Here is a 72,089-nt window from a genome sequence, read left to right as displayed (position 1 = left end):
GCAGGCGAAAAGCCCAAGTGGCCTTCCAGTTTTTCAGGAAACATCACCCACGGGCGGGATGAGGTTTGCTGAAGCTTTTATAAAACAAATAAGTTAATTTTCCCACCTTTACAAACGTGTCCCAAGTCAGGTGACACCGTCACATGAGGGGACGTGTTTAAATGAATTTTTACATCATTTATTAGCCTGTTTTATTATCCATTCAATCTCCCCAAGGGAGTTTCGTGCCTCAGAGATTGATGCACTCTTTCATGCGCATGTGCGAAAGAGCAAAGGCCCTGAATCTCCCTCCTCCCCCTGCCCACACAGGTAGCGCTGAGCTGGCTTCCAGTTGCACCCCTGTGAGGCAACAGTAAAAACAAATAGATTTAAACAGAGCGCGTTACGCTAGGCGGGCCTTAATTGGCCCGCCCACATAAAATGGTGGCACGGAGCTGATCACAGGTGGCAATCAGCTCCACGCCCGCTCCCACCCAGCTCGCCAGCCATTGGAAAAATCCAGGCGCATGTGCGTGTGCTTGTGTGTGTGGATTTAATTGAATTGGAGACAGATGGTCTGGAGAATTTGAGAGATCAAAAAGAAGCCAGGTTTGAAATGCTAAATACGTAAACATGGCTGAAGTTTGGGAATGTGAGGTGTAAGGAAAATTTGCATTTTTAGATAAACCAGAGTACTTTGAATTTCAGAGTTGGTAGGATGTTACACCTAGCCATAAGAATCTAAGCTCAATGTGTGTTTGTTTTTGCCAAAGTTTTGCTGATAAAATTAATACTATGAAAAGATTTATATTATGAAAAAGGTAAAGTTCCAAAGACATATTGGAACAATGGATTTTGCATGAAAAATGGAGAAACATGTATGAAGGAATGAGGCTGTGAGATGAGGAGAGAGGGCATTCTAAGATCTAACACATGTGTAAAGCCTCCAGCCTCTGTGCATCAAGTTGCTGTCTACAGGAACTGAAGCTGAGAAAACCACTTTGAAACTCACTGTCCAGGGTATTATGTTGTTTTGCCTGTTTGTTTTTACTGTTGCCTCACAGGGGGTGTAACTGGAAGCCAGATTAATTAGGTGTTTTAGGAGTTATTATAATAGTAATTTGTAGACCTATGTATGTGCTTGAAATCTTTTCTTTTGTTAATAAATGTTTAATTTAATTTTCTAAAAAATCTCAAGTCATGTTAGTCTTATTACTTCTGAATTCAGGCCCGCATCTGGAAATAAAATACAAATTGCAAAGCAGTTGTGACCATGTGATCAAGTTTCCCTCGTGGACTTGATCCACCCAGCACACATCATCTGCCACATCATAACAGCAATGATCTCACCACAACCTCTCTCAAGCCCTCCACCATCCCCGATTTGTCACACAGCTTATTTGACATCCAGTAGTGAATGAACAAACATTTCCCCCAGTGAAATATTGGGAAGGCCAAAGTCACTATCTTTGATACCCAATACAAATACCATCCCCTAGCCACTGACCGTTACCCTCTCCCTGGCCGTTGCCTGAGGCTGAACCAGACTGTTCTCAACCTTGAGATAAAAACAAAGAGCTAAAAGCTACTGCGAAAAATATCCATTTTCCACCAATATCCATTACAAGCCTACCGACTCCCACAGTTACCTTGACTACAGCTCCTCACACCCCGCTTCCTGTAAGGACTCCATCCCATTCTCTCAGTTCCTTCGCCTCCGTCGCATCTGTTCTGATGATGCCACTTTCAAAAACAGTTCCTCTGACATGTCCTCCTTCTTCCTTAACCGAGGTTTTCCACCCATGGTCGTTGACAGGGCCCTCAACCGTGTCCGGCCCATATCCCGCGCATCCTCCCTCACGCCTTCTCCTCCTTCCCAGAAACATGATAGGGTCCCCCTTGTCCTCACTTATCACCCCACCAGCCTCCACATTCAAAGGATCATCCTCCGCCATTTCCGCCAACTCCAGCATGATGCCACCACCAAACACATCTTCCCTTCACCCCCCCTGGCGGCATTCCGTAGGGATCGTTCCCTCCGGGACACCCTGGTCCACTCCTCCATCACCCCCTACTCCCCAACCCCCACCTATGGCACCTCCCCATGCCCACGCAGAAGATGCAACACCTGCCCCTTCACTTCCTCTCTCCTCACCGTCCAAGGGCCCAAACACTCATTTCAAGTGAAGCAGCATTTCACTTGCATTTCCCCTAACTTAGTCTACTGCATTCGTTGCTCCCAATGCGGTCTCCTCTACATTGGAGAGACCAAACGCAAACTGGGCGACCGCTTTGCAGAACACCTGCGGTCTGTCCGCAAGAAAGACCCAAACCTCCCTGTCGCTTGCCATTTTAACACTCCACCCTGTTCTCTTGCCCACATGTCTGTCCTTGGCTTGCTGCATTGTTCCAGTGAAGCCCAACGCAAACTGGAGGAACAGCATCATCTTCCGACTAGGCACTTTACAGCCTTCCGGGCTGAATATTGAATTCAACAACTTTAGATCTTAAACTCCCCCTCCCCCCATCCCCACCCCGTTTCTCCCCCCTCCCCTCTTTTTTTTCAATAATTTATATAGATTCTTCTTTCCCCACCTATTTCCATTATTTTTAAATCTAAAGCTAAAACCTTGTTAGTCTTTCCACCCCACCCCCACTAGAGCTGTACTTTGAGTGTCCTGTCTTCCATTCTTAATTAGCACTTTTCTTAGACAAATATCACCACCTTCAACACCTCTTTGATCCTTTTGTCTGTGACATCTTTTGATTATCTGCTCCTATCACTGCTTGCTTATCTCCACAATCACCACACCCTCAACTTCTCTCTCCCCCCGCCCCCCCCACCTTAAACCAGCTTATATTTCAGCTTTCTCCTAACTATGCTTCAGTTCTGCCGAAGGGTCGTGAAGGCTCGAAACGTTAACTGATTTCTTCTCCACCGATGCTGCCAGACCTGCTGAGTTTTTCCAGGTAATTCTGTTTTTGTTTTGTTCTCAACCTTAACTGTCCTTTATGATCATAAAATAAGCTTCCAGTCACACATCTGGGTCAACTCTAAGACCACCTATTTCTACCTCCATAACATGTGCCTGGCTCTGCCCAACCTGAGTTCATTTGCTACCAAAGCCCTAACCCATGCAGTTGTTGCCTCTAAACTTGACAATTCTCATGCTGTCCTGGCCGGTTTCCTATCTTCCACCCTCCACAAATTTGAGCTCATCCAAAACTCTGCTGCCCATATCCTAACTTGCCCCCTCCCCTTCATTCATTATGTCTCTGCTTGCTGACTGACATTAAACTCCTTGTTCAGCTACACCTTGATTTTAATGTTCTCATTGTTGTTTTCAAATCTCTCCCTGACCGTGCCCCTCCTCGTCTCTAATTACCTCCAGCCCTACAACGCTGAGGGTTCTGCCCTTCTCCAGTCCTGGTCTCATGCACACCCACTTTTAATGGCTCCATCACTACCAGGCATGTCTTCAGCTGCCAACGCCCTAAGCTGGGGAATTCCCTTTTTAACTCTCTCTGCTTCTCTCCCTCTCTTTCTGCGTTTAAGATGCTCCTTTAGAATCTGCCCCTTTGATGAAGGTTTGGGTAATCTGAGCTCATCCCTCTTTATGTGGCTCAGTGTCACATTTTGTTTGATAATGCTCCTGTTAGACAAGTTGAAATGATTTGCTACATTAAGATGTTATATAAATGCAACTTCTTGTTGCTGTTGATTTGGGTCATTTTTGTGCTGTGGGAGGACCAGAAACCGGATTTAATAATGCTGGTTCAGGAAAGGCAAGGATTTGGGAGCCTATAACACTTGTAAAGGAACTTGGACAGCAAAAAGTGGGTAGGCGGGGGATGAGTAGTTTGCAAGGACAAATAGGTCTAGGGTTGAATTTTTAAGGTGTGATGATGATGGTGGTTTTGAAAGGGACAGCACTTGAGGAGAGGGAGAGAGAACAATGTCAGGTGCCAGCAAGGGAAATTGGGTGGTCAGTAGTTTAGTGAGAAACATTAGAAGAAACAGAACAGTTGCTCTCAATTTTACTGTAAAAAAATTCAATGTACCTATTGTTGGAGCTGAAGGCAGAGGGAGCAGAAGAGAAGGGTTGAAACAAAAAGTTGATAATGGAAAATAGAGGTCAAGAGTTATGTTTGACCTCCATGATGATGTTGGAGTAATGAGTTTTGGCAGAGGCACAATATTATTTGATGTGGTCCAGCTAGCTCTGGCAATGGATAACAAAACCAAGCTCAAGTTTTTAAAAATTCATTTTAAGGGTTGTGGGTGCCACTGGCTAGGCCAGCATTTATTGTCCATCCCCAATTGCCCTTGAGAAGGTGGTGATGAGCTGCCTACTTGAACCATAGCTGTCCATATGGTGTAATTACACCCACAGTGCTGTTAGGCAGGGAGTTCCAGGGTTTTTACCCAGTGACAGTGAAAGAACAGCGATATATTTCCAAGTCAGGATGGTGAGTGACTTAGAGGGGAACTTCCAGGTGGTGGTGTTCCCATCTATCTGCTGCCCTTGTCCATCTGGATGGTAGTGATCATGGGTTTGGAAGGTGCTGTCTAAAATAGCCTTGGTGAATTCATCCAGTGCATCTTGTAGATGGTACACACTACTGCTACTGTGTGTCAATGGTGGAGAGAGTGAATGTTTGTGGATGGGGTGCCAATCAAACAGGCTACTTTGTCCTTTTTTCATGGGATGTGGACATCACTGGCTAGGTCAGCATTTATTGCCCATCCTTGATTGCCCTTGTTCAGAGACCATTTAAGAGTCAACCACATTGCTGTGGGTCTGGAGTCACATGTAGGCCAGACCAGGTAAGGGCAGCAGATTTTCTTCCCTAAAGGGGCATTAGTGAACCAGATGGGATTTTAACCACAATCAACAATGGTTCTCATTGAATCATATTTTTTATTGAATTCAAATTTCACCATGTGCTATGGTGGGATTTGAACCTGGGTCCCCAGAGGATTACCCAGAGTCTCTAGAATACTAGTCCAGTGACAATACCACTATGCCACCACCTCCTGGATGGTGTCAAGCTTCTTGAGTGTTGTTGGAGCTGCACTTGCCCAGGCAAGTGGAGAGTATTCAATCACACTCCTTACTTGTGCCTTGTAGATTATTTTGGGGAGTCAGGAGGCGAGTTACTCATCGTAGGATTTCTAGCCTCTGACCTGCTCTTGTAGTCACAGTATTCATATGGCTAGTCCAGTTCAGTTTCTGGTCAATGGTAGCCCCCAGGATGTTGATAGTGGGGGAATTCAGTGATGGTAATGCCATTGAATGCCAAGAGGAGATGGTTAGATTATCTCTTGTTGGAGATGGTTACGAGCAGAATGGGGGGACTATGCAAATGATCAAGCCCCACTACTCAGCAGGCCATACCATTAATTTAAATGTTTAATTCTCTCACGGAAATGGCAAATTGTGCACCTATACCTTTAGTACCCAGAAGAAAAGAGACTCTGACCAGGCTTCTTTCAAAAAACTCAAGAATAATTAAGTTATTTCAAAACAAAATTTGTTCTCACAGGTTGCAAGTACTGGTTAACACTACAATTGTAATCACGAAATATAATTCTCTCTTCCTAAAGGATTCTCCCAGCAGACACACAGACAAACAAAGGACAAACAGATAGAGTCTTTCTGCAGAGATGGTCTTTGGAGGATGGGCGTTATAAAATAAAGGATAAAATCTGCAGGATTTTGATGCTGTCAACCTGGAGTTCTCTCGTGTGCAGACAGGTCGCTGGTTCTGGTGAGTGGAAGTTCTCACCAACTGGTCTCAGCTTTGCAGGTCCAAATGCAGCCTAGTTATGCTCAGATGAGGTTTCTCTGGCTACAGGTTGATAGCCACACACAATTTTAGGCAAGCTAGAGAGAGGGAGTCAGCTAGGGTGGCCTTCCTTCCTTAGCTTGTTCCATAACAAGACTGAAAACAAAACCACACGTTCAAACTTAAGGTTCCAGCTTTTCGTTAAAGTGCTTTGCCGTTCAAAACAACACAGCTCCTTCTCAAGTACCATAAAGGTCAGGTGGTTTCTTGGAAGAGGCCTGCTTGCTGATTGTTCCAAGGTGAACTTATGACTTTAAAAAAAATTCCAGGCTAGCATCCACATGTCCAGATCATGCTATGTCCTTCCATTTTGTAAAAGAAAATTTCAGTCTTGAGAGATATGATTCTAACAATGGCCATTGCCTGGCACTTGTGTGGTGTAAATGTTACCTGCCACTTGTCAGCCCAAGCCTGGATATTGTCCAGGTCCTGCTGTATTTGGACATGGATTATTTCACTAACATGAACATTGTAGCCTGCACTACAGAGCTATTGGGTCATATTGGTCAATCTGCTCACATTCTCTCAAAGGCATATTGCACCTCCGATTACCACAGTAATCACTGGTAAATGGGATTAGGTAGTTAGGTCAGGTGTTTCTCACGTGTCAGTGCAGACTCGATGGGCCAAAGGGCCTCTTCTGCACTGTATGGCTTTGTGAGTATCTTTGCCTTTTGGTCTCGGAGGAGTGAAGCTGGGGGCTATCCAAGGGGAAACAACCAGGATGGGAGAGAGGAATATCTGAGTTAAGTCAAAAGTGCAAGTGAGGGAATGGTTGAGCATGCATTACTTTTAAGAGCAGTAATCGTTACATCGCAGCTGTTTTTCACTGAGCAAGGAACCCAAAACAGCAAAAAAAAAGAGAGAGGATAAACTTTTTAGATGGGGAGTCCTGCAGGAATAATATTGGCCAAGACAACTCCCCACTCTTCAGGTAATGCTGTCGTATTTTAAGCATATCCGAGGAGGTTTGTCATCCTGTGTGAGAAAAAACACCTGACCACAATATCTTTAACCCAGCAGAGTTTCAGTTACCTTGGTCACAGCAAAACTCAAACCTGACCTGTTGACTCAGAGCTACCAAGCTGACAGTAATCACTCTACCTGTCTGATGCAGATAGCGTTGACAAAGATTCCATAAATAAATGACTGGTATAGATAATGAAGCAACAGTATATCGTGGCTTATATAAAGCAGAAATACAGTGCAAATTTAAAAAAAAACTTATCAAATTAATAATGCATAACCACAAAGATTCATTCTAGTATTAGAGGTGAGTCATTTGTTATAATGACTCGTGTTTCCAATCTCTGTTTTTAGAAGTAGGAAACAGTGATGACAACAAATTTAAATTAAGACCCTTTTCTCCTGGTGCTGATGTTTATGGTTTCAATTCCTTTGGTTGGATCATGGCTTTCAAGAACTAGAAATGAGAAGAAGCAGTTGAACTAAGAGAACAACTGAAAATAGTCAGGCCTGCCTTAGTAATCTGAAATAACAAAAGAGAATGCTGAAAATGCTCAGTAAGACAGCAGCATCTGCGGAGAGAGAAAGAGTTAACTGAATTTTTACTGGCAGGAACGCGGGCGGTGGAGGGTGCGCTATGGGACTGCGTCATGATGGCACCCTGGCAACCACCCCAGCCCTGAACAATTTTATAAGATGTGGGCAGTGCAGTGAGTCACTGGCTGTCGGACTGCCGGCAGGCAGGTAGTATTGCTGTGAAGCTCAGTTCCCTGGAATTGAGAGTTTTCGCGATTTTGTGAAAGGTGCGCGAGTTTCATGGAGGCTCCCAGTGTCTTACCTCCTCACAGAAGATGAGGTTTGTGTGGCAGCTCAATGGAGAAGGGAAGTGGCAAGAATTGTTTGCAGCTTTCTGCTGAGACAGGTAGGCTATGTGTTGAATTTGTGAGAGTTATCAAGTTTGGTGGCACTGCAGGAGGCGAGTCCAAACTTAAGTGCTGCTAGTAGAAAGGTGGCTCCCAGGTCCACAGCATCCACTGGAGTCTGGACAAGGTTCTTTAAAACTCATCACAGTGGAGGCTTCAGCTAGCTGAGGGTCTCTGCTCTCAAGAGTTTGACTCCTCCAGTGAGGAGGAGAGTGGCACAGAGATGGCAATGCAGGCACATGGAACCTCTGCAGTTGCCAGAGGAGCTCCAGCAGCTTGAGGAAGTCATTGGACACGGATGAGAAGGCACATGGGGTGTAGAGGGCAGCCTCATGCTCGCAGAAGGCATTACCCAATTCAAAGGGTTAGATGTTCAGCTTCACTGGGGATGTCCGAGCACCAATGTCTATGAAGGCTACGTATCTCCAGTGTGGTGTTGGTGGAGTTCTGTGGTATGCTGCAGCAGGAGTTGATGCCAATGGGAAGTGGCGGACAGCCAAATGCCTTGCCCCCTAAAGGTGATGTTGGCACTTAATTTTTTTGCCTGTGGTTCATTCCAGGGGTCACCTGGAGATCTATGTGGCATCTCAGTTAGTGGCCCATCGCTGCATAAAAGGTGGTCATGGATGCCATGTATCTTTGGACTGGCCAATAAATCAAGTTCACAACTGATCAAGCGAGTCAAGCTGAAAGGGCAGTTGGCTTCGGGCCATGACTGGAAGTCCCCAAGGGCAGAGAGTCATTGACTGCACTTGTGACCATCAAGGCTGCCTCAGGGCCACCAGACCTTTGTGAACAGGAAGGGCTTCCACCTTCACAATGTTCAAATTGTCTGCAGCCAGATTATGTGGGTGTGTGTGATGTTTCCAGGAGGCTGTCATGACTCCTACCTTCTTTAGAGAGTCCTAATTGACTCAGCTGTTCTGGACACAAGGGATGGTATCCCCTAAAGCCATGGCTTCTGACCTGATATGCAGGCAGAGGACACCTACAACTTCTGCCTTTTGATTACAAGGGCCACCAGAAGACCAATGGCTTGCTCGATGAAGGTGAGGTTTAGATGTCTCAGTAGGTCTGGGGTAACTCTGCAATAGGCACCCTCAAGGGTACCCCGCATAATTGTCTGCTGTGCACTGCACAACCTGGTTCTCCAGAGAGGAGTAGTGGTGGGGCCAGAGGAATGACAAGCTACATCCTCAGAGGAGGAGCATGAACATGAGGCAACAAGTGCCAGCCAACTGAGGGTGGCACCAGGGGCCCAGCTCATGGGACGGTGACATCTATGGCAGGGAGTTTCACTACTCTGATCAGTAGACACTTCACATGAAGACAAGTACAAGGGGCCATCAAAACATGAATCTCTTTTCCAGAGACAGCCTTGCTGACCTTTCCTGAGACCCTTAACATCCATCTGTACCCATCAGCACTATTTGTCAAGGCCTTCTGTCACCACAGGGGGATCACTCTTACACACCATACACACCCGGCCACTGCTGACAAAAAAAAATACACAAGTCATTATACGTTGCATCACAACACCCTTAATTCTTATAACACATTAAAGACTTCTGCATTGGACAAATAATTAATCACCTAATGAAACCACAAGTGTCAGTCCATGCATTTACCCTTGTGTTACTTCTAGAGGGTGCTCCTCTGTATCCGGAGTTGATGTAGGGCAGGCAGCTGCCTTTCTTCTTCCAGTCCATTAGAAAGCCCTGGCTATTCTCCTCTGGGCGCCTGTGCACACTACTGAGGGCATTTGGAGCCACCTGTTTGTGGAGGGGCTGCCTGAATCATCAGAACAACATGCCACACGGTGCCACCGAAGTGGCAGAGGATCCTTCATCTGCCAAAACACCTTGAGGGGAAGTCCCGTTGCCTACAGCCTGCCCCTCCTCACCCCCTTCAGGCCCCACATGCACTCCTGTGGTTGTCATAAGATCATAAGAAATAGGAGGAGGGGTAGGGCGTTCAGCCTCATGAGCTGCACTGGTCATTGTCCCCGGCACCTCCTCCCACGTGGCTGTGCTCAGATTGTGCCAGCCATTCTACATCAGCAACAAAGCCCATCGGTGTAAGTGTCTGGGGTGGGGAGGAGGGCGAGCAGGGAATTTCATGCAATGCGGACTTGAAAATCTCCCTGAGGCACAGAGCTGCCTCAGACAGATGAAGATTAAGAATTAAAAGTAAACAGTTTTAAATTGTTAAAAAACATGTCCCCTCATGTGATTCTTTCGCATGAGCAGGGATATGTTAGAAATTAGTATGAAAATTATTTTTTTTAATGACAGACCGAAACCTAATCCCGCCTGAGGATGAGGATTTGCAAAAAAAATGCAAAGGCCGCTTGGCCTTTTCGCCTGCCTGCCAACCATAAGCTTGGACAGGCAGTGAAAAATTTAATTCAATTACATTGTTAATGGCCTTAATAGGCCTGTTAACTGTCGGCGGGCACTCTGCCGACTCCTGCTCCCGCCTGCCGACCGAAATATCGCGCGGGCGTGCGATGATGTCAGGGTGCTCACCTGATGTCGTCGCGCGTCATTTTACGCTCGTTCGGCTGGGTCATGCACCCGCCCAATGAGTTAAAAATTCTGACCTAGATCTTCAGAGAGCCGTCACTGAATTTTGGAGTGACCCTTCCACATAATGAAGCCATTCCTTTGCAGCCTCCATTGATCTAAAGCCCTGCCTTTGTAGCCTGTGTCTGCCCAAATGCTGTAAATTATTGCCTTTAAAAATAAAATCTAACAGTGAGCCTCTGGAACTATGAGCCGCCTGCTGCCCTTAATTAGCTGACATCTTCTGCAGCCTTAATTGGTCCTTTTTAAATCATTGAAGAGGTCCTGTCACGCACCAGTGTGTGTCATCGACATGAATATTTCCCACTCCCACCATCCCTGATGTCGTGTCATCGTCCCATTCTGTAAAATTCAGCCCAACATTTCAGGTTTGGCCTTTCATTGCAACTGGGGGGTTTTGATTTTTTGTGACATTCCCTTCCAACCCAAAGTTTGTACTGTAACCTGATACAGTCTTGTATCTACAATGCAAAACAGCCATTATTTCAGATAACATCACAAATTCAAAGTATCCGTGACCAAAATGAAACATTGATATCGAACTAATCTGAGTAAAATCAAGAACTGACATTTGCCATATCAACTTTGTAGCATAATCTATATGTTGTCAAGTGAAATACATTTACTGACATTTGGTTTTCTTGTAGATAAGTCATGGCATTCTAAATTGTAATGTGTATTTGCTTTACTGAAGTGATTATAAAGATGTTTGTTAAGCATACAAGCTGTTAAAGAACAAAACATTCAAAGTAGTTATTCTTCTGAATTAACCTGAACAAATGATTTATGTGTATCTGTCTCTCAAAAAAAGTGCAAGGTAACAATGAAAGTGGAAGGGGTATTATTAATTCCATTAATATACTCACATGCAGGCTGATAAACCTGTTTCTAATTGTGTCTTTGCTCATTTGAATTTCTACATTAATTCTTTTCTTTGATTTTTTTTTAAGCACGGGATCGAATCCTAAAGAGGAATAAGCCGTTTTTAATTTACTTGTCATCCTTATCTCGTACAGCAATGTTACGTGGATGTTTATTTGCATTAGATTTCAGGGGACGGGAGTCTGTGCTAACTGTCCATGTTTATATTGTTATATGTTTCTCCCTTACCCTGTTGGTAAAATCATAGACTCCTGAAAAACTGTGGCTACAATTCCTCAGCCACAATGATGGTGTCACTGGATGACTGCCCTCAGTCGTTAGTCTCCTAGAATTTGACTTACATGGTCATCAATTTAAAAACGACTTTACAATATTCCAATACTTTCATTCCACTGCACATAAATAGGCCATTTGGCCCAGCTGATTTGTGGTGGTGTCCCCACACCACACAAGCCTCCTCCCATCAGACTTCATCTAGCTCCATCAGTATGGCCTTTAATGCCTTTCCCCTTCATGCACTTCTCTAGCTGAGAAAAGTTAGGAGAGTTACTGAAGGAAACAGGGCCAGGCCTTGTGATGGTCACCCACATAGGGAGAAATAACATAGGAGTCTTAAAAAGGTACATGCACAAGAATTGCCTCAAGAATCAAAGGATATGTTCTAATGACAGATGACAGACTTGAAACATCAGATTGGTTTCTCTCCACAGATGCTGCCAGACATCCTGAGTATTTCCAGCATTTTGCTTTTATTTTAGATTTTCAGCATCTACAGTATTTGCCTTTTGTGGTCAAAATAATTAACTCTGGTAGAGTCTCCAGCGTTTGAGAAAAGAAAGGGGTTCACAAAGACTAAGGATATAAATAAAAAGCTGGCTATCTTCATAAATACCTGGGAACACTTGTCAGAATTAAAAGGCTGGTACAGGAGAGATGGGCCTAATCAAGTAAATACAAATCAGTAAACTTGGGCCTGGATTTTCTGGCCCCGTTGTGGCGTGTCTAGACAATCTGGATGGCAGGCAGGGCTGGAAAATCCCACCCTTAAGAGTCTCTACCCACTCGGTCTAGACCTCGCACGGTTTTAAACACCTCTATTAAATCTCCTCTCCTTCTTTAAGGAGAACAACCCCAGCTTCTCAAATCTATCACTGTAATTTAAGTATCTCATCCCTGGGCCCATGCTTGTGAAATCTTTCCTGCACCCTCTAGTGCCTTCACATCCTTTCTAAGGTGCAGCGCAAAGAATACAATACTCCAGATGAGGCTGAAACAGTGTTCTACACATGTTTATCATAACTTCCTTGCTTATGTCTCGATTTATAAAGTCCAGGATTCTGTACTATACAGAAATTACTAGTTATTTTTGTGTATAGTGTCAGTTTATAAAAAACAAAGCATTTAAAATGTATTTTAGTGTCCTTGCACTTAAAGTTTAATTTTTAAAGAGTTCCCTAGAATACCCAAAAATGGGTATAATTAGCCAAAGCTTCCAATGGCAATTAATTTGATCTGGGGGTGTGGTCAGTTTGGTGGGCAGAGTCATCTTACAGTGTGATGTCTTCCTAAACTACTGCAAAAGGTTGTGGAAACTCTATTTGCGCTGGACGCAGTTTGTGCTAGAAGCTCCTTGCTCTTGTGCTGGTTGGGAAAATTGTACTAAAAAAAAGGTACAGCCAGGCAGTCATTCTTCCTCAGGTCTGTTACAAGAACAGATCACATTAGCAAAATTTCAGCAATACAATTTCATTGATTCTTCTCATGAAGGTCAGCATCTGGACCGTGCCCACATTGTCAAAGCTTTTCTCCATAGATTAAGAATTGATAGGTAATCCAGGGTAAGGCTGGATCACACACCACTCTCAGCCTCAACTCTCAATGGTTCACATTGCAAAACATGACATCCACTTCACAGGACAAGAGAAGTGCTTGATGCTTGTGGTCACCTCTGCCACAACAAAACTAGCCAGAAGCTAGGTCTAACCTTTCCACCAGTTTGCACTGGTTTTATCTGGGTAATTGCAGCTGAAACTGGCCGAACCAGTGCAAAAAGGATCGTGGAGTTTTAAACAAAAGTTATGTTAAGGGTAAGTGGAGTTCCTGGAATCTTCTGGTTCAAAAAAAAACAACCACCAATGTGCTCAATGCTGTCCCAATTCACAAAACTGATCACCCCCCACCCCGCCCCCACCCCCCCCAGATTGAAATAATGATCGGGGGGGGTTTCCGTGAATATGCTCAATTGAGGAGGGTCTTCAAGTTGAACTTAAATTTTCATAGGTGTGCAGACACTATTAGGCTTATTTTAAACGTTTTTACATATTTAATATGTTTAATTTACTAAGAAAATAACAAGCGCACACCAATGAAACTAGTAAGTGGTTCAATAAAAATGTTTAAACTCATTTTTAGTGACTTAGGGCAGAATTATCCCATATTTGCACTAAGTGCTGTAACGGGCAGGAAGAAGAATATTTTACCCGCCGGCCGCAATGGCGGCTTTTCACGCCGTATCATCCCAATCCCGCCTCATTAATCATGCATTCCCGGGAAACACACCATTCCGATGGCTGGCGGACTCTCATTTGCCCACCAGGCCGTCACCTTGCTGCTTCCACACATAGGGCACCATATGTAAAATGTAGCTACGCGCACACCTCAGTGTCTCCAGCCCAGGATTGCTGCACAGAAGACATGGCCCAGAAAGGCAAGAAGACTGCAGCCCCCTGATTCAGTGATGCACCCCGGGGATGCAGTGGAGGCCTACCCCAGCTCTGACTTCTCAGCGCTTCAGCTTGGTGGGCAATGACAGTGCTGGTCAGTGCCAATGCTGCACAGAAGAAGAGGAGGTTGACCATCCAATGTAGAAAGAAGATGAATGATCTCATCTGTGCCGCCAGGGTAAGGCAACCATCTCATCACTCTAAACTCACACACCCACAGGCCCATCACACATTCACTGGCATCTCACTCACTGCTAGCTCAAGGGACATCACCACTCACTCTCTCTCACACACCTTCACATCTCCATCTGGCCTCATCTCCTCTGGAGGCTGCCTCCTCAGCCCTCACCATCTTGAGGCCACTTGCACAGATCAACTTGTGCCCCCCCACACACACCCTGGGATACACTCCTTCCCCAGTACAGCCCTCACCCTGCAGCCTCTTCCCTTGCCTGAGGCCACTTCTTCACCTTCCACAAGCCCTGGCCCAGCAACCTTATGGCTGGTCCGGTAGGTAGAGACCTGCCTGTGAGCCCCCCCTAATAGTGATGTGGTGCTGCCTGTGAAGCCTGGCGCTGATGACTGTGAGTGCTGTGCAAAGCAAGGTCGGCACACAGACCTCGAAGTCGCGAGTGAAGTGCTGCTCGCCAGGTGCATGTCGCTTATGTACAGTTGTGAAACACATCGGCGTGCGATCACGGTGATGTGCTTGGATGATCCAGCGTGGGGGGAGGGGGAGGGGGGGGGCGGCGGATGATTCCGGTGGGCTGGGCTTATAATGACATGCGGATGTATTACAATGAAGTTCCCGGCATCAGGAAACAAGGTCTGCCATTGATGGGCAGATGATTGCAAACTGGTTTCATGATGTTGTGAAACCAATTTTTGGCCTTCTCGCCATATTGTCTGCTTATGCCACCAAACATCATTTCTCTTATTAAATGTTTAATCTAGTTTTATAAAAACCTAAAAGTTTTAGTCTTATTACTACTTAATTCCAGGCACACATCTTGAAACTTACACAAATAACAAATTAGTTGTGACAGTTGTTTCAAATCTCTCTCTGGGATTTGAACAGCTCAGCATTTACCATCAGCTGTGTCATAACAGAAGCACAATGTGAACTTTGGCACTTCGCTCGGGACTTCGAGGTCTGTGTGCCGACCTTGCATTTGCACAGCACTCGCAGTCATCAGCGCCAGGCTTCACAGGCAGCACCACATCACTATTAGGGGGGGTTCACAGGCAGGTCTCTACCTACCAGACCAGCCATAAGGCAGGGGCAGCTTTTCAATGGTTACTGGGCTAGGGCGTGGGAAATTCTGCCCTTAAAATCAAACTACTCACAGCTGGTGGACTAGACACTTACTTAAAATGTGATGCAAGCATTTTTAACTGTATTAATCAAGCTGCACAAAGTTACTTCTCTTAAATGCATCAATGAATATTTTTAATGCAAAGAACATAATTATTTATGTTCCATTATACTACTCAATTGCACTGGTTCATTTTTTTGTGGTTATGATTTTGAAATGAGCTTGGGCAGAAACTTGAACCATAACCTCTTTGGAAAAATGGCATAAATTTCAAGCTCAATGTGGGTCCCGATTCCCAAGCACACTCAACTCTACTCCATGGGCTTTTGCATTACTCTTTGCATAACTATGGTGTGTCAATGTGAGTAGGTACAACAAAGTCAGTGAAGTATAATTTTTCTTTTATTCCAAAGTTCACATTGTGCTTTTGTTATGACACAGTTGATGGTAAATGCTGAGCTGCTCAAATCCCAGAGAGAGATTTGAAACAACTGTCACAACTAATTTGTAATTTGTGTAAGTTTCAAGATGCGTGCCTGGAATTAAGTAGTAATAAGACGAAGACTTATAGGTTTTTATAAAACTAGATGAAACATTTAATAAGAGAAATGATTTTAAATACATACAGAGATCCACAAATTACTATATCCCCTAATCAATCTGACTCCCAGTTACACTTTTGTTAAGGAAAAGGATTGAAGTTAAAGCTCACTTGGAATTCAAATTCAACTTGTTCAGGGTATTTTGCTTGGGTCTTTTACAATCTGCATCTTACAGTAAGACACAGACTGTAAAAGACCCAAGCAAAGTAGCATGATACCCTGAACAAGTTGAATTTGAATTCCAAGTGAGCTTTAACTTCAGTCCTTTGAGGGCAACAGCTTGAGGCATAGATCCTGAAGGTTCTTCACACACTTGTAGGATCTTAAAAATGCCTCCCCTGATGCACAGCCTTTGCTCCTTTATACATATTTTCCTTTTTGAATGCAAATACCCATGTTTCACTATGTATTTGGACATCATCTCCCTGATAATAAAACCCTCTCATAGCGTTAAGTTTTACCAGTAATCTTTGGGAAAAATAAACACACTGGGCAGAATCTTTAGATCGGTACGCGCGCACCCGACCTGACCAAAATGATGCGCGTTGACATTGGCCAGCGTGCAGATATCAACGCGTAGTCGCGCTATAGTTCAGTCAGTGGGCGAGCGCCGGAATCGGCAGCATGCCTGCCGACAATTAAAAAGGCCTATTGAGGCCATTAAGTAATCAATTGTCCTTGAATTTATCACTGCCTGTTCAACCTAAAGGTTGACGGCCAGGCGAAAAGGCCAAGTGGCCTTTGTTTTCCGAAAGAAAATACAAATGAAATAAAAACTTTAACGTGCCCCTGCTAATGTGACAGTGTCATTGAGGGGACATGTTTTATTAATTTTTTTCTGTTCTTAGTATTCAGTACATTCTTCAACTCCGAGGCATTGAGCTGCCTCGGAGATTTTTCAGCACTCTTTCACGCTCATGCTCGAAGTGCACGCTAGGCTTGCTCACCCTCCTCCCCCCCGCCCGCCCGCACAGGCAGCACTGCCGCTCGTGCCTCATGCTGGGTGGGCCTTAATTGGCCTGCCCACGTAAAATCACGGAGCACTGCCGATTGCAGGTGGCTTCCCAACCATCCCTGCTGATTCCATAGGCCAAGGGACTTCATTGTTTCTAAACTCCAACTGCCTAGGTGACACATTTCACCCTTCCTTTGAAAACACTTTTTTTTCCATTCATGAGATGTGGGCGTCGCTGGCTAGGCCAGCCTTTATTGCCCATCCCTAATTGCCCCTGGTCAGAGGGCATTTAAGAGTCAACCACATTGCTGTGAATCTGGAGTCACATGTAGGCCGGACTAGGGAAGGAAATCTGCTGTCCTTACCTGAAGGACGTAAGTGAACTATTTGGATTTTTACAACAATCGACAATGGTTTCATGGTCATCATTAGACTTTCAATTCCAGATGTTTATTGAATTCAAATTCCACCATCTGCCATGACGGGATTCGAACCTGGGTCCCCAGAGCATTACCCTGGGTGTCTGGATTACCAGTCCAGCGACAATACCACTCGCCATTTCAAAATGTAAATATTCCCTTGACACCTATGTTTTTAAACTTCCTCATGTTTACCTAGTTAACATTTCAAACCTAACATCAGACTAATTCAATATACACACACACCTATTAGTCTATTTTACAATAAATTCCAATAACATTGAGAATGATTATATCTTCTTGACAGCTTGATCTTGAAGGGAAATTGTTTTATTCCTTTTTTCCCTGAGCGTAGTTGATGATGCCAAAAAGCCCCAATGGAAAAGGATATTTCTGAGCACATGTCTTGGAAGATATGTGATGCTATAGTTTCATTGTTTGCAGTCTCTGCCTGAGAATTTCACCAAATAACAAGAATGTTATAAAGAGCAGGAACTTGATATCATGACAAAAGCAAACATATCCGCTTACTTCCCTTTTACAACACAGTGATTTTGCAATGCTGAGTCATTTAGAAATCCTGATTAATTTTTATTAAATAAAATAGCCAAAACTCTTTGAAGAACAGAGACAGAACTAATGGCCCTGCTACTTTCAGCTTGATACTGTATGTCAAAGCCCTGTTGCAGCCACAGAGAGAATTTTCAATCCACAACCCATTCTATGTTGGAATAGAGAAGTATTGTATGGAACTGTTCTGAGCATTACCAACACTTACAATTCGCTTGGAAGATTTTTAATGTTTACAGCTTTACACTAGAAATGTAAACATATTTTGAAATATCAGACACCTTGTGGCTAAGTTTAATGTGTGATCACCCATTGCCTCCTCTATCCACCTAGCAGTTAGACATATGGCTGAAATGTCACATATCCCTCTTTTCTAAGTGAGGCCTCCTCCTCAGGCCCCCACCATTCCAGATGCCACTCCTCAGCCAATTTGATTCACTCCATGTGATGTCAACGAATGGCTGAGAGCACTGGACACAGCAACGGCTATCACATGCCTTGATAGCACCTCAGCTGTGACGCTGAAGACTTGTGTGCCAGAACCAGTTGCATCTCTAGTCGAAATGTTCCAGTACAGTTGCAACATTGTCACATAAATGCTGTGATTACAAAACCAGCTCAGAGGCCGGTAATTCTGTTGTAACTGACTCCACAAAGCCTTTCTACCATCTACAAGGCACCAGTCAGGAGTGTGGCTTGCCTGGATGAATGTGGCTCCAAGAACACTCAAGAAGTTCAACACCATCCAGGACAATTAAGCAGCTCCCTTGACCGGCATCCCATTCATCATCTTAAACATTCACTCCCTCCACTACTGGCGCACCATGGCCGCAGGGTGTACTGCACTGCAGCAACTCAGCAAGGTTTCTTCGACAGCATCTTCTAAACCTGTGACCTCTACCATCAGGACAGGGGCAGCAGATCTGTGCTGTAGTGTTCTATGGTTCTATAGGTCTGGAGGGTTATGGACTAGGTGCAGGTCAATGGGACTAGCGGAATAATATTTTGGCACAGACTAGAAGGGCCGAATGGCCTGTTTTCTCTGCTGTAGTGTTCTATGGTTCTATGGTTAATACTTATTTAATAGCACTGTGGGAATGCTTACACTATACAGACTGTAGCAGTTCAAAAAGGTGTTCGCCTCTATCTTCTTTCGTATGGCTAGGTGTAGAGCAGCAACTATAATTTTACATCAAGGTGGTTGAGCCAGGATATTATATCAAGAGTGGAGGGGTGTATTGCTGTAACACCCGCTTCGTGTTTACAAGTCGGGCAGTGGTGTTCCATGGTCTGTTCTGGGTGATCACGGTCGCCCGCAGGATAATTTTTAATTTTCCATTTGTAACTCCACCTTCTCGATGGCAATAAATGCTGACATCGCTAGTAATGGCCACAACCCATGAACAATAAAAAAATAGCATCACAAGGGACCACAGGTTCAATCTGACTGGTGATTTGCTTGAAAATCCAGCACAAAACCATCAGGACATTTCACATAACCACAGAATCATATAATGATACAGCACAGAAGGTGGACATTCAGCCCATTGTGGTAGAGCTATCCAGTTAATCTCACTCCCCTCCTCTTTCATCTTTGTCCCTTCGAGCATGTATTCAGGTCTCTTGAATGTTGCTACTTAATCTGCGTCCACCATTGTTTCAGGCAGTGCAATTCAAATCACAACAACTTGCTGCGTAAAAAAAGTTTCCTCATGTCACCTCTGGTTCTTTTGCACATCATCTCAAACCTGCGACCTCTTGATTATTGATGCCTCTGTCACTGAAAATAGCTTCTCCTTACTTACTCTATTAAAATCATCCACGATTTTGAACACTTAACAAATCACCTCTTAACCTTCTCTGCTCCAAGGAGAACAATGCCAACTTTCCAGACTGTCCACAAACCTCTCCAAGGCCTTGACATTCTTCCTAAAGTGTGGTGCCCAAAATTGAAGGGAATTTTCCAACTGAGGCCCACCAGTGTTTTATAAGATATTTAGCATAACCTCCTCACTTTTGCATTCTATTCCTCTATTAATAAAGCCAAGGATCCCATATGATTTTTGATCAGCCTTCTCAATTTATCCTGCTCCTAGAGATTTGTGTATATACACCCCACTCTGTTCCTGCATCACTTTAAAAAATATACCATTTAGTTCATATTGCCTCTCCTCTTTTTTCCACCAAAAAGTATATCTTCATATGTCTGAGTGTTAAATTTCATCTGCCGTTTGTCTGTTATGATGTAGCAGATAGTGTGTGCTGGGTGGATCAAATCCATGAGGGAAACTTGATTACACAGTCACAACTGTTTTGCAATTTGTATTTTATTTCGAGATGCGTGCCCTGAATTCAGAAGTAATAAGGCTATCATGGACTTCAGAGGTTTAGAAAACTCAATTAAACATTTAACAAAAGAAAAGATTTCAAGCACATATATAGATCTACAAATTACTACTATAATGACCCCTCAAACCCCTAATTAATCTGGCTCCAGCCTCTGTTAAGGCAACGGTAAAAACAAATAGATTTAAACAGGTCCAGGCAAAGCAACACAATACCCTGGATAGGAAAATTCAAGGTGAATTTTCTCAGCTTTGGTTTTGTGGGAAGCAACTTGATGCACAAAGGCTGGAGGCTTTTCAACTTGTGTAAAATCTTAGAATGTCTTCTCCTCTGACACAGCCTCATCTCCTCTATACAGGTTTCTCCCTTTTTAATGTAAATTCCATTGTTCCAATATGTCTTTGCAACTTTACTTATCAAGATTTACCAGTAATCTTTGGGAAAAAATAAACACCGTTTGGGTTAGCTTCTTCTGGCTAGGTGTATCATCTTACCATCTCTTTGAAATTCAAACTAACCTAATTTATCTAAAAACGCAAATTTTCCTCACACCTCATTCTAAGCTTCAGCATGTTTATGTATTTAGCATTTCAAACCACGTTTTTTTTTGATGCATCAAAGCCTCCAGACCAGCTGTCTCCAATCAATGACATCCCCCCTCCCACACACAAACTACCCAAACCCCGCTATTAACCTACCTTTACAATAAATCACAATAATATTATGAGAATTATTATATTTTCATGAATTACACCAATCTATGCCCTCCTGGAATCTGCCACTATCATCCTTGTTGGTTATTACATTTCTGAGCTTCATATCACCTGCAAACTTTGAAATTATGTCCAGGCCGTCAATACATATCAAAAAAAGCAGTGGTCCTAATGCAGACCCCTGGGGAACACCACTGTACATTGCCCTGCCGTGTGCAAAACAACCATTCACCACCACTCTGTTTTTTGTCCCTTATCCAATTTTGTATCTATGCTGACTGTTACTATGTGTCTATATTGAGATAATTCAAGTATTTCATTCTTCAGTACTCTGTAGTTCTTGCAGTTTCCTGTGATTTGCCTGCAAGTATACTCCTTCATTTCCTTCCCACCATTTGGTGGCCTATAGTATACACCCAATAGTGTAATAGCTCCTCTGTTGTTCCGTAATTCTAACCAAATAGATTCTGTCTTTAATCCCTTACTGCAGTGCTATAGCAGTTTCTTTGAGCAATATTGCCACAGCCTTTTTTTCCTTTCCTATCTTTCTTTAATGTCTTGTAACCAGGAATATCAAGTTCCTAATTCTCCACATCTTTGATCCATGTATCTATTATTGCCACGATATCATATTTCCATGTGGTGACTTCTGCCTGCAGCATCAACCATAATTCTATGAGACATGAATTTACATATATACCCATTTTATTCTGCCTCGCATTTGCCCTCTGTCGGATACTTCTTATTTATGAAGTGGTCTCAATGTATCAGGAATCTGAAGCCCTCCCTCCTTCACCGTTTCTCCGGCCTTGAAGTAACCTCTTATCCACCTGTTCTTATATTCACTAACTTATGGTGCTGGGGGTAATCCAGAGGTTACTACCTTTGAAGTTCTGCTTTTTTACTTCTGAGCTCCTGATACTCTTGACCGCAGGACTTCAATTCTTTCTTCCTTTGCTATTGGTTCCCACCTTGACCACGACTTCTCGCTGTTGCCCTTTCCCCTTCCAAAATACTCGACACCCTCTCAGTCATGTCCTTTACCCTGGCACCAGGGAAGTAACACACTATGCAGGATGTGCATTGACAGTTGCAGAAAGTGTGTCTGTCCCCTTGACTATCCAAACCTCACGACCACTGAATTTCTATACTTGGCTGTGCCCTGTGTGCAGTCATTTGCCCCACAGCACCAGGGATATGTTGCAGACTGCACTCCCCCATGGTAGTGTCACCCTTACTGGCATTCCGTTTGAGTACCACACTCCTGGAAGATTCCTGCATTGTCTGCTCCTTCCTACGCTGCCTGTTGGACACTCACCTATTATTCTGAAGCCCGAGTTGCTGCAGGGCACCCATTCAGCTCCTGGAATATCCCAGCCGCCCTTATGCTCTGCAGCGTCTCCAGCCTCTCCTCAAGCTAAGAAATCCTGAGTTCAAGTTCGAGCAACTGGAGGTACTTTCTGCACATGAAGTATGTGGATCATGTGCTCTGGAGTTCCCATGTGGCGCAGGAACACATCATTTTCACGAAAGGCTGCTACTGTCACTTCAACAACAGACACTTCATTCTCTTGGGTAGGCTGTTATTTGAGGAGTGAAGGAGCAAAAAGCAGGAGTTATCCTTGAATGGGTGGAGTAGAAAGACAGTTCTGTTGTTCCCTGCCTGCCCTTCCCACTGATGGGAAGGCGCTGAGATATTTATGAAGAGGATTTTGTTTTGAGAAAAGGCAGACTGTTCTTGCTGTTATTTATCCAGTGCTGTGTAGAAGTGTGTCTGTTAGTCCACAGGACTGACAGAGTGAGGAACTGGATAAAGATTCTTCTTCTGAAGGGAAAGGTAATTATTGCAAGTGGCAGGTAATGGAGCAGTATGCTCCTGATGTAATAGTAATAGATTCATTGGTGAAAGGGTCAGGAGCTCAAGAGAGTTCACTTAGGAGAATATTACCAAAATTCTAGATTCATACCTTGCACAATTTTCTAGGAATTAAGGTGAGAAGTGTAAGCAAAAAAGTGAAAGGTTAAACAATGCTCTTGAAGATATTATGGATCAATTGCCAGACATGTGCATGCGAAACTGAACATCACATTTAAAACCTGTATTATAATCATCCCTAAAACAGAATAACCTTTCATTCACAGCGTTTGATAAAATGCCACACAACAGGCTTGTGAGCAGAGTTATAGCTCATGGAATAAAATGGAAAGTAGCTACATGGATATGAAATTGGCTGAGTGGCAGAAAACAGTAGTAGTTAATGATGTTTTTTAGGCTGGAGGAAGGTTTGTGGTGGGGTTCCCCAGGGGTCAGTGTTGGGACTCTTGTGCTTTTTGATATACATTAATGACCTAGTCATAGGTGTACAGGGAAAAATGTCAAAATCTGTGGACAATATGAAACTTGGAGGCATTGTGAACAGTGAGGAGGATAGAGTAGAACATAAAAGCACAAAGACAACTTAGTGGAATGGGTGGACAATTGGCAAATGAAGTTCAATGCGGAGAAATATGAAATGATGTATTTTGGCAAGAGGAACACAGAGACAATATAAAATAAAGAGTACAATGCTAAAGGGGGCACTGGAGCAGAGGGACCTGGTTATTTATGCACAAGTTTTTCCCAATGTGGCAGGACAGGTCGAGAAAGTCATTAATAAAGTATACATTATGCTAGGCTTTATAAATAGGGACATGGCACACAAGAGCAAGGAAACCATGTCGAACTTGTATAAGACACTAATTCGGCCTCAGCTAGCGTATTGCGTCCAGTCCTGGGTGTTGCACTTTGTGAAGGCATTGGAGATAGTGCAGAAAAGATTCACAAGATTGGTTGTAGGGATGATGAACTTCAATTATATAGATAGATTGGAGAAGTTGGAACTGTTTTCCTTGAAGAAGAGAAGGCTAAGAGGAGATTTGACAGAGGTATTCAAAATCATGAGTTGTTTGGACAGAGTAGATAAGGAGAAGCTGTTCCCACTCTTGAAAGGATTGAGAATGAGGGGGCACAGATTTGAAGTCATTGACAAATGAAGCAATGGCAGCATGAGGAAAACTTTTTCATGCAGCAAGTGATTGAGACCTGGAATGCATTGCGTGAGAATGTGGTGGAGGCAGGTTCAAAGGGGAATACAATAGTTATCTGAAAAGGAAGTATGTGCAGGGTTATGGGGAAATAGTACTAGATCAATTACTCATTTGGAGAGTTGGTGCATTCAGAATGGTTCAAATGGCCTTCTTCTGTGCTGGAACAATTCTGTGAATTACATTACTATGGCAAGAGGTGTGTGTCACTGGGTAAGTCAGAATGATGCTTGCCATCTTTAAGAGTCTTTAGACAAGGATTATGGGATCTCTTTCTTCATTAGAATGTGCCCTTGCTGCAACATCAAGAGAATGCAAAAAATTAAGATACAAAACAGCTACCTACAAACCCTCCTGGAATTTAATTTTAGAAGTTAAATGTCAAAGTGGCTTCTTCTTTAAACATAGGGAGGAAACATTCCTCCAAGACACAAAAATGCAGTACCACAGCTTACTCTAACAATACTCCCATTCCCCAAATCCCACCAAAAAGGGGATTTGGAGGATTGTCCATATCCATTTGGTATTATTAAAAATCTTGATGACCACCTAGTATAGACAGATCATGCAGGATATTTACTTGCCTTGAGTTTTCCATAAAAATGAGCCATGTTTTATAATGGTTTCATTCAAGGTGAGGGGCAGGAGGTTTAGGGGGTGGGGGTGATATTAAGAAAAACTTTTTTACCCAGAGGGTGGTGACCGTCTAGAATGTGCTGCCTGGGAGGGTGGTGGAGGCAGGTTGCCTCACATCCTTTAAAAAAGTACCTGGATGAGTACTTGGCATGTCATAACATTCAAGGCCAAGTGCTGGTAAATGGGATTAGGTAGGTAGGTCAGGTGTTTCTCATGTGTCAGTGCAGACTTGATGGGCCGAAGGGTCTCTTCTACACTGTGTGATTCTGGTGATCACAAAATGGCAGATGTGGGAAATGGAAAACGTTTACAAACTTGATAACTCTTGATAGGATCCATCTGGTCAATGCTAATCTTCACCCACAAGCATTTGATGCTCGTTATATAGAACCATAGAACACTACAGCACAGAAAACAGGCCATTTGACCCTTCTAGTCTGTGCCGAAATATTATTCCGCTAATCCCATTGACCTGCACCCAGTCCATAACCCTCCAGACCTCTCCCATCCATGTATCTATCCAATTTATTCTTAAAACTTAGAGTGAGCCCGCATTTACCATGTCAGATGGTAGCTCGTTCCACACTCTCACCACTCTCTGAGTGAAGAAGTTGCCCCTAATGTTACCCCTAAACCTTTCCCCTTTCACCCTAAAACCATGTCCTCTCGTGTTTATCTCTCCTAATCTAAGTGGAAAGAGCCTACTCGCATTTACTCTGTCTATACCCCTCACAATTTTGTAAACTTCTATCAAATCTCCCCTCATCTTTCTACGCTCCAAGGAATAAAGTCCTAACCTGTTTAATCTTTCCCTGCAACTCAACTCCTTGAGACCCGGCAACATCCTAGTAAATCTTTGCAAAAGAATGGGAAAATGGTCAATCACCAGCACTGATACCATCATCCCCCTAAACATCAAACCCAAACAGGGGGCGGGGGGGTAAACCCTCACAATTAACAACAAAGTACTATGCACCACAAATCTAGGTGAACACTTTGAAAGAGTGAGGTCGATGAGAGGGTCATTTGAGACATGCCAGAAGCTGATGAAACAGGAAGCAGTTGAAAACTTCTTCACATTAGTTGGGGAAAAAAAATTCTAATGAAGATTTCAGAGCTCTGGCGGGAACAGCAGCAGATCGAGCCACAGAACATACTCTGCTGGGCCTTGGAATATTGTGTCACAAAGTACAGAGAGCAGTGAGTGCAATCTTCTTTATACATTAAGGCAATAACCGAACATTCCCTGTATAATAATTTTTGAAGATGTGCTAAAACTTTTGAGATCCATAAAAACGTAAATAGAAGTTCAAGGCAATAAAAGTTTTAACGTATTACATCTTTCTAAAAAAAAACGTTAAAACAAAAACTAAGATACATTCTACACGTTTGTAGAAACGGAGATCTCGTTTTCCACTGGTGCTTGCGGTCAAAGTCTGGGTTTGTGTTGTGAGTGGGCATCCTGGCAGTCTTGTTACAGTCACTGGCACACTCTGTCTGTTTCACAGTCACTGGCACACTCCGTCTGTTTCACAGTCACTGGCACACTCCGTCTGTTTCACAGTCACTGGCACACTCCGTCTGTTTCACAGTCACTGGCACACTCCGTCTGTTTCACAGTCACTGGCACACTCCGTCTGTTTCACAGTCACTGGCACACTCCGTCTGTTTCACAGTCACTGGCACACTCCGTCTGTTTCACAGTCACTGGCACACTCCGTCTGTTTCACAGTCACTGGCACACTCCGTCTGTTTCACAGTCACTGGCACACTCTGTCTGTTTCAGTCACTGGCACACTCCGCCTGTTTCACAGTCACTGGCACACTCCGTCTGTTTCACAGTCACTGGCACACTCCGCCTGTTTCACAGTCACTGGCACACTCCGTCTGTTTCACAGTCACTGGCACACTCCGCCTGTTTCACAGTCACTGGCACACTCCGCCTGTTTCACAGCTTGTTTGCTGAGACCTGCTGCACAACTCGAACACCTCAAAAGCAAGGCTGCTTTCCCCAGTTTGATTCGTTATCTGGCTGTAAACAGACAAAAAAAAGTTTCTTCATGTTCAGCGACACTACCATCGAATGAGGAATTTAGAACTCTGACGCTTTCAGACTGGGCAAGGATAGCGCCGCCTGCTACAGCTCCGAATATTCTTGGTGAGACAAAATATACAGAGTGGTGAGTACAATATTCTTCACATCTTAATAACCAAACATCTATCTATCTATAAATATATATTGAAAACGCACTAAAATTTTCCAACCATTAACATTTTAATGCAAGTTGAAAAGCGACATTAATAAAAAATGAAATATGCATTGCAATGTTTACTTTTCTTTTTTAACAAAAAGGAAAAAGATACATTTCTATGTTTGCCCACGGAGAGAATGTTAGTTTACTCGTCCCGGAAATATCCGTTCGAAAGCAAAAGCTGATGAGGAAAAAATCCCCAAAATACCAGCCTGTGTTTAATCTGAAACTTGTGACTTGGCGGGTGGTCGCATTGAATTCGGCCGTTGAGTGTGGGTAAAGCAGGAAGTCTGCAGCCAGATCTTGCGGGTTTAACGAACAAGTTCAGGGGAGAGAAATTTGCTGTTTGATATTTGTACTGAACCGAAAAGCATGTTGTTTTTTGCGGGCGCATTTATAATGTTACCACAACAATAAATTGGGTGAATCTATCGAAGGAGCAACAATATAAACATGGACTGAACGCGTCCCCCCTTCTTTCCCACAACTGTACAGTTCATTTCCCCTTTTGTAATCCTCTCTTTGTGCACCAAGAAAGAGTTGATGCGGATCCTTAAATAATGGGCTGTTCACAGGCTGGTGCAGGGCAAATCAAAAATACAATCGTATTTCTGGACAGTGGACTCAATTGCTGGCACTTGGGTCTGTGAATAACGGGTCGAATACTAGAAACGCATTCAATGATACTCTCATGTCATGAGCAACACGGAGTTGTAGACTTGGCTAGCTAATTAGATCCTGTTAACAGGGAAAAAGTGGACTCTAGAATCTCAGGCACTCAAAGTCATCAGTGGTTTGGAAAGGAACAGAGTTTTTACTTCCAATAATGATGGTTAAGTGAATGTAACAGATGGTTTTAGCACAACAAATCTAAGTACTATTTAATTATTGAACAAACACAGAGGGGTGTTCCAGTATTAGACATGGGAGTCATTCAACTGCCCTTTTCCTTAATAAAATAAATAGTAATTTCATTTCTGATTCAAATTAACTTTTAAAAAATTCCTTCATGGGATGTGGGCTTCACTGGCTAGACCAGCATTTATTGCCCATCCCTAGTTGCCCTTAAGGTGGTGGTGAGCTGCCTTCTTGAACCGCTGCAGTCCATGTTGTGTAGGTACACCCACAGTGTTGTTAGGAAGGGAGTTCCACGAATATGACCCAGCAACAGTGAAGGAACAGCGATATATTTCCAAGTTGGTGAGTGGCTTCGAGGGGAACTTCCAGGTGGTGGTGGTGTTCCCTGAATCAGGGCACTACTGTACATAGAGTTGTTAAGGATGAAGGGAACCTGTTTTTGATTTATGCAACATCCAGGCCAGAGTTTCCACTTTGAGTGCAGTGTTCCAGGCATATTTTGCACTCAAAATTGCACTGATTTTAAGTAGCTTTTCTTTGCTCAAGCACCACTCAAATTTATTTGCATATTGCCAAATATAACATCGCCCATGAATCAGCAAAATCCACAAGTTTTTAGATTGTAATGGAAAAAAAACGCATTAAAATATTTACTGAACTTTTTAAGATTGGAAACCTGGTGCAGGTTATTAATACAGCCGAAAATGAGCTTATCATAAAGTAAGTACTTTTAATTACTGTGTTAATCCACCACTTGGGTGAAACCCAATTTGAAAATGATTGAAAAAAAGCTTTAAAAATCCATGTAGAACCATTTACTAATTTTGTTGCACACATTGCTCAGTTTCTTAGTAAATTAAAAATATTTTAAAATGTGCCTATTAGTGCCCTTACACCTAAAAAAACCTTAAATTTTTAGAACCTCCTTGAAGGGTTCAGTTAGTTGAACGTCATAATCATGGTTCATTTGATCTGGGAGCATGACCACTTTTGTGGAGGGGGCCGGTTTCCAATGTGATGTTGTTTAAACAGGTGCAATAGATCACAAGAAGTTTAATTGCACTGGATGTATTCTACACTTAAAATGTGCCGATTTTTTGCAATTGGTTTGGCCAATTTCAAGCAAATTACACTAAAGGAAAGTGCCACTTAGTGGAATATCTGGGCATTGTAGCATAAATTGGCCCCAACTCGTATCGATCAAGACCAAGTTTTAGAGCTTGGCTCAGGCAAGCTACAGTTTACTGACCTGAGAATTTTTAAACCTCTCAGCTTTTTACTAATATTAAAATTGGACAAGCAGACAGAGTTGGCCAATTGGACTGGGAAAATAGGTTAAAAGGTAGGATGGTGGGGAAGCAGTGGCAGACATTTTGGGGAATTATAAAATATTTCCTGAAAAGATATATTCCATTAAGAAAGGAAGAGTCTGTGAAGGATGCACTGTGGCTAACTAAGGAAGTTAAGGATAGTATTAAATGGAAAGAAAATTCATACAATACTACAAAAATTAGTGGTAGGTCAAATTTTAGAAACCAGCAAAGAATGACAAAAAAAATTAGGGAGAAGTTAGAGTATGAGAGAAAACTAGCTAGAAATATAAGAGAGAGAGTAAGAGTTTCTACAAGTATACAAAAAGGAAAAAGGTATCTAAATCGAGTGTTGGTCCCTTAGAGAATGAGACTGGGGAATCAATAATGAGAAACGAGGAAATGGTAGAAGTGTTGAACAGGTATTTTGTATCAGTCTTCACACTAGAAGACAAAAAGCATCCCAAGATTTTATTGAATAGCAGAGCAGCCTTGAGGGGCTGAATGGCCTACTCTTGCTCCTATTTCTTATGATCTCATTTCAAAGAGTGAGAGAGAGTGAGAGAGAGAGCCAGCAGTATAACTGAGGTCCACCATCTCTGTTTCTCCCAGAGGCTACTGGTCTCAAAGCTGCATTTGTAACAAAAGTTGAAAAGTTCAAAGCCCCCAATTTCCTTTTCACACCTCAAAAACTCATTTACCAAAATCATCAAAAGTGTTTTCGTTTCAAACGGGTAGTAACACATTTGTGACATTTTTATGTCTCCTAAGATAGACATTACTCATCTCAGCTCTGATTTCATGTAGATAATCTAAAATCAACAGACCATTAGCTGTTTCCATCTAATAAAGTGTTCAGACTGCAGTGGAAGGTGGAAACAAAAGTTACACAAAGTTTGCATAGCTGCATAAAGGTAACAACAATAATATTGCCGAATTTTCCAACAATCTTGACAGGGGTTATCAAATGCTGCCAGCCAGCAAGCCAGAATTATATTATTAAACTGGATCAACTGAGCAGATGGACCTGTAACAATCACATTTGTGTATATTGTTTTCATATCAATAAAACATATGTAATCTCTGGGCATAAATTTCCCCTCTGAATAGAAATAAGGACAAAGCTGGACTGGGATAACAGTTTGATGAACCAGGTTAAGAAATTACTGACAACCAGTTTCACATGAGATAAAGGTATGTTAATTCATAATGCCAAGGAGCAATTTAACATTTTTGATAATTAATATTAGCTAAAAACATTTCCATCTCTGTTGAGATGCTAAACAGTTCAGGCTTTATTCTCAATTCTATAAAACGATCATAAATGGCATTATTATCACCTGCTGTTCACAATTTGAATGTGTTAACTTACTTGGCCTAATTTTGTAAATTTTAAAATGCTTTTACAGCTGAGATGAGTAAGTACTTGTGATCATCACAGAAAGACATATCTACGTAATCTCACCTGAAATCTGACAGGGTGAGAGAGTGAGATATTATTATTTTCAATCACAGAAACACCATTTCAAGCAACTGAAACTTCTTGGCACGTTGCTTTTCGAAATACCTGTCAGTGGTGCAAACCCTTTCAAACTAGGAATCCACAGAATTACATTTTCTGTTAGATCCTTTGTCAGGTTTCAGTGATAGTCCATTAGAAAGTATTTCACTTATTATGCATACATTTAATAATTGTGCGCACAGCAAGACGAGGGAATCTTCAACTTTTAGAATTTAATGTCAGTATCAAACACTTAAGGTTAATGATAGCATGAGTTGAATGCTCAATGGGCCCTGCTCTGCTCCGCCCCCTTCCAACAATGGCACAGAGGAGTATCCCTAATGTATGCGCATGATATTTTTTATCTCCTGTGCTAGAGATTGGGGTGGCCTCTGCCTTTAGCACTGCCTGAAATTGGTTTGTGCTGCGGTCCTCATCAGCCATAAATGGGATGGATGCTGCCCAAATGTTGCTTTGAGCAGAACTCTCAGCCCTCAGAGAGGAAGCTTCTCCCCATCTGTCAGTACTTGATTTGAGCAATCAATCCGCTGGCCAGTTCCTTATTTTGCTGTTCATCCTGCAGGTTTTGCAGCTAAAGACTAGCTTAATAGCCATGTTTAAATAATTCTTCATAAAGAACAGTTTACAAGCGTAAGAATGCTTTGCATTACATAAATAGATACTGCTGGATATATGGTGCAAACTCTCAAAAAAACACTGAGCTTCCAAACTAAAGTCTATGATTGACTATGAGGTTCAATGTAAACTATTTAACACCTGTGTGAATATGTGAGGCCTTAAATGTGCTTTACCCCAATTTAATCCCTTCCTGAAGGTGAAAACATGCTGGAGTGACCAGCGTTGGAGGCTATTTATATTTTGCCCAAGGATTCTTCATGTCTAGTTTAGATAGTGAGCGTTGACAAACTGTTGAACCCTGAGAGATCCTACCGTTACACACGCACTCTTATAGATAGCACTAGATGGGTCATTTCAATTGGGTACGCTGACTGATTATTTTTCTCCTCCCCAGCCTTAAGAATCCCTGCTGTTGCACTTGCTGAGATTAGATAAAACCCAAAAAGTCATTAAAATGAATATTAAAGTGAAACTGAAGGCAGAAGTCACTGTCCCCCACCCCAGGGCTTGGCTTTAAATTGCAGAGAAGCTTCCACTACATAACTACCACCAGTAGAAAAGAAAATGAGATGCACATTAAAATAAAATGCAGATTCAAAATTTCACCATTAAGTTAGGACACATTCACACTAACTACTTCAGTTCTGGTCACTTTAACGCAGCTCCCCATTTGCATTACTTGGTTCATGCCTATTCTGAGCACTCTGGGCATGCCAGTATTTATATAAAATAAAAGCAAAAAACTGCGGATACTGGAAACCCAAAACAAAAACAAAAATTCCTGGAAAAACTCAGGAGGTCTGACAGCATCTGCGGGGAGGAATGCTAGTATTTATCATGTGCACAGCTCTCTGCCCAACAGAAACTTAAATGTTCTGCAGAGAACAGGAACAGGAATTTCTGTTCTCTAAATATCTGATTGAGAAAAAAGTACCTGGGAAGTCCAGCAGAGCTTGTGAACCTTACAAACCAGGGTTGGAATCACCCTGGATTACCCATTCAATTCAGTGTCAAACCCAAGCGCTGCCGACAGTTTCTCACTCCACAGTCGGTTCAGTCTCAAATGATTGTGGATCTATGCCACAAATTTAGAGTAGACTGTAAGTAAACTTGTGCAGTGTGATTACACCAAGTCAGCCAAACTTGTTTTCTTAATTATTTTTCACCCTATTGCATTAGTAATTTGTTACATTTCTGTATAACAAACTGGTGTGAACCAAAAAAGCATTTGGAGAATTTTCTTATTTAGCTGCAGTCTGCAGTGGACTAGATCAGAGTTTCACCCAGGATCATGTGTTTGTTCTAATAGAAAATCTGTCAAAGCGCTTTGTTATAATTAGATTCCATTTAATTCATACTGACATTCAAAATATTAGACCTAATATATAACCAGAAATTATGGTGGACTCATCCTCTATGAATGTTCAGCCTCTTTGGCAGTTACTGCATGCTAATTATTCATAGTTACTTTGCAAATTGCTAGAACACCAATTTCTGCCTGGTTATGTCTTATTTATCTATCACATTAAGTTAATGTTGTAGATAAACCCACAAACTTTTAAGCACAGGACTTGTCTAGTGTGACATGGCTGTGGCTTTGTTTCCATTGACTCAGGAGTGAAGCAGCAGGGTTATAAACACAGAACAAAAACAGAAACAGAAATACCTGGAAAAACTCAGCAGGTCTGGCAGCATCGGTGGAGAGAAGCACAGTTGACGTTTCGAGTCCTCATGACCCTTCGAAAGAACACAGAAGTCTCATTCCCTGGCTTACAAGAACTTTATACTTGACAAAAACAGAAAAACAAAGATTGATGAGCTAAAAAAAAAACAGCCAACAAGATTTCAAAGGTCAGAAGGAGATGCAAAGTACTTCAGAAAGTTTCAGTAACCACAGATGGGTAGCCAGGGTGAAGGTGATCTAGTAAAAGGCCCACAAGCAAAAGAAAGGGTTGAGGTATTCCACAAAAAACAAATCACTGAGTGCCCAGAACTGCACTTGTAATAACCTTTACCAGTGAGAAGAGGAGCAAGTTGAACAATTCTTTGGATTCTGGTCATTTTTTAAAAAAAAAATCGACCATTCTAATTCCCCTTACAAAAATATGTTCCATGTATAATGCAAATCAAAATGATATTGTTTGAAATACAAATTGCATAGCACAAAAAACTGCATAGGTAGGGGAGAAACTCGCTTGCAAAGGCACCATGTAGACTTGCATCAATTCCAGGGGCAGTCAGTGCCACTGGCTGCTACCGGCCAGACTCAGAAGGCATTCTTCTATGATATCAAGTGAAGAATGCCAACTATGGCTGTCTGCCCCAGAGAATCCATATAAATCTGCGTGGCACGGCCAACAGCAGTGCTATGCAAAGGAATTTCCGATGTTCACCATCTTCCTTTATCTACACACTTGTGTTTTTTTTGATCAAGACCATAGTGGAATATCTTGACTAGTGGTGGCCCCTAATGTTGCATATTCATCACATTTTATTGTCTACTCTGTTGATTTATCCTCATGCCTAGCCTGTTAACTCCTCTGCTTGTCAGTGTTTTATCTGAAGAGGATGTGGTGAATTCAGATGTCAGATATCAGCAGAGGGACATAAAATGGGGACTTTTCATTATATTTTTTGTCTCAAATGTTCTGGCTCTTGCTACAATACAATTATGTAGGCACCTTAGGACCTTTTAATGGTAACAATCCAATCCAATAGTGGCCAAGTTGAAACCCACTCACTCAGTACAGGCCAGACATTGGCTTCAGTTCTACATGCCACTGTAGTTTTGTAGGACATCTTTACCCATTCAAAAATGTATCTTTTCTGAAGTCAATAGATAAGAAAATCAGGTGAAAATCAGGCAACTTCCAGTTGCCCTTATTTGTGTTGAAGTAGAGTCATACGGACTCAAAGTTAACTGTTTCTTTCTCCACAGATGCTGCCAGACCTGCTGAGTTTTCAATACCAATTTCACCCCCCGCTCTTTCAATGCTTGCGTTCTCATTCTGATGCCTGTAGAATCAGACAAGTAGATACAATAGACATCTAATTACTACAGGATGATTTTTTCCCAGTTGACACACCAACAGAAACAGGGCTGAATAATACACTTGAGGTCAGGAATGTTTCCCACTTCGCAGATGATGATATCGGGCACCTTTTATCATGTCATCACTGTTTCTGATAATATGGGTCAGAAAGTCGGGAACCCAGCAGTGTTATTTAAATATCAATTTAAAAGGCAGTTGAGCTAATTATCTACCCATCTCACTGCAATAATACTGTCAGAAGGCAATAATAGGCCTTCAGGATGAGATTTATGACTGGTGGGGAAACCTTTTTTTTAAAAAAAAGGCAAGCTTGTTTAGGAGGGTCTTAAAACTGCAGCTGAGTCTAGAGTTTCAGCTTTGCAGTTCAAACTCAGTTGACTGTCAGGACTGCTCAACTGAGTGTGCAGAGTAACATTTTGGATATCTTATCATGTGGAGGAATCTCCTCTCATTCAGAGGGGGTTCTTTTGAATGTTCATCGGATACTCTCCTGTCCGTAACCCTGGGATGAGGGGTGAAAACTCTTGGGGACGGATGGGGATTGTGGTCTCAATTGGAGACAACCTCCAGTGAGGATGAGGGAACATGGAGACTCGGGGTGTTGGGGTTCCTCAGGAAGGGGACAGAGCAGCGCCAGACCCCAATGGTTAGGAGGAACCCAGAAACCCTGGTTGGAGGCACAGACGATCTCATGCCACCCCAAGGGTAGTGATTCAGCTCCTTACAAATGAGTGAGACTCAGTGCAGAAAACAACTCAGGCTTTCAAGGGCAACTGTGACATCATTATGTGAAATGCTAACAGGGGAAGAACTCATCCAACTGCCCTGGGAGCCACCCGATGCCTGTCGCATCGAAGGTGATAGTGGCGCTTTATTTATTTGCAACAGGCTCATTCCAGGCAGCTTATGGAGACCTCAGTGGGATAACTCAGCCTGCTGCACACCGTTGCATCAAGGTGCTGAAAGATGCAATGGCCTGAAGGTCTGGGTATCACATCTCCTTCATGCAGGATGGCTAAAATCAATGGATAGAGCCTGAGGATTTGCACCAATTGCCCAGGGTGCAGGGAGCCATTGACTGCGCACACATAACCATCAAGGCTCCTGCTGGACAGCCACACACCTTCATAAGTGGAAAGGGCTTCCACTCGATCAATGTGCAGCTGGTTTGTGACCATAACAGATGGGTCAGGTAGGTGAGCCAGGCACCCAGGCAGCAGTCATGACTCATATATCCTTAGGAACTCAGATTCCTTGGATGGATGTCTACTAGGTGATAAGGGCTATCCACTGAAAAGATAGTTAATGACACATGTGAGTGACCAGACCTGGTGCAGAGAGGAGGTACAATAGGAGCAGTGCCAGCACCAGGGCCATAGTGGAGCAGACCATCAGTCTCCTAAAGATGAGATTCTGATGCCTGGATGGATCTGGAGGTGTATTACAGAACTCCGCCTCACATGTGTCCCTGATGGTCATGATTTGATCCGATGTGCACTCCATAACATCACCATCCAAAGAGGGGATGCCCTGGAGGGTGTTGACATGCCAGATGGGGGCCAATCCTGAGGACAAGGGCAAAGTTGAGTTGAGAGACCATGGCGATACTCCTGCTGATGGCCCTAGCTGTGATCAAGTGGATGGCCGTGACACCAGAGATGCCTTAATACAACATAGGTTTCTATAGTATGTCTTCCACTGATACAGAAGGGGTTTGGTGAGCTCTTGGCCCTCCTTTTTGCAGCATTTTTCATGAGCTGGTCACATCGATCATATGCTGCACACAGGCAGGCACCAGACACAGGCCCACTGTGCCCCTTTTAGAACACCTTTCTCCTCACTTCAGTGGCACAGGCATCTATGTATGGAAACATGTAACAATGTACAACTCCTCATTGCCAAAAGGTGGGAGACTTGCTGATATTTAAAATCTCTGCCACCTATGAAGATTGACATGGTTGGCAGAGATTAGTTAAAATTTAAATTGACTTACCTGGCCAGACTGGAAAATGCACAAAACTTCACCGTGTATAGTAGATGCACTCGGTTGATCGTCTGATAGTCACTTGACACTGTCCCAGGCCAGGGGGCCCCTTAAAATGTTAGCTGTTACCTTATTCCAGGTCAGAGCCTGCAGCCTCAGAGATGAGACATTCCACCCTGCAGCACTCATTGGGCAAGGTGTCAGTCTGTAACCCAGCCTTGCCACTAATTCACAGCAATTACAGAATTCAGACAGAATTACAGAAGCCAACAGCAGGCCCAGAAGCCAACAGCAGGCCCAGAAGCCAACAGCAGGCCCAGAAGCCAACAGCAGGCCCAGAAGCCAACAGCAGGCCCAGAAGCCAACAGCAGGCCCAGAAGCCTACAGCAGGCCCAGAAGCCTACAGCAGGCCCAGAAGCCAACATGCTATCAACTTCCAGGTGTGGAGACCACAGTCAGTACAAGACCATGGCCAGAAACTTACCTATGTCAGGCAGGTTGGGCAGGAGCAGGCACAGCACCAATCACCACTCACAATCAGCTGCATGCCACCATTTTACATGGCAGGCCAATCTAAGCTTATCTGCACAAAGATTCTGAAATTTGTCCTCCAGTCCTTTAAAAAAAATCTTGAAAAACAATTGAGCAAAAAAACTGTTAGAAATTCAAGAAAAATAGCCAGTCAATAAAGCTGACCAAACAGTATCAAAACATCTGGGCAAATTTAGTGTGCTACATATGTTTATCTGCATAATCAAAATTCAGTTCTCATGCTTACAAAAAAAAAATCATTCAGACTTGATTTTTGAGAGACTGAGCCTTCCAGTGAAAATTTAATGAAGAGATTAAAATGCATAAAAATGACAATTAAATTAATGCACTAAAATTCCTCCTTGTAAAATATATGTTATATTTTGTTTAAATCCTTACTTGGACAGTAAAAATTAAAATATTGAAGAAAAATGGCAAAAAAATGAAAAGTATTTTGAGAGAATTGTGAGGAAAAGACTACAAGCGATCACCAATGAGCAAATGGTGTAATCAGAGGGCTAAGTTTACATAGACAGTTCCATTGTAAATGTTACTCACAATAAGTGCTTGTCATGGAAGAATAAGTCCAATGTCTTTTACTTCAAGCAGGTTTAATTTCAAGGCAGCTGTACAGTGTAGCAGACTCGCCCAATCCCTTCCACACCGAAGTGTTACAGCTGTACTCATTTATACCTCTTTTAGATTCAGAGATCGAGAATTGCGATTGACACAATCTCTCCCTAAATCGAACACCTTTATTGAGAATTTTAAAGAGAACTGTTACTTATAGGTGAACCAATGCCAATCACCTGTTTTAACAAGCAGTTGTCTTAACAATGTAATTGCCAGTCAACAAGCAGATCATTTTCTTTAGGCTGTCATCAATTGCTTTATTAATACAATCAAAGCTGCAAAGAAAAGACATTTGTAATGTTGTATGGTGATCACTTTAAACATACCAGCTCGACATAGACATGATAAGAAGCAATAATAGACTGAGTGTGCATTGAGTTGTTAAAGGGTTCCGTCATAAAACAGCTCCTGGACAATGAGATGCTGCCACCATCATTTCAATTCCAACCTCCAAGGGAACCACGGTTTTGTTGTCCTTCTTAATGTACAACTCACTTCCCATCAGTGAATTGCAACACAATTGTAGCTGCAATGTTGACTGATCAGGCTGTGGTTGCATAATGTCGAGATCCTTCCACACCTCCCGCGACTTTCCGATCTCTAGGCTTCACTAGGATCTTCACAGAATCTGCTGCTGCATTCAGCCATGGTCCAGGTCTTTCCTTACAGTCCTGAGCCGCCACACCATAGCTGCTGTTGGACCTTGACAATGTAATTACTGATACATTGACAGTAAATGTTATATTTGGGTACAGTAGTCAGTTTGTTTTAGTAATTGTTAAAAAAAAAATCACTTTCAAAACCTTTTGAAATATATCCAAAGTGGCCTTGTGTCCAAAAGATCCAGTTTTAAGTGCCTCTTCAGCCAGCAAATGAGTGCAGTTAGTGCAAACTTCCAATTAATTGGCCTTGAGAGCACAGCTAATTTTATGGGTGGGTCTTACTTTTAGTGGGATGGTTTTAAAAGCACACATTGCTTACGTTTAAAATTCTGCAATGTGCAGCGTCAATTGCAACAATTTTTGGGGAAATTTGCACCACAAAAACAGCACAATCCAGGCCAAGGTTTTCATATATATATATATAGATAGAGATATAGATATATGTGTGTATCTTACTACCAGTAGTAACTTATCTCTAAACATGGGCCAGAATTTTGCATTCTGAGGTCGGGCGTAAGACCGCGCAAGATGATGCCGGGCGAACGCCGGATTTCATCGTGCGCTTGGGTGATATTTCGCTCGGTGGACGCGCTCAAAAGTCGGAAGTGCACCCGCTGACCATTTAGCCGGCAATTAAGCCCATTAACAGCCCAATTGAAAGCGATTTCCTGTGGCCCGTGCAACCTTATGGTTGGCGGACAGGCCAGTTGGCCTTCAGGCTTTACATTTTTGATGAAACCTCATCCAAGGGCAGGAAGAATTCTCCATTAGGATTTAAAATAAAAAGAAATATCTGGGGTCTGTTTTTTTCAATGGGGTATGCTTTCAGGTGCTGGATTGTGCTGCATAGACATTTTATGTAGCATTTTTGTGCTTTGGTCTGCAGCTCCCTGAGGCAGCTCTCTGCCTTAAGAAGCTCAGTGGAAGCGCTTACCAGCACCAGCGGTGACGTTGGCACCTGTCCTCTTCCTGCCCCCAATGGCAGTGCTGAGCCTTTCTCCGGCATGTTTCACGTTGGCTGGCCAATAATTGGCCAGCCAGCATAAGGTGGCGTTAACATCGTCATCTCAGCCGGGAGCAGGTTTTATGTCTGTTTCCAGCCATGCCGATCTCGGGTGTAGCCCAAGGGTAAAGGTCAGGCTATGTATTTGTAGAAATTACACATGGTAAAAATATAAAACTAAGCTTGCTGGTTATCCTCACATACTTTTGTTTCCCCTTTGGGGAGCAGTGGAAAAGTGTTGGAAGGATTAGAGGGCTGATGAGCAACCTGTTGAACTGTGTCATGAACACTCCTTCCATGGCCAACAAGTCTTGGAGTGGGACTTGAACCTGGAGCTTCTCGCTCAGAAGCAGGGACACTACCCAGTGCACCACAAGATTCCGATAAAACTAAGTTCATTAACAATTAAGAAAATAAATTATTTAGGAGGGTTCTGTCAGTTGATTAAATATATTTTCTTCCTCCCAATGTTGGCCAGCTTCAGTTGGGAGCAACAATAATCTTTATTGTTCTTTGCCTTTGTGTCTTAGGCTTTAGTTTTGATCTAGTTTCTCAACCACCCACTTGACATTGTTCGTTGTAAGAAGTCTCTGAACAAAGTCCCTCACAGGCACAATATCTAATTTTCTTTCCAATCATTTTTACCATACCTTTTGATAACCATCTGAAATAACTTCTGGAGCCCATAATTTTCTTTTTGAAAAATTCTTACTTCGAATTATCAAGCTCTTGCTCCACAAAATCATATTTCTTTCTCTTCAATGTGTTTTCTCTGTGAGTTTCCTTGTGATATAGCCAGTGGAAGTACAATCTGATAAAACTCCTATGGCTTGCTTCCTCATTAAACTGTGAAATTTGCATAATTTTAATATAAGTTCAATCGAATAAAGTCTCATTTTCAAAAATAAACATAAATTAGTACTTGGGCAGCAAATAGGTCGTTAGTGCTCCTTTTAAAACCAAATACGCTCAATAGGTGTTCTCAATAATTGCAGTCTAAATTGCTGCTGTTAAATTGTTCTGATTTAAAGTCAATATTCCTGAAGATTTTTTATTATCTGTTGATGAAGCTTGCCATGAATTACATTAGACTTTGCTGTAGGTGCTATCTGGGAATTGGCCAAAGGTACATTTTAGCCATGCCAAATCTTACCAGCACTAAGATAAAAGCAAAGAACTGCGGATGCTGGAAATCCAAAACAAAAACAGAAACAGAAATACCTGGAAAAACTCAGCAGGTCTGGCAGCATCGGCGGAGAAGAGCACAGTTGACATTTCGAGTCCTCATGACCCTTCAACAGAACTAAGTAAAAATAGGAAAGGGGTGAAATATAAGCTGGTTTAAGGCGGGGTGGGGGGGTTGTTGGGACAAGCAGCCAGTAATAGGTGGAGATAACCAAAAGATGTCACAGACAAAAGGACAAAGAAGTGTTGAAGGTGGTGAAATTATCTAAAGGAATGTGCTAATTAAGAGTAGGAAGCAGGACAAGCAAGGTACAGAGAGCTCTAGTGGGGGTGGGGTGAAGGAATACTAAAAAGGCTAAAAGTTAGAGATAAACAATGGGTGGAAATACATTTAAAAATAATGGAAATAGGTGGGAAAAGAAAAATCTATAGAAATTATTGGAAAAAACAAAAAGGAGGGGGAAGAAACGGAAAGGGGGTGGGGATGGAGGAGAGAGTTCATGATCTAAAATTGTTGAACTCAATATTCAGTCCAGAAGGCTGTAAAGTACCTAGTCAGAAGATGAGGTGCTGTTCCTCCAGTTTGCGTTGAGCTTCACTGGAACAATGCAGCAAGCCAAGGACGGAAATGTGGGCATGAGAGCAGAGTGGAGTGTTGAAATGGCAAGCGACAGGGAGGTCTGGGTAATGCTTGCGGACAGACCGAAGGTGTTCTACCTTTTAGCCTTTTTAGTATTCCTTCATCCCACACCCACTAGGGCTATCTGTACCTTGCTCGTCCTGCTTTCTACCCTTAATTAGCACATTCCTTAGATAATATCACCACCTTCAACACCTCTTTGTCCTTTTGTCTGTAACATCTTTTGGTTATCTCCACCTATCACTGGCCCTCTATCTAGCTCTACTTGTCCCACCCCCTCTTAAATCAGCTTATATTTCACCCCTTTCCTATTTTTACTTAGTTCTGTTGAAGGGTCATGAGGACTCAAAACGTCAACTGTGCTCTTCTCCGCCGATGCTCCCAGACCTGCTGAGTTTTTCCAGGTATTTCTGTTTCTGTTTTTGTCTTACGAGCACTAAGTGTCGGTCTGATCTGGAGGTTATTAGCTATGAGGAGAGGTTGGAGAAATTGAGGGGCGACTTGATAGAAGTTTACAAAATTATGAGTGGCATGGACAGAGTAGATAGTCAGAAGCTTTTTCCCAGGGTGGAAGAGTCAATTACTAGGGGACATAGATTTAAGGTGAGAGGAGAAATCTATAGAGGAGATGTGCAGGGCAAGTTTTTTACGCAGAGGGTAGTGAGTGTCTGGAATTCACTGCCAGAGGAGGTGGTGGAAGCAGGTACGATAGTGGTGTTTAAGAGGCAGCTTGACAAATACTTGAATAGGATGGGAATAGAGGGATACAGACCCCGGAAGTATAAAATGGTTTAGTTTGACGGGCAATATGATCGGCGCAGGCTTGGAGGGCTGAAGGGCCTGTTCCTGTGCTGTACTTTTCTTTGTTCTTTGTTCTTGTTTAAATTTTAATATTTTTCAGCGAATTCAACAAAAGACTGTAAATCTCACAAAAATGGATTGTTGACCTTTGTGAAACTGAAGCAAATTCGCTGCCCAGACATTAGTCTGGTGAAGCTAGTTGTGGTTCTGTGGTTGATTCATTTCCATACAGGATGTTCATTTACACTGCAGCTTGTCAAAAAGCATACAAGTCAATAAAAGGCAGGACTTAACTGCAGGTTGTTCAAACAGGTTAAACTGGGTTACGAATGCACCCATTTGTACTGTTCGCTTTGTTGCATTTCTTTCTCCACGAAATTCCTATTCCTCCGATCAAAAGCAGTTCAAAATTGTGTTAAAGGGTACGTTTGTTATGCATGAACAAGTGAAGGTCAGAAGCTTAAATTCAACATTATGAGAAGCAACATCTTCACTGGAGATGGAAGAGGCAAATCGGCGACAAAACCATTGGGGCAGAATCTTCAGTTTGGCATGCGGGAGCGGGCCCTGCACGCTGATGCGTAAGATGACGCGTGGTGATGTTGGGCGTGCGTCCTGACATCACCACGTGTCATTCCGATCTTTCATTTGGCAGGCAGCCGACTTGGCTGTGCGTCCGCCGAGCTGTCAAAGGCATGTTAGGGCCACTAATTAACTAATTAACCCGATTGAGAAAGCCGCCCGTCCAACCTTAAGGTTGTCGGGCAGGGGAAGAGCCCAGGCGGCCTTTGCATCTTTCATGGAGCCTCATCCACGGGCGGGATGAGGTTTCATGAAGGTTTCATTAATTAAATATAAATTTTTAATGAAAATTCCTAAGTGTGTCCCAGCTCACGTGACACTGTCACATGAGGGTACATGTCTGAATAATTTTATTTTATCCACGGTGAAAGCTTAAGTTAATCTCCCTGAGGCACAGCATGTGCGAAAGAGCGCAGGCCCCCGACTCTCCCTCCTCCCCCACACCTGCACAGGTAGCGCTGAGCACTTCCGGGCGCGCGACACGCTAGGGCCGGCCTTAATTGGCCCCGCCCACATAAAATGGCGGCGCGCATCCGATCGAGGGCGGCGTTCGGCTCCGTGCCTGCCCGACGGGGAGAGAATTCTCCCCATAAGAAAGAGGAGCCTTATATCCAGACAGTCAGCAGACTCTAGGAAGTTTGTTTTATTGCGATAAATTAGTATTGATGAATTCAGGTGACCTAGAATTAGAAAAGGTAAAATAAGCTGAGCAACGACAAAAATAAAAATACCTGGAAAAACTCAGCAGGTCTGGCAGCATCTGCGGAGAGGAACACAGTTAACGTTTCGAGTCCGAATGACCCTTCAATAGAACTAAGTAAAAATAGAAGAGAGGTGAAATATAAGCTGGTTTAAGGGGGGTTGGGACAGGTAGAGCTGGACAGAGGGCCAGTGATAGGTGGAGATAACCAAAAGATGTCACAGACAAAAGGACAAAGAGGTGTTGAAGGTGGTGATATTATCTAAGGAATGTGCTAATTATGGGTAGAAAGCAGGACAAGCAAGGTACAGATAGCCCGAGTGGGGGTGGGGTGGGGGGAAGGAATCGAAAAAGGCTAAAAGGTAGAGATAAAACAATGGATGGAAATACATCTAAAGGGAAACAATGCTGACTTTATACATAGGTAACTGATGCTGTTTGATCACATTTTCACTTTCAATCTTTGAAACACCAGGTAGAAATCAAAGGCAAACTTTAGATTTAAGGAGCAGTAAGATGAAAAACAGGGCTATATTGTTAAACAAAAAGCAGAATACTGCAGATGCTAGAAAACTGAAATAAAAATTGAAAATGATGGAAACATTCAGCAGGTGATGGGAGCATCTGTTTAGAGAAACAGAGTCAATGGGCGGGATTTTCCATGCCCGCTGGCATGAGGCGTGTTCGCCGGCGTGAGGCGTGTTCGCCAGCGTGAGGCGTGTATGGCAGCGTGAGGCGTGTTCACTGGCATGAGGCGTGTTCGCCAGCGTGAGGCGTGTATGGCAGCGTGAGGCGTGTTCACTGGCATGAGGCGTGTTCGCCAGCGTGAGGCGTGTATGGCAGCGTGAGGCGTGTTCACTGGCATGAGGCGTGTTCGCCAGCGTGAGGCGTGTATGGCAGCGTGAGGCGTGTTCACTGGCATGAGGCGTGTTCGCCAGCGTGAGGCGTGTATGGCAGCGTGAGGCGTGTTCACTGGCATGAGGTGTGTTCGCCGGTGTGAGGCGTGTATGGCGGCGTGAGGCGTGTATGGCGGCATGAGGTGTGTTCGCCGGTGTGAGGCGTGTATGGCGGCATGAGGCGTGTACGGCGGCGTGAGGCGTGTTCATTGGCGTGAGATGTGTTTGGCAGCTTGAGACGTGTTCCCCAGCGTGAGGCGTGTTCATTGGCGTGAGGCGTGTTCGCCGGCATGAGGCGTGTTCATTGGCGTGAGGCGTGTTCATTGGCGTGAGGCGTGTTCGCCGGCGTGAGGCGTGTTCATTGGCGTGAGATGTGTTTGGCAGCGTGAGACGTGTTCGCCAGCGTGAGGCGTGTTCATTGGCGTGAGGCGTGTTCGCCGGCGTGAGGCGTGTTCATTGGCATGAGGCGTGTTCGCCGGCATGAGGCGTGTTCATTGGCGTGAGGCGTGATCGCCGGCGTGAGGCGTGTTCGGCGCCGTGAGGTGTGTTTGGCGGCGCGAGCAGACAATATGGCGAGAAGGCCAAATATGAGTTTGATGATGTTGTGAGCCCAGTTTGCGAGGGTCCGCTCAGCCTGTCGATGGAGGACCGAGCTGCCTGACATCGGACGTCAGGAACCTCATTGTTACACATAATCATAACATCATAAGGCCAGGCTGCTGGAATCATTGCCTCTCACTGGATCGTCCGCCCATGTCAACAGGAAAACACGCTGCTGCAGAACACGTTTTGATAAGTGTGACGTGCAGAAGTCGAGACTTACCGCCAGGGCCTTGCTCACACTGTGGACACCCGAGGAGCAGGAGATGCTGGAGTCGGACAGCAATGGTGCACTGGAGGAATGTCCATGGTGTGATGGTGGATTCTCATGGACATGGCTCTGCAGTAAAGCAACTCACGGAAATTGGAAAGTCACCATTGAGGGTCTGTTCACAATGGATGATGGTCGAAGGGGTGGAGAGGAAGGTCCGGCTGTGTTTGGGAGAGGAAGATGTACCTGGGGGTGGGAGAGGGAGGTCTAGGATCGACTGGAGAGGAAGAGATGTTGGGGGGTGGGGGGGTCAGGTCTGAGGTTGGGAGGGGGGGAACAAAGGTGTCGGCGAGAGGTTGGGAGGGGAGGGAAGGGGGTAATGGGGTAGAAGACAGCAACTGAGGAGGTAGGGGTAAGTGGGGTGGATGGTGTAAGGGAAGGAGCTTGGAGGAAGAGCAAAGGTCCCAACACTGACCCCTGAGGAACTCCACTACACAGAGTGTGAGCAGGACACTCCTTCCCCCCCTCCCCACTTAGTCCTCCCTTCCCTCCCTCCCCCTCAGTCCTCCCTTCCCTCCTTCCCCCTCAGTCCTCCCTGCCCCCTCCACACTCCTCCCTCCCCTCTCCACACTCCTTCTTTCCCCTCGCCGCACCCTCCTCACTCCTTCCTCTCCCTCGCTGCTCCCTTCTCCTGCCCCCCCACTCTTCCTTGCCCCCTCGCCATTCCTTCCTCTCTCCCCTCCACACTCCTTCCTCCACTTCATCCTCCCTCCCCCCACTGCACTCCTTCTTCCCCTCGCCCCTCCCTCCACAATCCTTCCTCCCCCTCTCTCCTCCCTCCGCACCCCTTCCACCCCCTCGCTCCTCCCTCCACCCTCCCCTTCCTCCCTATCCCCTCTGCACTCCTTTCTCCCCCTCAGTACTCCCTCCGCACTCCTCCGTCCCTACCTCCTCCCCCTCCTCCCTTCCCCTCATTCCTCCCTACACTCTCTGCATTTCTTCCTCCCCCTTGGTCCTCCCTCCCCTCTCTGCACCCCTTCCTGTCCCCCACCAGTCCTACACCCTCTCTGCACTCCTCCCTCCCCCCTTCATACTCCTTCCTCCACCTCAGTCCTCCCTTCCCTCTCCGCACTCCTCCTTCCCCCCCTCCTCATTCCTTCTTCCCCTTCAGTCCTCTCACCCCCCTCACTCCTCCCTTCTTCCTACCCCTCAGCCCTCCCTCCCGTCTCCTCACCCCTTCCTCCCCCTCATCCTCCCTCCCCCTCCACACTGCTTCCCCCCTCTGAACTCCTTCCCTTACACCTCCCTTACACCTACCTCCCCTTTGCCATCTTCCTGTTACCTCTCCTTCCCCCATACACCCACCCCCTCCAACCTCACCCCCCCCACCCCACGACACCTTCATTACCCACCTCCCAACCTCACACCCCTGACACCTTCATAACCCCGCCCCCCCACCCAACCTCAGCCCCCGACGCCCCTTCTCCTCCCAGTCGATCCTAGACCTTCCTCTCTCACCCCCTTGACCATCGTCCGTTGTGAGCATCAACAGTGACTTTCCGACTTCCGTGAGCTGCTTCTCAGCAGAGCCGTGTCCATGAGAGGTTCCTCCAGTGCGCCATTGCTGTCCGGCTGCAACATCTCCTGCTCCTCGCGATGTGAGTGAGGTCCTGGTGGGTAAGTCCCGGCTTCTGCACGTCACAGTTGTCGAGACGTGTTCTGCACCGGGGTGTTTTCCTGCCGATGTGGGTGGATGATCCAGGGGAGGGGGATGAGCCCGGCGGGTTGGCCTTACAATAAGGTTCCCGATGTCTGATGGTGGGGAACGCGGCCGCCATCAATGGGCTGAGCAGATGATCACAAACTGGTTTCATAACTTTGTGAACCCAAGTTTTGGCCTTCTCGCCCCATACTGCCCACTCACGCCACTGATCCCGCCCGTCACCAGCGGGCATGGAAAATCCCGGCCTCTGTTTCCCTCTGCAGGTGCTGACATAACCTGCTGAGTGTTTCCAGCACTTTGTTATTTTAAGCTACATTTTTAATCCTATTCCTTTTGCATTAATTCTCTGCTGACCAGAAGTTTACAGATTTTGCCAGAGGTCAAATTGCATATTAATAATTTTTGAAAAGGGCACAGAGTTATAAACTGTGCTTTTACCTCCAGGATCTGGCTGGGATGAGAGTCCTTCAGCTTCTCCTGATTTTAAAGAAACATGAACCATCTCAACCTATTCTAACGGAGTATGAAGCAGACGACTCTAAATTTGCCATCTCACTCAGCCACAACGATTACAGGTGTGGGAAGATGAACGTACCCTGTCGTTCTCAGACCAGGAGTTGAGGCTCATTGTCAGGGCCAAGAGGTGGGCTCAATTTCACATGTGAATTATACTAAAGCTGCTGCCAGTGTGAAAAAATTGTATAAAATCCGCAGGGCAGGACATTTTTTAAAAATTCATTCACGGGACGTGGGCTTCGCTGGCTGGGGCAGTATTTATTGCCCATCCCTAGTTGCCCTTGAGAAGGTGGTGGTGAGCTGCCTTGTTGAACCGCTGCAGTCCATGTGCTCATAAGTTGCTCGTTATCCTCATGTTCCTCGTATGCCCGACACCAGACACAGCAGGAGACTCCCGGAAGGACAACAGAAACACTTTGGGATGTCCTCAAAGCATCCCTGGAGCGACCAGACATCCCCACTGATTCATGAGAGTCCCTGCCTTGTGACTGACCAAAATGGAGGAGTTTCATTCAGGAAGGCATCAGGCACATTGAGAGACTTTGTTGGGAACATGAAGAGGCAAAGTTTAGGCACTGGAGAGAGCGCACAAACCACCGAACGCCTCATCTACCCAATCCTCAAGCACCACCTACCCCACATGTCTGTAGATCGCACACTGGACTTATCAGCCACCTCAGAACCCATCAAACCAAAGTGGAAGCAAATCATCCTCGACCCTGAGGGACTGCCTAAGAAAAAGAGTATAAAATTGAAAAATGTTCTGACCGATGGAATTGACATCTTTCACCCTAAGTGAACACAAACAGCTCCTCAACAAAATCCAGAATCCCTGAGAAAGAACAAGCCTTTCAAGGCCACTAAATCATACAGGGCTGCTATGATGGTGTTGCACTTGAGTTATTTTGGAAGGATATTAAGATTTTTGTTTGAAGTTTTTATTTTTAATTTTAGCATAGATTCTTTGCTGAAACATTTACATTTAGCAGTACTACAGAAAACCATAATCAAGATTCTGTTAATGATCATTCATTGTGGTTCTGAGAGATGGTTTCCTGTTTACAATGCTCTGAGATTGACGTTGAATGCCATGCTTTCTGGCCATAAATTTGTTTGTTCTTCTTTGAAAGCACTGAAATCGGGTTGAATTTAACATCGATATTTCCAATACTTGATAATATTGACATAAATGACTGGTGACTGGAACTTTTCCAAAGCTCATGGAATTGTTTACAGTGTGTACATTCATGCAGCATTGAAATCAATGGTAAATCAAAGTTCTTCACTAGGAATTCAGAGTAAGAGTGCAAGTTGCCTGCCTTTGGATCTGTGCTTTGAATTTTTATGCAGGGTTACTATATAGCTTGTAAAACTGGGGTGATAAACACAGCCCAGACAAGTGGGTGGTGAGGGAATGCAGTTTGTTCTGAAAAGCTGCAAACCACAGTGCTGTTGAAAATCTTGCACAGACTGGATGTTTTTGCTGCCTTGATGAAGTCAAACCTCTGAATTGTTCAGTAAAGAAAAGCTGCTAGGGCAGCTCTCCCAGAATCAGTGAATGAAAAACAGGCGGACATTTTTAAGTAGATTATACACAAACTTTAATCTGTCTTTTTATTTTGGGTGCTCTCTCTCTCTCTCTCTCTCTCTCTCCTTCTATCTATATTTTAAAAAGCGCATATATAAACCACACACACACACACACACACATATATTCCAGATCATGTATACACACACACACATGATCTGGACCACAACCTGTTGAGTGATGAGGCACATTAAATAATGGCTTTCAAAAGGGAATTGCCTTAGTGCCTGAAAGGGAACAAAGTGCAGGTCTATGGGGAAAGAGTGGGGCAGTGGAACTAGCTAAATTGCTCTTGCAGTAAGTCAGCATAGGTTCGATGGTCATAATGACCTCCTTCTATGCAGGGCCTGCTCGCCAACGGGTAAAATGATGTAAGGTGACATCGGGCGGGCGTCCCAACGTCACCGCGCGTTATTTAAGATTTTCAGTTTGCGCGCCCGCCAAACTGTTAAAGGCCTATTAAGGCCTGTTAAAAACTAATTAAAATTACTTTAAGGTTGGGGGGGGGCAGGCGAAATGCCCGGGCGGCCTTCACATTTTTCATGAAACTTCATCCATGGGCGGGATGAAGCTTTTATAAATGAAATAAAGTTTTCCGCTAATGTTCCTTGACATGTCCCAGCTCATGTGACACTGTCCCACCCGCTCCCGCCCACCCCCCCCCCCCCCTACAAACCCCTCCCGATGGAGGGGACATTCTGCCCCATGAATTGATACTAATTGGTCAGTGCTGTATTTAAGTTTTCTGTCTTTTATGAATTGTTCTGCAGTAGACTGTAAAATACTAAACTTAACTTTTAAAAGACAAATGTGTCACAATGTGGCTTAAGATATTCTTTTATCAGTCACAATTGCTGGAATACTTAGCTTTTCCAATAGCAGAATTAATTTTTTAATGGTTTTTGCTTTAAAAAAAAAGAGTTCCCCGTGGTTAGTTAGGCCATTAACTCTCTTGCCACATATTCATTAGCAAGTCCCATTTAGAACATGTAAAACGTCCTAGATATAGTTTGTACTTTCTGTCAGTGTCACCTTTACTTTCTATCACACTTCAAGTGACACATCAGACTTCAGCATATCCTTTGGGGAAGACTGACTCATTCAAAACACACCCACTTGTACAGGATTAAAATCGGGTCGCTTTGACTCTGTGAGCAGTGCCACGTTAGAGGTTAGATCGATTGCAAAGTTTCTCATAGAATACAACACAGAAACAGGACATTCTGCCCGACAAGTCAAGCTAGCATTAATGCTCCATTCGAGCCTCCTCCCATCCTTCCTCATCCAACTCTATCTGCACAACCTTCTATTCCTTTCTGAAGCTTCTTCTGAATTTCCTATTTTCCTTGGTGATGCTCTTAAGTTGATGGCCTCTAGTTTTATTTATCTTCCCCACAAGTGGAAATACTCCCTCTGTGTCTGACCAGTCAAAATCTTCCATAATTTTAAAGACCTCCAATGGGTCAACCCTCAGCCTTCTCTTCTCTAGGCTAAAGAGATCCTCTGAACAGTTATAATCTGTTCTTGATGAGTATAATCTTGATAGGTATAACCTTACATTTCTGGTATCATCCTTGTAAATCATTTTTTGCAATCCACTCTAGCGCATCAATATCATTTCTATAATATGGCAAACAGAACTGTCCACTCTGGCCAGAGTTTGGCCTTTGTCGGGTGGGCTTGGCGGGGTCGGGCGGGGTTGGTCGTGACCTGCGATCAGGGCCGGACCATGATTTCACACTGGTGCCAGTTAAGGCCCGCCCAGCGTGAAACACTAGCTGCAGTGGGGAACTTGGCACATGCATGTGGGTGCGAGCTGGCAAATCTCCCTGAGGCAGTTCTGAAGAGTTCTGAAAAACAAAAATAAAGAACTTTTGAATGTTTAAAAAAAAACATGTCCCCTCATGTGAGCAGGGACATGTTATGAATGAGATGTAAAAATGTTTATTTTATTTTTGCCTGCTGTTGGAAACCGCATCCCGCCCGTGGATGAGGTTTCCTTAAAAAGTGCAAAGGCCGCTTGGCCTTTTCGCCTGCCCCGCCCACCGTAAGGCTGGTCAGGCAGTGAAAAATGCAAGTTAATTAATACTTTAATGGCCTTAACAGGCCCTTTAATTGTCGGCGGGCGTGCTGCCGATTCTCGCACGTGCCCTGCCGACTGAACTATCACGTGACTGCGCGCTGACGTCGGGACGCTCTTCTGATGTCATCACGCGTCATTTCATGCTTGAGTGGGTCAGCTGCCCGCCCGCCGAGGGGAAAATTCTGCCCCAAGTGTGGTTGAATCAAGGTTCAGTACAAGTTTAGCATAACTACTCTTACTTGTCAATTCCATTGCTTTCTGTTAATATTTCTAATTTATCAATTAACTATTTATAATCGTATGTTGCCGAGCCTTGAACAGCCATTCATGGAGCATAATTTAAGGATGGAAACAAACACTCCTTCCTACCCCTGCTTCCCAGCAGTGATGGTGATTTTACTGTCATAGTGAATCCTGCTGGGAACTAGGATGTCAATCAACCTGGAGAGTTACTGCGCCTAATGACAGAATTACAATACCAGTTGAAGGATCCAGAAAAATTTGAAGGAACATGTCAGGAATAAGACACCCCGTTCAGGAAGGCACTTGAAGATACCTCGAGATACTTTATGTATATTGGATGCTGTGCAGACTAACTTATACTAGACATTACACTCCGGCATCACAGTGAGCTAAAACTCTGTTATCATCGTTGTGGGTCTTGAGGTCACCCTTTATCAGGATTGATAGAGACTGTTGGAGGCTTGGCTGTTGGTAAACTTTATCTTTTATTCAAGATTTCGCTGACTATGTATAGTACGAGGCTTAGCACAAGGCTTCTGTCAGTAAGGGGTGCATGTTCTCCATTTAAGTAATACTCTGCTTTTTTTATTCTTCCTGGCAAAGTGAACAACTTCACATTTTCCCACATTATACTCCATCTGCCAGGTCTTTGCCCACTCACTCAACCCATCTAAATCCATCTGTAACCTCCTTATGTCCTCTACACAACATGCTTTCCCACCTATCTTTGTGTCCGTTTGCAAATGTAGCACCCACGCCTTCACTCCCCTCATCTAAGTCACTGATATAAACCATAAAAAGTCCAGGCCCTGGCACCGGCCTCTGCGGGACTCCACTCGTCACATCCTTCCAGTCAGACAAAGACCAATTCATGCATACTCTGTTTCCTGCCAGCTATCTAATCTTCTATCCACGCTGATCTGTTACGCCTTACACCGTGAGCTTTTATTTTCCACAATAAGCTTTAATGTGGCATCTTATGAAATGCCTCCTGGAAATCCAAGTACAGCATGTCCAGAATATTCTAGTTGGCGAGTGGGGGGCGGGACCCGCTCGCCAACGTGTGAAATGATGCACGGTGATGTCAGGCGTGCGTCCTGACGTCACTCTGCCTCATTCGGATCTTAGGTTCGGTAGGTGCGCACCGATAGCCGGCTGCGCCCCCGCCAAACTGTCAAAAGCCTATTAAGGCCACTTAAATACCAATTAAAATAATTAGCTGACCTGCTCGTCCAACCTTAAGGTCAGCGGGCAGGCCAGGAGCCCCGGCGGGAATTAGAAAAAGCATCAAACCTCATCCACGGGCGGGATGAGGTTTCGTGTAGGTTTTTAAAAATTTTATTAAAGTTTTTGTAAAAATTATGGACATGTCCCAACTCATGTGAGGGGACATGTGTCACATGAAGGGACATGTTAGGGAAATTTTATTTTTCTATTTTTAGCTTTTTTACATTTAGAGCCGATCTCCCTGAGGCTGCACTTAGCCTCAGGGAGATGAGTGTGCTCTTTCAATTTTAGGAATCCCGCCCCCAACCCCACCGCCCGCACAGGGAGCGCTCAGCACTTCCGTGTGGCCGTCACGCTGGGCGGGCCTTAATTGGCACGTAAAATGGCGCCATGCCCCCGATTGGGGGCGCCAATCGGAAGTGCGCCTGTGTGCACCCGCCCATCAACTATGCCCCCAAAGGGGGGAAAATCCTGGCCATAGACATGTCCCAGCTCATGTGATACTGTCACATGAGGGGACATGACTTGAAAAATTTTTTTTTCATTTAAATTTTTAAAAATCAAAGTAATCTCCGAGGCAGCTCTGTTCCTCAGGGTGATTTCCAGGCTCTGTTGCGCGCGTGCGCGAAATACCACAGGCCCCGACTCAGCCTACTCCCCCCGCCCACATAGGGAACGCTCAGCGCTTCCAGGTGCGCGTCACGCTATGCGGGCCTTAATTGGCCCACCCACGCAAAATGGCGGTGCGCAGCCGATCGTGGGTGGCTATCGGCTGCGTGCCCGCGCCTGCCCAACCCCACCGATGGGGAGAAAATTCTCCCCATGTCTACAGGCTCCCTTTATCCACCACACAGATGACTCCTTCAGAGAACTCCAATAAATTGGTTAAACATGATTTCCCTTTCACAAAACCATGCTGTCTCTCCCCGATTACCTTGAGTTTCTCTAAGTGTCCAGCTATAACCTCCTTGATGACCGATTCTAACACCTTCCCCATGACAGATGCCAAGCTACCTGGCCTATAGTTTCCTGTTTTCTGCCTCCCTCCCTTCTTGAATAAAGGGGTTATATTTGCTAATTTTCAGTCTGATGGAAGCTTTCCAGAATCGGGAATTTTGGAGAATTAACACCAACGCATCTACTATCTCATTAGTCGCCTCTTTTAAGACCCCAGGATGAAGTCCATCAGGACCCGGGGATTTGTCAGCCCACAGCTCCATTAGTTTGCTCAGTACCACTTCCCTAGTGATTGTAATTTCACCAAGTTCCCATCTCCCACCTCCTGATTTACAGCTATTACTGGAATGTTTTTTGTATCCTCTATAGTGAAGACAGAAGCAAAATATTTGGTCATTTCATCCACCATTTCCTCATTATCTACTATTAACTCCCCACTGTCACTCTCTAGCAGACCAACACTCACTTTGCTTAGTCTTTCCCTTTTTAAATACCTGTTGTCACGACTGCAGCCGATGGTATTTGCTGAGCAAGCCAAATTGCAGAGGGAAACTTGTCTTACTGATCATAACTTTATTTTTATATTTAGAAAACAAGTGAAAACTACTAATCCCAGAAACATATAATCTCAGTAACACTTTTAGGATTTTAGAATTAAAAGGTTTATTAACAAGAAGAATAAAACTTAAGCACACAATATTAACTCTTTGGCAACAGCCCCCTTATAGATTTTGACCATAAAAATCCAGCAATATTAGCCGAGGCAAAACTGCTATCACTTTCCTAAATAATACCACACGACTTCTCACCCTCTTCCACTCTGCTGTGGAAACCTCCAGAAAGAAAGGTTCAGAACCAGACTGCCTCCTGAAATCAAAGGCTTCTCTGGCTTGAAACTGAATGGCTGCTTCAGATTCCACGTCTCTTCTCAGCACAGGGGTGGTCTCAGGACATCTTCCTCACACAGCCAACACAACTCAACAAAACATCTTTCTTTAAATATCTTCTTTTTCCCCTTCACCCTGGATTCCAATGTTTTCAAACACCTCTTTGAACTCAACTTTTCCAAAATATAAAAAAATCTTTCATGTTTTCCTATTGCTTCTACTTTCGGGTCAAATAAAATTGAATAACCTTCCCTTGTTTACTTCTAAACCCTTGCAAGTCGTAAAAGTCCCTTGCCACTTCTAAACTACCCTTTGAAATTTAACAGTTGAAAAGTCAAATCCCTACCTATCACCTAATGCAAATTTTAAAACCTAACCTCTTTAGTTGTAAATCCACTCCACCAGGACCTCTCATTACAAATGAATGCATCTAGCACCTTTAACTTTCTTCTCTCTGTTCCCATAGACAAGCTATTTTTACCAACCTTCCCCCAGTTTAATTAATGGACACACACATACACAGCCTTCTTTACAGAACACTACCATATTCCCAGAAGTATTAAAAAAGTTACATCCATCTTCACACTGTAGAAACTCTTGCACGGTATAAATCAGGAATTTAGAGATGCATGTAACATGGGTAATACAGTAATAATGAGCGACTTCAATTTACATGTAGACTGGGTTAACCAAATCAGCACTAATGCTCTGGAGGAGGAATTGCTGGAGTGTGTATGAGTTGTGTTTCTGGAGCAGTATGTTGGGGAGCCAACTAGAGATCGGGCTGTTTTGGGTTTAGTGTTGTGTAATGAGAAAGGACAATTAGTATGAGTAAAGAGGTAGTAGTTGAAACGTTAACTGGATTGAAGGTTGAAAAATCCCTGAACCAGATGAGCTTCATCCCAGCGTGTTGAAGGTAAGTGGCTAGAGATAGTGGATGCATTTGTGGTTATCTTTCAAAATTCTATAGATTCTGGAAAGGTTCCTGCAGACCGGAAAGTAGCAAATGTAACCCCACTATTTAAGAACGGAGGAAGAGGGAGAATGGAGAACTACGGACCTGGTAGTTTGATGTCAGGAGCAGGGAAAATGTTATATATCTATTATAAAGGATGTGATAACTGGACATTTAGAAAATAATGGTAAAATTGGGCAGAGTCAACATGGATTTGTGGAAGGAAAATCAATGTTTGACAAACTTGGAGTTTTTTGAGGATGTTATTTGTAGCATTGATAAAGGAGAACCAGTGAATGTGCTGTATTTAGATTTTCAGAAGGCTTTTGATAAGCTCCCACACAGGAGATTAGTAAATAAAATTAGAGCGCTTTGCGATTGGGGGAAATATACTAATATGGATTGAGAATTGGTTAACAGACAGAAAGCAGAGAGTAGGAATAAATGATCATCCTCAGGGTGGCAGGCTGAGTCCACAGCTGTTTACAATCTATATAAATGGTTTGGATGTGGGGACCAATTGTAATATTTCCAAATTTGCTGATGACACAAAACTGAATGGGAACAATGCGATCCTGAACTAATTTGACTTTCAGGGCTCAATGTTCTTAGCTAGTCAATATAAATTGTTATTGAAGGAATCTATACTCTTTCCCTGTCTTTGGGCATTTCTATTGAACTTGGCCCTTTTTATGATGGTGTTCTTTATAAGGCTGAAATATATATCAAAGGCTTTTATAACCTCTTTGTATGTCTCCGTCTCTTCATTTATGCCCTGCCTGACCATTATGTCATCTGCATCACTGCCTGTGGCATAGAGAAAGGTACTGACCTGTTCCTTGCTAGCCTTCTCTACTAGTCTCAAAGCGGTTCTATATCTGGTAAACCTACAACGCCAGTTCTGCCACTTCTCGGCTTGATCCAGGCTTTCCACATGGCTGAAGTACTCTGGTAAGGGTAAGATTTCCTCCACTTTTCTTTTCTTTTCTTCACTTTAGCCTTTCTTCAAGTTCTTCTTTTCCCACATTGCCCCCGTACCACAGTTGTTTCTCTTGCTGCTTTTTCCAGTTGCTGGGCTCTTTACTTGGTGTTTTTTCCAAATCTTTTCCACTGTCACTATGTGTTATCATTATTGTGGGTCTTAGATGAGAGGTTGACCTTGTCATGATTGACTGAGACTGCTGGAAGCAAGGTTGTTGGTAAACTTTACCATTTATTGAAGATTCTACTAACTATGTACAGGATGAGGCTTTGCACAAGGCTTCACAAAGAACGATCTCTCAGCATACTCGGTTACCTTGTGATCTTACATCACTGATGATGTAGGCTGTCTATTTAAAAAAAATTAACATTAATCCTTTACACTACAAAAACCATCAGCTGTGGCTCTTGTGACATACATCCAGCTAGCTTCCTCTGGCCTGCAGACACATCACCACTTGGACTTACTTCAAATTCTCCCACAGCCTGTGTGGTAAGACTGTGTTGTAAAACAATGTTTGTGTGCTGCGTGACTAAGAGACTGACACAGTGAAGAAATATCCTCATCTTGTGTCTTCCTCCAAAAATCATGTGCCCCATAGAGCTGAGCTTCTTACAACATCAAGCTACCTTTTCCTTTTCCCCTTGTAATAATAGCGCACCCCTTGCTTCCCTTTACGCTCAATGATTTCTTTCATCCTTGTTCTTTCTCCTCTTTCTGTCAAACCTGTTATTGCTTCCACTTAAAGTGAAGGAAAGCGAGTTGTGTCTGTGCAAGGTTTGTGTCACCATTTTGTAGCATTTTCATCAGATTTACCCAGATTTCATTGTTCTAACACATGTAAATGGTGTCTTGCCTTGAGCAAGGTAGTATCTAAAATAATCAGTTTTTATTTATTTCACACCTCAGCAGCATCGAAAAACATTGCTCAATGTAAAATGGGGGAATGCCCATTTTTTTCTGTAGTGAAGGACCTACTAAGAAAGTTATGGGACGTGGAGCTTAAAACCTATAATTTCAGAGAAATGTAATTTAGTAAATCGGGTCCTTCATTACCATGCTCCAATTCTTCTTATAACAACGGCTTTGATCAGATTCAACTGCAAACAGCTTTTCAATAATACAGTGCTTTCAACTTGAAATTTCCACCTGATTGTATCTTAAGAAATGACAATAAAAGGATACATTTAGCCAAATCTTGTATTATAATAGTCTGCACTTATATGTGCTGAATAAAGCTTTTGGAGATTTCATGTAGCAGTGATCTGCGTAAGGGTAGATCCTCTGTTTATTTCTCCACGCCTCATGACTTTGCACTTTCCACTTTCGTTGCTCGTAGGAGCCTTCTATTTTCAATTTCGGTGAGCAATATGACCAGGGAAAGATTACATGAGGTGGTTTCCCTTTGCCTTCCTCATGTGTGCTTAGAAGAATCACAAGTCCTCTTGCTGAAGGATCCTCCTCCGTCTGCCAGCAGCTGTTGTCCCTCAAGGTTCCAGCTTTTCAGCCATCACCACCAAAAATTCACTGGTTCCACTATTGGCCATGGTTTGTAATGCTGGGCATGGGAGCCTTACCTGGCCTGGGGCAACTTGCAAAAGGGCAGGGCCGACCACCCCCTGGGGTGCCAAATGCCACCCTTGTGATGTGTATGTAGCGCTGTACACTAACTGTAATATAAAGGCAGAAGAAGTGAAAAAGAATTGAATTTATGTTGTAATATTGTGCAATATGCACAATTTCTATTCAAATGTGTAACAATTATTCATTTTCTTTTAGCTGAATGGCGACAGAAATCAACAAACTCATGAATACGCTAGTGAACTTAACCAACATTTCCCAGGAATGCAACCTGACAGCCAGCCGGTTGGAGAGGGTGGTCCTTCCGATCTTGTACTCTGTCATTATTTTTGTCGGGGTGCCAGCCAACTTCATGGCTCTATGGATGCTTTTGCAGCATAACAGAAAGCATGGCATTCTCATTTACCTGATGAACCTTGCCATGGCTGACCTGATCAGTTGCCTGGCACTCCCCTTCAGAGCAGCATTGCTTCTCGTGGGAGACACCTGGACAGAGAGTTCGCCTACATGCACCATTGTGATGATCATCATTAACTTCAGTTTTTACTACACTGTGAGCTGCAGCACCATTTTCCTTGCTTTTATCAGCATCAGTCGATATGCCATGATTGTGAAGCCCAACAACAGGCAGCTGAATAAGTTCTATGATACGAGTTTTGCACGACTTGCCTGTGCCATCACATGGCTAACAACAGCAATCCCCCTGCTGTCACTGAATATAAACTACTTCATCAGAGAAGTCAACTTCAATAATGTGGACTCCGTGTGTTATAGCATACAGTTGCAATATGGTAAAGCAGTGTCTGCCAATGCTTTTGTTGCAGTTGCTGTAATGTTCTTGATTATTTTAGTCATGTTTGCCTTTTCTTATGCATCGATAGCACTGCACCTGTGCATAGTGAGAAGGAAAAGAATAAGTCAACAGAATCGAGTGATCCACATTCGAGCACAGATGATCATCATCGCGGCCATGACCGGATTCATCGTCTGCCATTTGCCGTATCACATTTATCAGATCGTCACTGGGCTGCACAGACTGAAAAGTGACAACTGCCATCACCTCCTGGAAACTCATCCCGTGAAACTGATAACACTATGGTTTGTTTCACTGAGCAGCTGTCTGAATCCTATTCTGTATTTCCTACTCTCAAAATCCTTTGTGGAGAACAGGTCAAAGAGAAGGACCATATCAAAGAGGAAGTTGACATCTGAGATTACCTCTTAAGTATAGGCCCACAGGAGAGCAAATAAAACCTTTAGTTCTTTGGTGGCAAGGCTCTCAGGCCTTTGTATTAATGTCCCGATGAACTTATTATCTTTAAAAGTAGTAAAGAATCATTATTGGAAAGCACTTCACCAAACTCCAAATGTGTCCTTAATGATCTAGTCACTGGGACAGTTAATAATGTCACTGTGTCATCAACCAAACCTCCTCAGATAAATGATTTTTACTTAGGCAAAAACTGAGAAATGAACAAACTCTGAGACTACCTGATGGTCAAAATTGCCTCCCTGAAAAATACTCAGCTGGTGCTTGGTGTATGGACAAAAACTTTTCAGTAACCAGACTCTCCCAGGAAAGACCAGCAGCCCTTCCAAAGTCAGTGAGGAATTATACCCCTAAAACAGGAGTAAACTGAGGGGGGAAAGAAAATTAGTTTGGAAAATTAAAGAAAACCACCAAGACAAAAATGAGGCGGAGTTAGAATATCGCTGAGGGATTAAACTTCTCTTGTACGTTCTGCAGTATTCATAATATCTTGAAAACTATTAAGATGGAACAGGCTGGTCCTTTCACCAGTTTTCACTGAACTGTGTTGAATGTTGCTTAGCTGTAATATGCTTGCACACAAGAAAAATGGTGATAACATAGTTATATCCGACCCAGAGAAATGACAAAGCTTTACCCAAGTGTTTCGGAAGTAAAGAGTTCATTACTTCCAGATTGCTGGGAGGCAATAGTGCTTGGAGGGCTCAGTATTACCAATGGACAAGAACAACTGTGTAGTTAAAAACGGTGGGGGCCCATATTTATTTGAGATAGAAAGATGAAGTCATCAATCCGGCATCATTACCTTTGTCAGTTTGTCTCTCCAGAACCCAAACCATTCAAGCCTTCCAGGCCTGCAATTAGTCAAATTTCCTAAAAGGATTCATTTTTAAAACATTCCTGCAATCCAAGAATTCATCTTTGGAGTGTCATCCTTTATATCGATTCTGACCAAGTGCTTGAAAAGCTTCTCAGAAGTTGCTTCCCTTTCAGAATTTGGCATAAGGGTTGGGTTTCAGGATGCATTGACATGTGGGCATTGTGCAGGTTAATCCAGTACATCAGGCAGCATGTGTGACAGTGTCACTCATGCAGTATGCATGCATCTCTGCATTAACTTAGACCTGGCCAAATTCTTTTAGACGCAGGTCAGAATCAGGAAGAAGTGAGTTTCTACCTATCCGTCAGTCTGGAAAGATCCAAGGTTTTATTAGTTGATGACATTAAACAATGACTTTAAAGGTTTCCAACCTTAAGGATTTACTTCAGCATGAACAAACAGAAAAACAGAACACAGAGGGGGAGAAATATGTTTTTGTAACACCAATAGCACAGACTTGCAGCAGTTCCCCTGGAGCATGCAGCACTGACTCTAAGTGTTTTTCCATAAAATCAATGAAGAAACTGGAAGCTGTGCCACCCAAATTTCTCACCCAGAAACTGCCTGTGACCCTATTTAGAGTGAAACAGTAAGCTGATTTTCCTCAACCAGCTCAATCATTTATCCAGGATCTCTCCATGACCACTGGCTGGAAGGCCACAATTAACCATCATTAGATGTGCCTATTTACTATTCTGATATTATGTTTGCTTGTATCTTCACTGAAAGATAAAATAATTACCTTGTAGGCTAATGTTAAAACACACTCAAATCTATAAGAGATTAAGGGGGTAATTTTCAATGGCTCCTTTAGATGCTAAAAGCCTCTGAAGTGCCCAAAATGGGGCCTGATGTTGAAATGCTGGTTTTGCATTTAAAGCAAGGCACTGTCTTGGTAAAGTTATTTGTTAGAAATGGCCTGCTAGAGGACTATTAAGAGGTTGATTGTCACTTAAATTGCTTGTTAAATAGGCTGTATGACATTCTGGTGGACAGGTTTGACCTAAAACCCTCTCCTAACAGTGACCAGCTAAAAAGGGGTAAATAAGTCATTGCAATGGCTTTTGAGAGCTACTAGCAGGTATACCACCTTTTACTGTTCACTTGCTGTTGGAGGGTTGGAAGAAGACTTTTGAAACACATCAGGGGACTTTCTATGACAATTTGTCAAGGATTCACCAACACTCTGTCAACATTCTGAAAGTTTTGAGAGAACTTCAGCTAAAAAGAGGAAGTGCTGTTTTACTCCACCTTCTAGGAGTTTGCCAGGAGCCTCCAGCTTGATCCTGGACAGCTTTCCAGGGGTCCTCCTTGATCTGCAGGAGGAATGGGAGGATGGCAAGAGGTCAGGGAGAGCAGTACCAGCTACTACAGGAGAGAGTGACAGGAGGCCAAAGTGTACTTCTTCCACCCTGTGTACACAGAACATCCATCCCCCTCTGGGCCTCCTCCACCAGGACACCGAGTACAGTGTTTGAGAATCTGTGCACCCTCTTCCTCAGTCGCTGAGCCATCCTGCCTGTGGGTGCGTGAAACCCACACTTATTGCTTCATGAAGATTGGTTCTAATCAGTACTTGAGTGCTGAACCTGCGGGTTTCTGTTTTAACACCTTGAAACAAGCTCAAATTGTGCTAATTAGCAATTGGGACCAAAATTGGACGCGAAAACCAGACTTTCAAATAGTCGTTAATAATGAAACAAAATTTTGCAGATGCTGGCATTCAGAAATAAAAACAGAAAGCGCTGGAAATCTCTACAGGTCTGAAAACATCCGAGAGAAAAGCAGAATTAATGTTTCAGGTCGATGACCTTTCGTCAGAATGTAAACTGCTTCCAAAGAAATGTCATCGATGGGAAACATCGGGCTAAATTTTAGTTCCTGGGTCCTGATCCCGAAGCCAGGCTGAATTCCAGGTCGAGATCCCAGACTTGGTGGGAACTTGACGGAGATTTTCGAAGAGGCAGCTAATTTCCAGGCTGCCTCCCAAAGCCCTATCCAATTAAAGAGAATGGGCCGGCTTCACTACCAGCATTGCCAATGGGAGCGGCCAAGGCTCTGGGCAGTTCTCAGTCCTACCAGGAGAGCTGGATGCTGGTGCTGTAGGTCGGGGACTGTTAGGGGCCTCAAGTTGGAGGCGCTCTCAGGAGAAAGACTCAGAAATATTTCAAAATATACTGTGGCCACAGCAGCCAAGCTCTCATTGCAGACCAGGAACTTCTACCCAGGATGGCCTGGGGTGGTAGCTGTGACTGTGGCCCTCACAGTGCAGCAGATCCACCCAGGGCTGCTTTGCAGTATGCACCTGTGACTCCCCTGGTCTTCCACCAGGAGGCGGTCACCATGCCATTGACGGCCTCCAGCCACATCAGGTGGGGGCTGTCTGGAAAATTGACACAATTGGCACCTTAATTGACCCAATCGGCTACCCGCTGCTGGCAGGTTGGTAACTGTCAACCCTCAGCAGCCACCTCCTTAAACATGCCTACATGCCGGCACTCCAGGCAGTAAAGCAAAATTACCGACGCACCCTCCCCTGAACTCCACTGCAGAATGAATATCCAGCCCTGTAACCGTTTCCTTCTCTGCAGGTGCTGCCTGGCCTGCTGAGTACTTCCAACATTTTCTGTTTTTATTTCTAATAGACTTATTACCATGGTGCCCATTTAGCATGCTTTTCACCCTTTCATAAAAATAGCCCCCTGACAGTCATTAGTCTGACCACCACAAGTGAAATGAGTTCTAACTTTTACCATGTATACGCCCTCACAGCTCACTGTTTCATATACTAACATGGCATGTGCTTATTCTTGCATTCAAAAGACTGTTGTTGGTCCTGGGAAGATGTGTTAAGTAAACATCTGTGACGGATAGGGAGATTTTTTCACGAATCTGTTTGAGATGTGGTTGGTCACAGTTGTTTGAGCTGGAATATAAATGTATTCACGGTGTGATAGCCATGATTTTCCATATTTTATCAGATGGTAAAGTGTTATTCATTTGCAAATCGTTTTGATGTAAAGAGAGTAGAAACAACATAGACTGTCTATTTTTGCCCTCAAAATAAATTTAAAGTAAAAAAGCTTGGAAACATACATATATATATATATTTGTCTGGCATGCAGTTTAGGCTCAGGATACAATAACATTAATTTGAAACGCTTTGTCCAATTATGGAAGACATCGTTTTAAATTTCCCATGTCTGGAGTTGAACTTGAAAGAACTTAAGATGACTCATCCTGAGCACTTGAAAGGACTTGAGATGAATCTGGAAAGTTCATGTGGGAAAATGAAAGTTCGTGTACAAATTGTATTGTGGATGCTGCTCCAGATTTAGCATTATTAAGGTTATTAATAAAGTGTGGCATTTTTGTATTACTATTGTAGCACAAGAGGTATAATTTAAAAATTATGTAATCAAGAGACGCCTGCTGTATTGATTTCCTGCTATTGCCTACTTTTTATTTTTAATAAACTGATACATATTTTACAGCCTAAATCACATGGCCTGATGCAGTGTGTTTATTCTTTCACTATTTTAAGACAAGATGAGCCTAAGGGGGTTCTTGCCAATTCGGTGAGAAAATTCACAGTAACAAGGATTCCTGTTGCCATCTGAGCATCATTAGATAATGGGCATATAAGGACACACTGTTGTACATAGGGAGTGAAGGGTCACTCATGGGAACGCTCCGGACTGTGAGAAACATCTGGATAAGCTCTGCAAGTTAATGATTCCCTTAAATGTATGATTCCCACAGGAATGCAGAGACTACCTTGGAGCTGGGGGAATGGATTTATACTGCATATGCACACATCACAGAACTAAAAATGAGAAACTATTTTAACCTGTTTACAGATAGGTGGCTTTTAATTAAAAAAAATTGCACCTATTTTCTATGATAAGACAATTGTGGGTGCAAGAACTCAGACTTATGTTGCAAATGTAGAATTTGTTGCGGAGGAATTCAAAATTTTAGAAGAAAATCTAAGTAATGTAGAAAATTAAGAAAGAAGGTTAAATACCTGGAAAAACTCAGCAGGTCTGGCAGCATCTGCGGAGAGGAGCACAGTTAACGTTTCGAGTCCGAATGACCCTTCAACAGAACGAAGGAAAAATAGAAGAGAGGTGAAATATAAGCTGGTTTAAAGGGGGGTGGGGCAAGTAGAGCTGGATAGAGGGCCAGTGATAGGTGGAGATAACTAAAAGATGTCACAGACATGCGGTTGCATGGGAAGGTGCCATGGGAGGGGGTTGAGGTGTACGAGGTGATGGAGGAGTGGACCAGGGTGTCCCGGAGAGAACAATCCCTGCGGAATGCCGCCGGTGGGGGTGAAGGGAAGATGTGTTTGATGGTGGCATCATGCTGGAGTTGGCGGAAATGGCAGAGGATGATCCTTTGAATGCGGAGGCTGGTGGGGTGATAAGTGAGGACAAGGGGGACCCTATCATGTTTCTGGGAGGGAGGAGAAGGTGTGAGGGCGGATGTGCGGGAGATGGGCCAGACACGGTTGAGGGCCCCGTCAACCACCGTGGGTGGAAAACCTCGGTTAAGGAAGAAGGAAGACATGTCAGAGGAACTGTTTTTGAAAGTGGCATCATCAGAACAGATGCGACGGAGGCGAAGGAACTGAGAGAATGGGATGGAGTCCTTACAGGAAGCGGGGTGTGAGGAGCTGTAGTCGAGGTAGCTGTGGGAGTCGGTAGGCTTGTAATGGATATTGGTGGACAGCCTATCACCAGAAATTGAGACAGAGAGGCCAAGGAAGGGAAGGAAAGTGTCAGAGATGGACCATGTGAAAATGATGGAGGGGTGGAGATTGGAAGCAAAATTAATAAGGTTTTCCAGGTCCAGACAAGAGCATGAAGCAGCACCGAAGTAATCATCGATGTACCGGAGAAAGAGTTGTGGAAGGAGGCCGGAGTAGGACTGGAACAAGGAATGTTCCACATACCCCATAAAGAGACAGGCATAGCTGGGGCCCATGCGGGTACCCATAGCCACACCTTTTATTTGGGGGAAGTGAGAGGAGTTTAAGGAGAAATAGTTCAGTGTGAGAACAAGTTCAGCCAGATGGAGGAGAGTAGTGGTGGATGGGGATTGTTCGGGCCTCTATTCGAGGAAGAAGCGGAGAGCCATCAGACCATCCCAGTGGGGGATGGAGGTGTAGAGGGATTGGACGTCCATGGTCCACGGTTGGGGCCAGGGAACTGGAAATTGTTGATATAATGTAGGGTGTCAGAGGAGTCACGGATGTAGGTGGGAAGGGACTGGACAAGGGCAGAGAGAATGGAGTCAAGATAGCAAGAAATAAGTTCCGTGGGGCAGGAACAGGCTGACACGATCGGTCTGCCGGGACAGTCCTGTTTGTGGATTTTGGGTAGGAGGTAGAAGCAGGCCGTCCGAGGTTGGGAGACTATCAGGTTGGAAGCTGTGGAAGGAAGATCTCCAGAGGAGATGAGGTCAGTAACAGTCCTGGAAACAATGGCTTGATGTTCAGTGGTGGGGTCATGGTCCAGGGGGAGGTAGGAGGAAGTGTCTGCGAGTTGACGCTCAGCCTCTGCGAGGCAGAGGTCAATGTGCCAGACAACAACAGTACCACCCTTGTCAGCAGGTTTGAAGACAATATCAGGGTTGGACCTGAGAAAACGGAATGCAGCAAGTTCAGAGAGAGACAGGTTAGAGTGGGTGAGAGGAGCAGAGAAATTGAGACGACTAATGTCACGCCGACAGTTCTCAATGAAAAGATCAAGAGAAGGTAAGAATCCAGAGGGAGGGGTCCAGGTGGAGGGAGAATATTGGAGGTGGGTAAAAGGATCCGTTGAACGGGGAGAGGACTCCTGCCCAAAGAAGTGAGCACGGAGACGAAGACGGCGGAAGAAGAGTTCAGCATCGTGCCGAGTCCGAAATTCATTGCGATAAGGGCGTAAGGGTATAAAACTAAGTCCTTTGCTGAGCACTGAAGGTTCAGCGTCGGAGAGGGGAAGGTCAGGGAGTATGGTGAATACACGGCCGGGGCTGGGATTGGAAGACAGGATGGGTCAGAGGGACAGGCAGGGGTGGAGGGTCCTGGATGGGCGTTGGTGTCGATGAAAACAGTTGCTCTGGTCTTATTCCCTACATGGAATAAACATCCTTACTGTTATAATACATGGTTACCTCCAACTCACCCTGAACAATGCCATATAGAGATCTGTCACATCCCATACAGACAAGGGGGATGGGAAAAGGCCATCTGGTCTAACCAGCCTGCCCAATCCAGTCATGGTAAAACTTTTATAACATGCATAACCTCAGGAATGAGGCAAAGAAAAAAATCTGAGATCAATTTAGGAAATTCTTCACTGACCTAGCATCTAGCTTAATTCTGTATTCACATAGGTTATTCTCATGCCCTGCCATTCTCTAGTCCCAGGCAAGTTGAAATAATCTATCCAATTAGATGCAATGTATTTTTCATTTTAAAATCACATTTCCTCCAGGCTGGGCTTCCTTAATGAAAACCATCCAATCCCTCAAATCTATCCCCTTAACTGATAACAAATGGTCCGAAGATTTGGTATCAGATTAGTCACCCTCCAGGGCATGACCATGTATGGAAACCAGAAACGGACACAATATTCTAAATGCAGCTGTGGTAAGGCCTGGTATGACAAAGACATAGTGGGACCAAATTTAAACCCTGCAAGTAAATTGATTTTGAGTGAGTTAAAATTTCACCCAGTTGATGTTTGTTTTGTATTCCTCTGTCATAACAATGGAACACAAAACTCTATTTACCTTCCCAATGCCTGGTCACACTGTTTGTGGATCTTCAGTAGATTATCCACCATCAACCCCAGGTCCTCCTATTCTTTAGCTTTTAGCAGTATCCCTGCACCCCAAATACATGCTTAGAATTACCAAACCTCAGACATATCACATTGCATTTATCTACATTGAAAGCCTTCTGCCCTACGTAGACCCATTTTCCGAATGTATCTAAGTTGGTGTATGTGTGTGTGTGTGGTGTGTGTGTGTGGGTGGTGTGTGTGTGTGTGGTGTGTGTGTGTGGGTGGTGTGTGTGTATGTGTGTGTGTGTGGTGTGTGTGTGTGTGTGTGTGGGTGGTGTGTGTGTGTGTGGTGTGTGTGTGTGGGTGGTGTGTGTGTGTGTGGTGTGTGTGTGTGGGTGGTGTGTGTGTATGTGTGTGTGTGTGTGTGTGGGTGGTGTGTGTGTGTGTGTGTGTGTGAGAGAGCAAGACAGTTCACTCAGGGAGTCCGAGTTGCTGTGGCAACACACACTTATTACATGCACGTTATATTCTGGAGCTATGGATAGTGATGGAAGGGCTCCAACGTTCTGTCCATTACATGGCTGATCAGGAATCTCTCTCACTCTTACCACTGGCGTCAGTTGGAAGAATTTGCAGGTTGATACTCAACCTGTTTGGCCACTTTACGCATGCACCTTCCTTGGCCATCAAGTCCTGGGCGGGACTTGAACACGGAGTTTCTAACTCCGAGTCAGGGATACTTCCCATTGCATCACAAGACCTCTGGAATTGACCTGTACCATAATTATTAGATGTGTTTCTAACTCCTGTGCACCCAAATTTGTGAATAATTCCATTGGTGCTGTCAACTGAATCACAGAATTCATCGAACATTAAATTTGGCCACTGCTACCACACAATGAAATCTTACCTAAATAATCTCCTGTGCAGCACTTTATTGAAAACTTTCTGGAAATCAAATAATACAATATCAACTGAACTACCATTGTCCACTGACTCTATGTCCTCTTCAAAGAATTCAATTAGCTCAGTCAGACAGGACCTCTAGTCGTTAAAGCCATGTGCGGAATCTCCAAGAATTGTAATTCTCTCCAGTTGATCATGTGTCTCGAATAATACCTTCCAGTAATATTGAAAAGACAGAACACCCATTGTCGTCAGCCCCTGCTACAAACTCCACTCCCCAGCCACTGACTCCATCCCTCTCCCTGATAACTGACTAAGGCCGAACTTGACTGTCTGTAACCTTAGAGTTGTATTTGACCTCAAGATGAGCTTCTGACCTCATATTCGTGCAATCAGTAAAACTGCCTATTTCCACCCCTGTAATATCACCTGACTCTGCCCCTGCTTCAGCTCATCTTCTGCTAATACCCTCATTCATGCCTTTATTACCTCTAGACTTGATTATTCCTGTGTTTTACTGGTCAGCCTCCAATCTTCCATGTAGGATTTCACTGTGTGGTAGCTGCTCCTAGAAACATTCTGGGGGGTTACCATTAACTAGAAACTTAACTGGACAAGAGCAGGTCAGAATTCTGCCCCTGACTCCCCAAAGCCTGTCTATCATCTACAAGGCAGAAGTCAGGAGTGTAATGGAATACACTCACTGGTCTGGATGAGCGCAACTCCAACAACACTCAAGAAGCTTGACACCATCCAGGACAAAGCAGCCCACTTGATCAGCACCTCAAATATTAGCTTAAACATTCACTCCCTCCACCAACGCAGAGCGGCAGCACCGTGTACCATTTCCAAGATGCACTGCGGCAACTCACCAAAGGTTTCTCCAACTGCGCCTTCTAAACCCACAACCTATACTACCTAGAAGGACATGAGCAGCTGATGCATGGGAACACTGCCACCTCCAAACCACACGTCACCCTGACTTGGAAACTATATCGCCGTTCCTTTACTGTCACTGGGTTAAAAGCCTGGAATTCCCTCCCTAACAACACTGTGGGCACACCTATACCAGATACACTGTTAGACTGTAACCTTGGTGGGTTGCTACACTGCATCTTGTAAATGGTACACATGGCTGCCATTGTGCGTCAGTGGTGGAGGGAGCGAATGTTGAAGGTGGTGGATGGGGTGCTGATCAAGGGGGTGTTTTTTCCTGGATGGTGCCGAGCTTCTTGAGTGTTGTTGGAGCTGCACTCATCCAGGCAAGTGGAGAGTATTCCATCACACTCCTGACTTCTGCCTTCACAAGACAATGAGTGATGAGTAACAAATGCTGGGCCTTGTCAGAGACACTTACACTCCATGAAAGAATGAAAAAAACCTTTTCTTCATTTACTTCCTATGGGAATCATATGGGATCCTCCAATTGTGAAAACAGATACAAAGGGCTGGATTTTACCAGCCTTTAGGCTGGGAGTGGGAAGGCTTGTAAAATGGAGGTTGGTGCTCATAGTCTTTGCTCTGTCACAGCATATTCCATATGGAGGGAGCCTCAGCATTATGGCCGCTGACCAGGTGGCCAATCACGCCAATTAAAGGCCACCTCCTACCCCACCAGCATTCTACTGGCATTGAGAGGGTTAAACACCATTGACCTCCCAGTGGGCTCCCTGGGATGGTCCTCCTTTATGGTGCTCCATAGCTCATAGAGAGGCCCCATGGCAACAATGGCCACCCCTGTGGTTATGGTGCCACCCCTGGAAGATGTTCCCCTACCCCACACCCCCCTGCCTCCGTCGCCTGGCATGGTAAGAAGAAAGCCTCGGTATGGAGGTGCCCTCTTTTTCTTTCTGCAGCCTCAGCAGTGGCCATTTAATGATAGCACGGTCGAGGTTGCACTGCCAGCCCTCTGATTGGGCCAGCACATTTGGGAGGTGGGCTGCCACCCTCATTTGGATTGTGGTCCCTGCGATGGCCTCATAATTGGCCGCCACTTGTAAAATGCCCCCTATGGTTCTGCTATACACTCACGTGGGGTTCTTACCTAGTGACAAGGTTTTGTCCAAAGTCTCCATTTAACTTTCTTGGTCATCAATCCTAACCCATTCTACTGAGGCTCCTAAAGGAGCTATACATTCCTTAACCACTTTCTAACTGAACAAAATGGTACCACCTTACCTGTCCACAATCCAGTCACCTAATGCCCCTTTGGTCATTTTTTAATTAATCCAAACAGCACATTATATCTGCCCTTAAGCTCTTGGGAGTTATTTTCATCATGCATTGCATTATATTTCTTTCTGAGGCTAATTTTCTGAGGAACCTCCCTATTTAGCCATACGGATTTCAATTTACCATGAATCCTCTTAATCTGAGGAACATTGATGATTTGCCTGTCCTTGAAGGGAGAACCCAACTTGATTTTTTTCATATCAGTTACTCCTGTCTAACTGCGTTAGTACTCAGCATTGCCCAATATATTTAAATCAATGGACAATGATATAACGGTAACAATAAGACTGCTTTGTCTGCTCTAGAAATGGTACTGCAATCTCGAAAACCTAAACTTAGGAGAATGCTTCTTTTCTTATTTGCTCCAGGGTTGGCACAATTATTGCTCAACAAACCCAGCTGAAAAACACACCATTTTCTCAGACTAACGATGAGCATAGTTAATAGGAGACTCACTAATATATAAAAGATCCTCGAGTTACTCACGATGTCGTGGTGCCAGCACAATCTGTATTTGCTCAAAGAGCAGCGCTCTAACCTTTGTTAGTCTGTTAGAACAAACACGCTTGTCTACATACCACTTCCTACCACTGTTCACGAGGGATGGGCTCTCTGAGGGATGATGATTTGAATACTTGACACCCTAATTAAAAACTGATAATGTGGTTGGAACACTGTGAATGTAAGGTGTAGCGAGTGCAGACTGAGATGTTGGTTTGCCTGCTGAAATGAATCACCAGGTCTTTTACTGTTCTGAAATTAGGCCCGAATATCTGGTCCCCTCCAAGGTTAGATCTGGATGCATTCCCAACATGCTGGAGGTGTTTTTTGTCTTGATATACCAATTTCCTCTCCGGGTCAAACCACACACCCAACATTACTTCAAGTGATTACAGATTTTTTTGAAGGCTGCTCAATTTGAAACATTTGCTTGCTAAATTTTTTATGCTTTATTAGAGTAACCTGTGATTGCATTGGGTACCTGGTTGGATGATTTACTGATGCTGACAATGTAAAAGGATCTAAATGAGCATTAATTGAGGATAATCAACCTGGAGAATTATCCTTTAGAGATGGGGGTGCTAAAGGGCCTCCCAGGTGTCCAAGGGGTTCTTGATCTGCAATGTTGGTATAGCCCGTGTTTAGCGTCAGATGGTGAAGATGTTGAAGTGCGAAGTCCCTGCTGGGAATGGCCACCTGGAGGATCGTCAAGCATCTGATTGCCACTTAAATTCACTCAGTTAAAATGCTTTGGTGGCTAGTGTTTGACCTAAAACACTCTAATAGCGAGTAGCTGAATAGGAGTTAAATAAATCTTGGAGATTTCATGCATGCACTAATTGAGAACTATATCACCTTTTACCATTCACATGCAGCTGATGGTTTGAAGAGGACTTTCAAAATCTATTAGGAGGCTTCCTGGGATACTTAGTCAAGGCTTCAACAACATTATCAGTATTTATTGCGGAAGGTGCTACTCCACCTTAAAGGAGTCACTAGGAGAAAGGGAGTGCCTGGTCAAGGGTATCTTGCTATGAATTCCCCTCGGACTGCAGGAGAAATGGGAGGAGGACATGGGGCCAGGCGAGTGACACATACTGTTTCTTCTAATCAGTGTTTGAGCGCTAGATCTGAAGGTTTCTGTTTTAGTGCCTCCAGGCAAACTAAGATTATGCTCATCAGCAATTAGGCCTAAAATTGTATTCTAAATCCAATCTTTCAAACAGATGTGTCTTATTCGCACAGCACCCACACAGCACCTGTTTTCGCCAAAATAACTCCCTACACATGTCAAACTTCATCTTCAATCATTAGACTGAAAATGACAGACGCAAACCTTGCTGATCGAAATCTAGTTTTGACAACCAGTGTAGAATTGCCATGAGTGCAAAGAATGCACATAGCTGTTTCTGTGCAACAAACACTGGTGGTGCATTTGATACCACCTGTGAGCACAGTTGTTTGCGAACTCTAACTTTGGCTCAGTGGTTCCAGTTCACCCACTAAAACAGGGCTCTCAACTTCAGGACCATTAGAGATACATGCGTCCAAACACAAGGCAAAGTGTGACTTTTCTGAATACATCGTTTTTGTGGTTTTGTAGGAAATATTGCGTAACTGTACGTAACATTGCCCACAATATCGAGTTCAGTTTCAGGCTCGAGAAATTTTAAAAAAGGTGAAAATGTTGAATTGAAACTTACGAACAATGAGGTATCAGTCTCCCCAAGTCAGAGGGGTAAATGGACGCATTCTCACCACATTGAAGCTGGACAGGTCTGCCCCTTCCCACTCCCCAGGACCAATCAGCCTGTTAAAACTGCCAGAAAAAAATGCACCAATACCCCAGTTCACTGGGAGTCAGTCACATGATGCCATTAATGAGCATTAGTAAAACAACAGTCAACAGATGCACTCTCTGCCATTAAAGAGTGACTGGTAACAGTTCCCTCTAGACTGCTAATTAAAATTGTAAGGAAGACATTTAGTTACATATAACAGGAGGGTTTATATTAGAACCAGGTACAAAGAATGTCACGGAAATCAGTTATAACAAGTAGTTTTGCCCTAAAACCATCTTCCTATTGCCCAGAAAGGGCAATTTCTGAAGAGCTTCACATGATGGATGATATTTGAAAAATTACCCAGCAAACAAAATCCTGGCACCTCCGCACTTTATAGGGTGTGGTTCA

At 43.9% G+C, this 72,089-nt stretch overlaps 1 protein-coding gene across 1 annotated transcript; it reads left to right on the top strand.

Moving 5' to 3' along the window:
* Window positions 1-30,077: 30,077 nt before the first annotated feature.
* LOC144685386 (putative G-protein coupled receptor 34) lies at window positions 30,078-60,996 on the top strand. The gene is made up of 2 exons (XM_078549794.1): window positions 30,078-30,163; window positions 57,531-60,996. The coding sequence occupies exon 2, from the start codon at window positions 57,535-57,537 to the stop codon at window positions 58,555-58,557; it is 1,023 nt and encodes a 340-aa protein (XP_078405920.1). The 5' UTR covers window positions 30,078-30,163; window positions 57,531-57,534; the 3' UTR covers window positions 58,558-60,996.
* The last annotated feature ends 11,093 nt before the right edge of the window (window positions 60,997-72,089 follow it).

The sequence above is a fragment of the Cetorhinus maximus genome, chromosome 10, assembly GCF_964194155.1.
Source record: "Cetorhinus maximus chromosome 10, sCetMax3.hap1.1, whole genome shotgun sequence".
Lineage (NCBI taxonomy): Eukaryota > Metazoa > Chordata > Chondrichthyes > Lamniformes > Cetorhinidae > Cetorhinus > Cetorhinus maximus.
The sequence above is the reverse complement of the archived record's forward strand: the minus strand, read 5'-3'. Positions and strand labels throughout refer to the sequence as shown.

Coding starts and splice junctions, on each gene's coding strand:
- LOC144685386 (XM_078549794.1), top strand. CDS start 57,535: ATGGCGACAGAAATCAACAAACTCATGAATACGCTAGTGAACTTAACC.